The sequence below is a fragment of the Gymnoscopelus braueri genome (assembly GCF_963280865.1).
Source record: "Gymnoscopelus braueri genome assembly, chromosome: 19".
Taxonomy (NCBI): Eukaryota; Metazoa; Chordata; class Actinopteri; order Myctophiformes; family Myctophidae; genus Gymnoscopelus; species Gymnoscopelus braueri.
In genome coordinates, this window is record NC_137621.1 from 17,545,280 (window position 1) to 17,617,368 (window position 72,089).

Consider the following 72,089-nt stretch of genomic DNA (forward strand, 5'->3'; position numbering starts at 1 on the left):
CGAGGAGGCTGAAGTCTTGGGAACTACCATCACTTCCTTCCCTCCTTCATAGCAAGCCTAAAGTGTCAGGTTGAGGATATCAGTCATGTAGTGAATGATTACAGAAATGCTGGGGTCAGTGATGTAACAAAATGGAAATCTGATCATCTCCTATCCTTCCACAGGATAGCACAGCAGACGACATGGCATCCTTATCCTTTCTATTTCTTCAACTCACAAAAGGCCCACCGTGGAAATAAGTTCGAGCTTTTTTTGTGTTGTATCCTTTTGACAGATACGGTATGTACAAATACATTTTCATTTATATGCATTTTTGGCAATAAAAACATCCATCCATCAATCAATCAGATAGAGGACAATAATAGGACATACGTGGATGCTATTCAGATAAAAAATCCATTGAGCCAGAGTGGTTTCCCAAACCTTTTTAGCTTAAGACCCAAAAGAGAAATTAGACATTTGCCTGGGACCAAAACTAGTGAAAATAGTAGATCTACAAGCTCACAACGTGTCGCGAGCTTGTGGATCTGCTATTTTCGCTACTTCTTTAACGTTTTTTATTTATTTATGTAAATTATTCGATTTTTATTTAATTGTCCTGAAAAGTTGTGACTTTTATTGTTTAAAGTTGTTTATTGTATATTTTGGGGATATTTACTCACAACCCATAAAAATTGTGCTGGGACCCAAACAAGGGGTCATGACCCACTGTTTGGGAAACAGGTTTGCTCTGGAGCAACTTTAGGAGCCGGATCGTCTGCTGTGGCTCACGCTCTGTTTAAAAAGGGGCTGAGCCACCACCATGTTTACCTTGCAAGTGTAAATGCGATTGTCATACTGTGCAGTGTAGCGACAGCGCTGCTTGGCGTCGTGGCACATTCCTTCCCCTAAGTGGTTCATGCTGTTCTTGCAGCCAGAACTGGAAGACAATAGTATGTGTTAACTCAACTGAACCCCGCAGGGGATGACACGATAACGATGAAGAACTATGCTGAACGTCAAGAGTTTAGAAACATACTGACCCACAACTGAGACAGGTGCTTGAGCAGGTGAAATACTCATCAGGGAAGAAGCAACTGTGGGCTACAAGGTCGTCTGCGATCTCCCCGTTGAAGCGCTCACTAAGGGCCTGAAAAAATAGGAGGGAGAATAAAAAAGCTAAGATTTGTAGACGTACGAGTCACACTAATGTGCTTCGCTTCACATCACAATCAACCACAATAGAAAATGAATTAATCAAATAATAATAAATAAACCTTGAAACCCGTCACATACCACCTATACGTATACTGAAGCCCAGAAAGAATTTAAATGACACACAAAAATGAAATTCAGGTTCTTAACCACTAAAGCCCTATATACTTTGTTGTATGACAAGCAAGCTCACAACGCATCACAGCGTGATACGTTGTAAGATCTGCAATTTTCCACACAAAAAAACAACAACAACAGGGAGGGACACCAGGATTAATGGGGTTAAACCATCCAAGACAGCCACAGTGCTGGCTTTGCACAACATCTAGTCTCTTTGGAACAGGTTTATAGCCATATGGGTTTTTGAGCTCTATACATGCAGCCCTACCTGCAGGGCTTTGAATATGACAACAGGGGTTCGAGGGGAGCGGGTTGCGTTGTTGTCCAGAAGCTGCTCCAGGTTGTTCTGCAGGCCACGGAAGTCAGTGGGAGGGTTGAGGGTTTGTGTGCCACGGTACTGGACAGAGCTAAAGGCCTCTGGGAAACGGTCCAGCTTCTTAAAGCGTTCCACTAGTAGCCGGTCCACCGACTCAGATGGCTTCTCTGAAAGAGAGAGAAAGATGAACAGTTTGAATGGCAGCATAGAGAGAGAGTACATGTATAAAAAAGAAATATAGACATCAGGCTGCAACCTCCTTCATCATTTTATGCACATTATTACTGTAATGTGCCTTGTCTGTTGCTGTGAATCGTAACAGGTACTGTGATTTCAATCCTATTCCAAACCACATTTAGATTTTTTGTCTTTAAACTACAATCTGTAACTTTCACGTCCACCACCGAGCCAACCTACATGATTGCTTAGAGGAGAAATTAAAATTTGGCCTTCAGGCAGTACTACAAATGTCAAACAGTAGTGGTCCTACTCGACCACAGTAAGACCACAGTCTAAATTGCTCAATAGAAGAGCAGGGAGACAACCTACAACCACCACAGTTGTGTTTGTTATATTGTATTATACTCTACCACACAGATTAGTCCAAATCATATTTCATTCACACAAAAGAACGTTGTGGATTAAAGCTTTATTGTTAGCTATAAAGTAACCTCTGAATTTGCTATGTTTCCATATACAGTATATACAAAACCCATTATATGGAAATTGTCCATAGACTATCGTGTATATAAAAGACAAATGGTGCATTGCAGTTACAAGAAATTAATTAAGCTACATATCAACAGTGTGCTCTTCAACAGCCAGACAGTATTTTCCCTTCTAATTGTCAAAAACATTTACTTGTTTCACAACAAGTTGGACTGAGGAATTGGTGATAGCTGTGTGTGCTTGTGAATTATTGGCTTGTTATTGACTTGCGAAGTCTTTTTACTGAACCTGTAATCATTTGTTGGGTAACCCTCAATTGACCGCAAAAGGCATGGCCTTTTATCCTGACAGCTGCTGACATAGACGTAAATTCTTAGCGATACAGCTCCATGTGCAAATAGGGTTTGTAGCTTCAGAACAATCAGAGAAAGTTGGTATTGTTTCCTTCATCACACACCTACGTTTACAATTTTTACTTTACTGGAGTACTTCCAATTTTCAATAAATGTACTTCTACTACACTACATCTTATTTGATCTTTATCTTATCTTTAGTTACTTTGTAGATTTTAATTATTATTACAAAACCACTTCAGACCTATATATATATATATATATATATATATATATATATATATATATATATATATATATATATATATATATACACACACACATACTGTACATACACACACAGGCAATTTAGACTATTTCTACAATAGGGTATTGGTGGTAGTTTTAATTAAATACATAAATTGTGTTCCTTCTTCACACACCTGAACCAAGCAGCTTGGTGTGGACAGTCTCATGGAAGATGACCACTGCAGGTCCCAGGGTGGACAGGGGCACATCGAGACCACAGCGAGCCGTGGTGGCTTTCAGTTCCTTGGTGAAGTGTTTCAGGTAGGCGTCCGACGCGTCGCCGAGGAACTTGAAGAGGTCATCGTGGAGACGGTCGGTGTGGGTGCGGTAGATGATGAGATCGGAGATGGCGAGTACCTTGAGCAAGAGTCGCGTCCTCTGGCAATGTTTGGAGCTGTTCCCCAGCAGACCCTCTGTGTCGATGACCACCACTTTGTGGGTTGGGTCAAAGGCTGCCCACACACCAACTGTGCAGGACTCTTGTGTCGGGGATGTCTTGAACACCTCCCTGCCCATGAAGAACGTGTGGTTCAGGGTGTGGGACTTGCCCTCTCCTGTGTTGCCGAAGATGGACACGACCTTCAATAATCGGTCAGGTTCGCAATTCAGTTTCTTCATGAACGCCGCTTCATCCTTAATCTGTCAAAGAGTGAAAGTTTACAAGTTAAAAACTATAAGTGTTTATTTTATAATAAGATTATCAAACATTCCATTTCAAGAGAACATTTTTGTTGCCACCTGAGTCGTGACAACAAGTGACATTTTTGCTTGGCTCACCTGCATTTCCTCTTTCTCGTTGACCAGGAGAAAACTGGACACGTTCTCAAACAGTTTGTCCTCCTGAGCTTTGGTCTCATTGGCTGCTCGAGCAGAAGAGGGCCCGACCGGGTTCGCCTCGGCAGGTTTCGGCGGCAGAGGATAAGAGGTGAGCTGGTGTTTCTTTTGTTTACCTCCACTGTGGGTACGTTTCTGACAGTCTTGGCACATGTTCACCTTACAGTTGTGGCAGCGGACCACGGATCGATTCCGTTTGCCATTGTCCGCACCTCCATTGCCTCCTTTGCAGTTGTCACAGTAGGGGACATGGCCAGGCCCTACCTGAACCCTCTCGTGGTTCTTCAGACGCTCCTGGTTGTGGAGCTCGAACTCACAGCGAATGCACTGCAAGGTCTTGCACTCGTCGCATTCAAACGCAGCCTCCTCAGAGCCACCACACACATAGCTTTCTTGACATATTAGACTCGTATTGACTCCTTTTTCTGAAGACGAGCCATGTCCACTCATCGTTTCTTACAGGAGAAGTTTGAACACAGTGCAATGCCAAGTGGAATAGCTTTTTGACTACAACGTCAATAATGTCCAATAGCAATTGATTTAACACACTAACCAACCGCACGCAAATACTGTCAACTTCTGTGCTCTACAAAATAAATACTGTAATCAATAAGAAAACAGATTTGGCAAGAAATGACATAACCTTGGCATGGTTACAGCGCTCCCTTTGACCTATACAAAAGGTACAGCAATAAGTGATAACAATTGATACAGCTAATTACAAATTATTCCAGAAGCTAAAAACGTATATTTGCTGTACTATTATGCAAATAAATAAGTTGGCTAACCCAAAGCCAACCTAATCTTTCAGCAAAGGTAGATCATCACGTACTTTGTTTCGTCAAACAAAAAAAAACAAATACCATGAATGCCCTCTCAGCTGCCACAACAACGCTAGAAATGTCAAAGTGATCGTGTAAAAATGTCTTTAAAAAAAAACGATGCACAAATATGTGCAACCCAGTCAGTAACAACCCAGTCAGTAACAACCCAGTCAGTTACAACCCAGTCAGTTACAACCCAGTCAGTTACAACCCAGTCAGTAACAACCCAGTTAGTTACAACCCAGTCAGTTACAACCAAGTAACAACCCAGTCAGTAACAACCCAGTCAGTTACAACCAAGTAACAACCCAGTCAGTAACAACCCAGTCAGTAACAACCCAGTCAGTAACAACCCAGTCAGTAACAACCCAGTCAGTTACAACCAAGTAACAACCCAGTCAGTTACAACCCAGTGAGTTACACCACCATCAAAACAATGAACTCTCTCTCCCTGAAGATGAATGTGCAAAATGATCCGCTAAACAGCTACAGCTCGGCAATAACAAGCTTATTCTCCGTTAAATATCCAGCTTGATGGATCTTTTAGGCATCCGTGATAGCTACTCACATGAAGTGTCGATGGAACAAAAATCTAAATGTAAATGCATTAGCAGGCCGACAATTTAAGCACCAAAACAGTTACCCAGCTAACGAACATCAACAATAACAACAACAACAACAACAGCAACAAACGCTCGCGTATCCGCGGGTTCTTCTTCAATAGAAGGTGGTTAAACGAAGGTAAATGGCACAGATTGCGTTTGAGGAGTCTTTACAAAGTGTTATTATTGCATCAACGTCTGTCCGCGGCTAGCCGTGTCATTGTTTTGTTCAGTAGCTCCCTCCCTCTCTCTCTCTCTCTCTCTCTCTCTCTGGCTAAGCTACGTTATTTGTGTTGCCAGGTCAGATCAGCTGATCAGATTATTTTCAGTCACAGGGTCAGGGGAGGGCAGAAGGAAGTCGGGGGAGTCATGGGATTTGTAGTTCTTTAGCCTTAGGACTGTCTGCCACGGTGTTGTCATGATGGCTGACTGAGTTGATTGGGACTACTACTGTCACTCATATAGTAGCAGTGGTGGAAGAGCTCTCACATGTTTTAATAAAGTAAAAGTAGCAATACTGCGATGTAGAAATACAAGTAAAATTCAAAATTCAAAATGTACTTGAGTAAAAGTACAAAAGTATTGGTATCAAGATGTACTCAAAGTAGAAAGTACGCATTATGTGAGTTTTCAAATGTCTAAAATGAATAAAAATCTTTTGAAAACAGCAGATCTGTCTAAGTCTTAACCTACCCCCCCCCTACCCGCCCCCTCTTTCATTTTCTTCTTTTGTATATATATTTTTTCTCTCTTCATACCATTAACCTGAAAGCTGATTGTATGACATTCTGTATAGTAGTGTGTATATCTGTCTGTCTCTTATATGTCATCATGATTTGTGTGCATGGGGTTCTCATCTTAAACAAGCCAAGTGCTTAATGGGTCTTCCAGTTTAGTAGACCTTGTATTGTGAATTTGTACTTCCATGTAGGCCTGTGATACTGTGATTCTCATGTCTTACTAAATAAAAGTACATCAATCAATCAATCTACAAGCTCACAATGCATCGTGATGTGACGCATTGTGAGCTAGTAACTAGGAAAAAGTTTTCAAATAATTATAGTGGAGTAAAAGTACAATATTTGCCTTTGAGATGCAGTGAAGTAGAAGTAAAATGATTGAAAATTAGAAGTACTCCAGTAAAGTAACTTACTTGAGTAAATGTACTTAGTTACTTTACAACTGGCTCGCATTTACATTTATATACAGTACACCATCGGCATCCTGTTTGCTTTTCTTACACTTGACAAAACTCACAATCACAAACATAAAGGGACAAACGAAACATGAGATGACAGCAGTTAGTTGTTTACTTACACCAAATTACTCCAGACAAATTCCACCAGGCAAGTAGAGAATATTGGAACAACTCTAAGATCCCATATTATAAGAAATTAAGGCAACATTTCTCCCAAAGTGTTGTGCTTAATGGCAGCAAATACTGCACAAACACCTCTTTAATGCTGGGCAGTGATGGAAGAAGTACTCAAATCTTTTACTTAAGTAAAAGTATCAATACCCTATTGTCTGTTACAAGCACAAGTTAGGTATTACAAATTTACTTCAGTAAAAGTACAAAAGCATTGGCATGAAAATGTATTTAAGTTAATATACTCATCATGCAGAAGGTCCCATTTCACAAGTTTTCAAAAGTGTAAAATGTATAAAAATCCTTTGAAAATAGCAGATCTAAAAGCTTGCAAAACGACGCGTTGTGAGCTTGTAGATCGGCTATTTTCAAATTGCCAAAGCATAGGTCAAAAGTGTTTTTTGTAATAATAATCAAAATCTACAAAGTAACAAGCAACTAAAGTACTTAAGTACAGTAGGCTACCTGAGTAAATGTACTTAGTTACTTTCCAACACTGGTGCTGGGTCAGCTACTGTAAGTGCTGAACACTCCACATATAGTCATGAGCTCTCATCCTCTCTGCCAGGGATTCCCAAACTTCTCAGCTCAAAATCTAAAATATTTAGGTGTGTCCCATGGACTCAAATATAACGTACACAACTACAATATGAACTAACCACTCAATCCCTATATTTAATAGTGAAAATACAGATCTATACAAGCTCACAACGCGTCACGGTGCAACACATCTGTTTTATGGAAAAGCAGAAGACAAATGCAACAATTTGGTTTTGGAAAGATGAAGATCCACTGTTTCAGGTGATCCAGTGTTTGATTGGCATGCCACAGTCAATTTCTGACAACATATTTCGTGTGTGTGTGTGTGTGTGTGTGTGTGTGTGTGTGTGTGTGTGTGTGTGTGTGTGTGTGTGTGTGTGTGTGTGTGTGTGTGTGTGTGTGTGTGTGTGTGTGTGTGTGTGTGTGTGTGTGTGTGTGTGTATTCATAACACTCAACTAAACACTCTCGGACCTTGCCTTTAGTTTATCATCTCTAAATGGAGGAGGCCAGTATCAGTGGTGGAAAAAGTACTCAAATGTTTTACTTAAGTAAAAGTATCAATACTGCAATGTAGAAATACTCTGTTACAAGTAAAAGTCCGGAATTAAAACATTACTTGAGTAAAAGTACAAAAGTATTGGTATTAAAATGTACTTTAAGTACCAAAAGTAAAAGTACTAAATGTTTGAAAATAGCAGATCTACAAGCTCACAACGCGTCGCGATGCGACGCGTTGTGAGCTTGTACATCGGCTATTTTCAAATAGCCTAGGTATAAAATAGGGCTAAAGTGGTTAATGTATGTTTTATAATGTAATAATTTATATCTGCAAAGTAACTAGTAACTGAAGTTTTCAAAAAATTGTAGGTGAGTAAAAGTACTATATTTGCCTCTGAGATGTAGTGGAGTAGAAGTAAAAGTACTGAACATTGGAAATACTCCAATAAAATAAAAGTACCTCAAAATTGTACTTAAGTACAGTACTTGAGTAAATGTACTTAGTTACTTTACACCACTGGCCAGTATGATAGATGAGTTGGCACTTGGCAGGCACTAGTCTAGTCTGCTACTAAAACAACTAATTCAGGGTGGTGTCGCACCGAGTTTGGTCTGTAGGGGGAGGTGTTGCACCAAAATCGTGTCTGAAAATGCCTCTGTCAATTCCATTGACAAACGGTCCATTCAGACCTTCCTGTGGCTTCCTCTCCCACGTCAGTTACACCGTTGAGCGGCCATTGTTACTCTGTCAACAGCTGGACGGGTTTTCTGTGCTCAGATGTCAGCTGCAGGTGCAGCAGCAGCAGAAGCACCACTGTTGTCGCATGAGCCAAGTTCCATTTCAGGCTTTTTCAGGGTGACTAGGTTCATACATGTATAGAGTATAGAGCAGTGGTTCTCAAACTTTTACATTTCAAGGACCCCCCCCTTAACTCTGACAGTATCCGTCAGAGTTACAGACTTGTAGGGGTCCAAGTAGAACACCCTCAAGGAACCCTGAGAGTCCCTAGGGACCCCACTTTGAGAACCACTGCCAGAGGATGTATATGATATTACAGGTCGTCGGTGTCCAATTATAGGCCATGGAGGGCCAAGTGAATGCAATGTTTCCTTCGAACCAAACTCTACTGTTCATGAAATGATTTCACTAATAAGTTTCATGGCTAAAAAGTGAGCCAAAATCTGTAAAACCACCCAGTATAATGGTGTTGGGGTGTTGGGAGAAATGAAAACCTGCATACACTTTGTGAACGGTTGCTTTACAATATAATAATGAGCCAATTCAAATCATTGTTAAACTTTGATGGTATGAATAACAACTGAAGCACAAAGGTGATGTACTTTTCCACCTACTGTACAAGGCCGAGAAGATGTGATGGTGTTGTCAGACACTGGAAAAATGTTTTCAAAATATTTGTGGGGTGTGGGAGCTTGCAGCTTTAAACAAGGCGATATTCCTTATCTGTCTGAGCCTGCAGGAAATTCTGTGTGCATTGTGTAGTAAGGTCTCTGCTTCCTGTTGTTCCTCAATCTCTCATTCTCTTCTCTCATTCTCTCCCCCTTTCCCCCCCACCACCTGGAGTGTGAGTGATAGGGAGTTTATTCCCCATGGCAGGAAGACAACATCTGGTCTCCCTCCACATCAGCTCCCAATGCTACACTTCTGACAGCTGTGAGTCACAATGTTGTTCCTCAATCCAAGGTAAATGTCACACACAGGAAACAGCCTTTTAATATCTCTATTTCCAAAGTGCCTTTTGTGGAAGAGGCACTTCTAACAATACTGGCCAATTAGTAAGCTGCGGCCTTAAATTGCGACTAAAAATAGAAACTGAAGTGCATGCAATTACAGTAGCATGCATTGCATGCTTAAATTGCGACTAAAAATAGAAACTGAAGTGCATGCAATTACAGTAGCATGCTTAACCTTGTGCAGCAGAGGTCAGCAATGCACTGCTCTTTCAGTTGACAGTTCACACACAGTGGTTTAAATCAATGCAGTGCAGTGTCCAGCAAATAAATCTAGCTTGCATATCTGTCATTATAATAAACATGTTTTGCTGAGTGCGTTCCCACGCTCCCAGAAGAGGACAAGCATTAGTATTTCACTTGTTTGCATGACTAGACATGCAGAAACATATCCTGACACAGATTTGTAATCTGCTTAGTAAGGGACTCTCAATGTGTGCAGCTTAGCTTGCGGACACGTACGACATATACTAGTGCAGAAAAATACACTTAACCCTTGACCTTAGCCCTGGCTCTCTGACAGACCATAGAAGAAACGGTAGATACAGTGGATAGATGTACCGTGCTGATGTTTTGTAAAGACACCAATACAATACAGGAACAACTTCGATTGGATAGTACTTCGCCGGTCAATTCAATTCAATACAAATTGGGAAACATATGTTTACATTGCCAAAGCAAAATGTCAAATAAAACAAACAGAAACATTTTTTATGTTAAGCAAATAGCCCTTCTAGAATAAGGAAAAGTATGAACAGAGCAGTGTAACTTAAACGTTTCAGTCTCTCTGAACCAATTCTTCGTCTACTGAAGAGTAAAAAACAGAACATCGATTCCCCGTCTCATGCCAAATCTGACAACAATAGAGAAATCTGTCAGATTAGGTGTTAAAAGATTACTGACCCCCAAACAAACACCCCTATAAGCCAGAGATCCACATGGCATAGATAGGGTAGAAAACAAGTGGCTGACACAAGAGATAAAGTGATAAACCACCCATTTGCATAAGATTTCCTGCATAATGTGTCTGTAAGTGGAGATTCGACGCCACGCCTAGGCTTGAGTGGTGGGGATTAGGGCAGGATGGGTGCTTACATCACATCAGATCTAAGGGGACCCCCATATAATGGAACTCTAGTCTAGAGAGGATCCCCTCTCTCCCTTCCTATAGGGAATTATCGTCTTATTCTGAAGGTGTCGGTTGGGGGTCAAACTGGGAGCCAGCAATATGCTCTAGCTACATTTGAAATAACATCCCCATTCCTCTGTAAGAACCAAAAGAACAGCGGTCCTGAACTGTTCATCTGTGTATATATAACCCAAACATATCTGGTATTTATTGGGTTTTATGTTGGGCGGATTTAACCGCAGTCACACGGTCTATCCTCCACTATTGTAATGTAGAGAGACAGGATACAGCCCTTTCCCAGGTCATCTCTCTCTCTACCACCTTATGGTCTCTGGACCAAGTGATTCATGGGAATTCAGACCTCGGTGGACCGCCCCCCCCCCCCCCCCCATCCCCTGATGCTGACATTCCTGACAAGTTGCGTGCAACAAAAAAACGACATCCGTAATCACTTTTTTGTCGAGTACAATTCTTGCAAATGTTCTGAATCGATTTGGTGGTCAGTATTATGTCAATGCTTATGGTGGTGTTAGAGTATTCCTATGTTAAGTACGTGTCCCAGTTTCCAAGTGAAGCCCAAGTGTTGTTTTTTTGGTGGCCTTGTCTTCTCACGCAGTGTACACAAGTACATCCCCATCAATTCAGTTATCCCCGCTCCATTAAAGCCTGGCGGGGGTCCAGAAACAGTGGGACTAATCCCACTTTACCCTCCAGAGTGCATCATAGGGGGGGATCTGCATCCCCCCCCCCCCCCATCCCTTATGGGATGTATACTGCCGCTCCAAAACTGTCAAACAATTCTGCAGCAGAGCTGCCTGTTGAATAACCACGGGTGGTATACATACATTGATGAATGGATGTGTTGTACCACTTTAAGCCCTATTTTCAAAAATGTTTTGGGGGAAAAAGGTTAATTTCCCCCCCAAAATTGTGAGCTTTTAGATCTACTATTCGCGAATTAAATAATGTTTTGAAAAGAGTATAATGGGGGTAATAGTGGGTAACTTCTTTTTAAATGCACACCCCTTGAATACAACAGTGTGACTGTGCAGCTAATTGCCCTCTTCCATAGTTTATGTATAGGAAGCAGCCTATTGAATCGCTTGTTTACAGTAATACCGTATGCTTCCTGTTGAGGAATCAGTCAAGAACAGGTAATCAAGACATCTATTGTGAAGCACAAATGAGATCTCGATAATTACCCCAAACAACATAATCAGTATGTTTGGACTCTGGACTGCACCATGGTCAGCCCAACATCAGCGATTTGTGTGAGTTACTATGAAGATCGGCCCGGGGTGGAAGATTATAGGGCACCGGTTCTCAACGTGCGGTCCGTGGACCCTAGGGGGTCCTTGGGGGGGGGGGGGGTTCCCCAGCTAAAGGACTGATAGTTAGGACCCAAATGGACCCATAAGGGGCTGTAACTAAGAGACTGTACACATGGTTGGTGGTTTGTTTTAACCCCTTGTGCACTCTCTCAACTTTCCGTGTAGATAGGGGTCCCAATAAAGAAATCATATCAAATGTGGGCCTGTAGCCTAATGCATATCAAACTGGGGGTCCTTGAAATTAAAAAAAGTTGAGAATCAATGGTTTCTGGTACAAGTAGGTCAAGTATTATTTATGTCTGTGCAGTAGGTTGCCACCTTTACGCGCGCTTTGGTGTCACCCGTTTCCATTCATTTATGCAAGTCTGGGTTTATAGATGAAATCCCGCCGAACCTGTTCTCCAGTCTGTTTTTTATTGATGAAAAGTTGTGATTTGTTTAAACTTTTTAAAGTCTACATATAATTTTTTTTATGTAGGAAACGACAAAAAGGAGACCCATAACAACTGGTCCACGACCCAAGGATTGGTCCCGACCCACTGTTTGGGAATTGCAAGGTTCTCAGTTGGATAGGGCACTACCAACTGAGCATGTGAGTAGCACGGCTTGGGTTACTGTACTTGATACCCAGAAACATCCTGAACATACAGAAATAAAACATCCAGGCTAGAAGGCAACATCTCACCTGACACTATCAATGGGCCTTAAGTAATGATTAAAATAACTTCAGGATAAGATTATTCGATTTCGATGGGGAAGATGATGTTCGGTACAAATGCAAGGATTTTTCCATATGTCAGCATTTGTTTGGGAGTGAGGTTGTGTTACAAACAATGGAAATGTGTGAAAGAAAAAGTTTGACTTTCCCTGTGAAGTTTTCAAAGTCACGTCAATTCCAGCTCATACAATGACAAATCCACATGGGACAGCATTTTCTTCTACAACCATAATGCTTCAGCATGTGATTGTTAGATGAACTGATGCATTACAAGGAACTGATAACAATATCAACAGGGCTCTCACACTCTGGCCTTTGAAGCATCATCTTGTTTTCTCCTCATTTAGTAACAAATTTGGCTCTAGATCAATCCACACGGCAGCACATGGCCTTTCAAAACATGATTAGAATCAATATAAACAGGAAAAATCTGCAGCAATTGGCCGATTTCTCTCGTAATTACGATGATATTTTCCAAGCTCTCCATATGAACGGACTCCAAATAAACACAAAGCCTCATCCCCTGCCATAACACTTTGACTGATTGAAAATAATATTTTGTTTGCAGAGATTACTCACCATATAGAGCCAGACCGCTATTTCGGACATCGGTATCTACAATTATGCAGTCGATGTGTCCCAACTTTTAACCACTTTCAACTTGGCATCCCAATATTTGGCATTATAGGAGAAAAGTTGCATTAATATATTAAATGCATTAATGCATTTATGCATACAAATTAATTTTATAGCTACATGACACTGTGGAATACAACAATTATTTGTGTTAATTCATCGCGTATAAGTTAAATGTTCTGAAATAGAAATCGGTCGATTAGCATTCTCCAAAATCGGGATCTGCATCGGACCCAAAAATATGGCATCGTCGGGCTTTTATGTGTTTATAAACATCAGCTTGTTTCATGCAGTTGAAAAGCAGCTGGTGGATTCCGGGGTGACCCTGTAGAGTCGGCTCTTATCTGCATTTTATTGAATGAGTTTAGCTAAATCTTAACACATGCATCAAGATGTTCCAAAGGCAGGGAAAGGGCATGCGATTAGAGCAGTACATGCTTAATCTTATCACATGAACATCAAAAGGCAGTCTGCAGAGAACTGAAAGATCAGATTTCTAAGATTGAGTCATTTGAGATTTTGGCATCTCACAACTAATGACTGTTTGAACTGTAAAAGGCAAAGCTGCTCACTTTGGACGCCCTTATCACTAAGCACATGCTGATGATGCCCCATAAAAGGCTACTATTCAATTCAAAGGAGCGTTATTGGCATGAGAAAACAATATGTTTACATTGCCAAAGCAAGTGTCAAAATAATAAAAACAATTTAAGAAAACGGGGAAAGTATAATACAGTTGAAGGGGGACAATTAGCAGCATTTTTCTCAAACTATTTAAATAGTATACAAAAAAGCCTCAGATTTAAAATGTGTTTAGAGGTAGCAGCTCTGTTTGATGTGCTGTAGGTCTAGAGGTCTATTCGGTACAGATAGTGTTTATATGTGCAGTAGGTCTAGAGGTCTACTCGGTACAGATAGTGTTTATATGTGCAGTAGGTCTAGAGGTGTACTCGGTACAGATAGTGTTTATATGTGCAGTAGGTCTAGAGGTATACTCGGTACAGATAGTGTTTATATGTGCAGTAGGTCTAGAGGTATACTCGGTACAGATAGTGTTTATATGTGCAGTAGGTCTAGAGGTCTACTCGGTACAGATAGTGTTTATATGTGCAGTAGGTCTAGAGGTCTACTCGGTACAGATAGTGTTTATATGTGCAGTAGGTCTAGAGGTGTACTCGGTACAGATAGTGTTTATATGTGCAGTAGGTATAGAGGTCTACTCGGTACAGATAGTGTTTATATGTGCAGTAGGTCTAGAGGTCTACTCGGTACAGATAGTGTTTATATGTGCAGTAGGTCTAGAGGTCTACTCGGTACAGATAGTGTTTATATGTGCAGTAGGTATAGAGGTCTACTCGGTACAGATAGTGTTTATATGTGCAGTAGGTCTAGAGGTCTACTCGGTACAGATAGTGTTTATATGTGCAGTAGGTCTAGAGGTCTACTCGGTACAGATAGTTGCGAACGCGGAAGGAGGCGCGGAAGGAGGCGCCTCCGACCAAGTGGAGCTTACTATGTAACCGTGCTCGGGTTGTGTGTGTGTGTGTGTGTGTCTGTCCGTCAGTGTGCGTGCACTGCCTCAGCCCTGTGTGCAGCCAAGTAAATGTCCAATTTAGACGTACCATACATCAAATGAAAGGTCTTTGAAAACTGAACACACCTGTCAAGGTTGCGTTTAAGCCCGCCCCTTCCCCCGGAAGCCACGCCCCGGAGAAGGCTCCTAAAAACTCCCCATTGAAACCCCATGTTAAATGAAAAGTGCCCGAATCGCTCCGAAACTTTTTCTACCCCCCCTAAGTGGGGGTCTACGAACAAATACTTCGGATTTTGACTCCGCCCCCCGGAAGTGGGTGAAACAGGCACTTCAAATACTTTGTTGAATTGTTCAAAAACATTCAACGTTTTTTTTTGTGAATTTGTATTTCTCTAAGATGCTCCTTTTAACGCAGATTTTTTTTCTATTTTTTATATATTTTTTTATTGGTTACTTCTTTTTTCATTATTATATATTTTTTTTGGCGTTCGCTTCCCGCGTTCGCGCGTCTTACTTGTGTTTATATGTGCAGTAGGTCTAGAGGTCTACTCGGTACAGAAAGTGCAGGTTAGTCCTTAGGGTGGTTGTATTCCATTGGCTTACCTTCTTTTATCGCAACAGTTCACAAATCTTGCTTCTGTGTTCGCACATTGTTGTATTTCTCCCAGTAGGTATGGGAGTTTTTTGTCGTTGGTCATGTTTTCAAATTCACTTTGGGTGTAGTATGTAATCTGTGGGAAGTATGTGTCTCTGATGTCTTGGTATAGTGGGCAACACAATGTGAAACTGAAAGTTTGACGAGAAAAAAAACATGCCTATATCTACCTTCTCGCTTCACTGATATATTATATAGTTTTATTTGGTGAAGAGAGGATCTTGCAGCTCATATCGCAGGTATGAATGAAACAGAATACATTTCCTCTTCCTTGCTTTAAGAAGGGCTCTGTATATTGTCTACAGCGGGCGGCGGGGGGGGGGGGGGGGGGGTACACTGTGAAGCGGCATTGAGATCCAGTTGGTCTGTGGGAAACACAGCTCTCTTTCCTGTTCTTTGAGAGAAAAACGCTCTGCAGAAAAATGGCAGGAAACCTCCAGGGCCTTTTGATACTGGCTAAGTAAAGTGAGTCAGAGTATTGGAGTACATACTGTAAGTGTTTACAGTCCACATAATGTCAGGGCCATCTTTATCACCCTGGCAATCTCTTGCGAAAGTGTAACAAGCAGCTATTACAAGATAATTTATCACAATGTCAAAACAAGTCAAGCACACTTGCCTTTATTTATTGCATTTCACTTTTGCCATGTAAGAAAAGGCTGCTATAGAATATACACAATATACATACTGTAGAATAAACAGCATAATTCATACAGTCCTAATACACTTACAGTATGCATTACATCAGAGCACAGGGTCAGATGCACCGCAGCATCACTGGAGCAGTTTTGGGGTTCAGTGACTTTCTCAAGGGCACTTCAGCACAGCTGATAGACACCATAGATGTATTACCAGCCACTACACCCTCCAGTCACTGGCTTAACAGCTGGAATACACCCTCCTGTAAGTGCTGTCAGTGTCCAGCTACTGCCAAATGTATGTAAAATGCATGAACTAAATGACAACCAGAACAAAACAGATTTATCAAACAAAACCACTGAACATTACAGTTTAATCCTTTAAAGAAACATTTCAAACAAAATATTTCGACCAGTCTAACTCACCAATTCAGCAATTCGTTTTCAGTCACAGAATTAACACCAGCAATCAGCAAAAGGAGGTGAAAATTTACAATTGTGTCTCTGTACAGACCTGCAGCAGCTCCTGTGTGTGCTCCACACCATTCACCTCACTACTGCATGCTGACACTATACTGTTTTTACTGTGACTGACTGGTCAGTGATTACTGATTGCTGACTAGTTAGTGATTGCTGAGTGCTGTGACTAGTCAGACTGCTGATTGCTGTGACTGGAACCCCCACCCACAGGAATGCGCAGACAGCAGTGACAGCAATACATTTAACACAGCATTGACACAGAATAGACTATAATGCATTTCCAAGCAGTCCATCCAACAACCAAGCAGTCCATCCACGTTCCCACGGATACTGTCACTCCGTAGTTCTTTCGACGGTTTCTGAAAACAAAAATGAGATTGTTTGGCACAGCGCTGTTCTGTGCTTCTCGACAGCCCATTTATTTAGAGAAGGCTTATCGGGTCCACCCCTCCAAATTAGCTGCGTAAAGTCGCTTATACAGTAGCAACTAACTAGTGCCTACCTGTTTTCATGGCATCCTTGAGCGCAAGGCAGAGACACAAGAGCAATTGCGACCTGGGTTACACATGCTGTACCTGCCACTTCTACATCCTGTGCTTTTCCTGTGCTGTAGTGCAGTGGTTTATCAAACATTTTCATGTCAAGGACCCCCAAATGAATATGGATTTGGCCGTAGATCCCCATCTGAAAAGATTTTGTGCCAGGGACCCTATAGTCACTCGAGCCAGGCTGTTGTAGTTCCAGACTCTACGTATATAGCATTCTGAGATTGTGGAATAGTTGTCTGGCTATGTGAGACTACAGGGACCCCCATATAGGATTTGTGCTGTTAAAATGTTTCAAATAGCCGATGTGTTCTTTTTATTTATTTTTTTGTATTTATAGGGTTAAAGTGGTTAAACAGCTGGGGACCCCCTGGAACCCCCTCAAGGACCCCGGACCCAACTTAGAGAACCACTGCTGTAGCGTCTTCTTACTGTTATAATAGAGCTTGAACAGTCAGTGTATGCTGACACAACCAACAGGGGGAGCTGCAGTCCAGTCGCTCCACTCAGTAGTTTCTCTGCCCAGTATCACTTTTCCTTTCCTCTAAACCAGCCCTGGTGTGGTTTCTGAGGAGAAATGTTGTCCCATCCCTTTTTGTTCAGGCCTCTGTTGACAACAAACACTGTGCGACGCTGATGAAAGAGCGAGATAACGTCACTCACCGACTGCATGGGCCATATGGTCTGGAGTTCTGGACCGTTTAGTTGTGTTGCCATGCAGGCCCGGTGGGACTGGCTGCTATGCCAACACAGAGCATTGTGTTTACCAGTATACACACACACACACACACACACACACACACACACACACACACACACACACACACACACACACACACACACACTCTCTCTCTCTCTCTCTCTCTCTCTCTCTCTCTCTCTCTCTCTCTCTCTCTCTCTCTCTCTCTCTCTCTCACTCTCACTCTCACTCTCACTCTCACTCTCTCTCTCTCTTTCTCTCTGTATCTCCCTCTCTCTCCAGAGAGTTTGATTACTACACATTGATTTAATGCCCTCAGCATCCTCCTTACCCCGCTCCTCTCTCCAAAAGTGTGGCATTTAAGTTGACACTCACAGATGATTTCACTCAAAGTATTTCACCCCCCCCCCCCCCGGCCCGTACCCCCTCTGGCAGGCCTGGGAGGCCTGTGGTGGCCCGAGTGTAAATGAGATTAGAAATCAAATGAAATTAAGCGCATCCAAAGTGCCGTTCCTCAAGGGTTGGGCCGGGCTAATGAAGCAAGGATCCAGCTCCCTGGATTGGTCTCTAATTGCGTCAGGCCTGGTTCAGTCACCCCTCCTGGTCCAGACAGATTGGATTAAAACATCTTGTGGTTGTTGTGAGTCATGTTCTGTTTGGATGAGGGGAGCAAACAGCCACATCAACCACAGACATTGATGGATGGATTAAAGAATGCCATTTATCATTGCACAATGATGGATGAGTCTGTATATTGTTTGTCTCTGCTATGATGTTTCGACAAACAAGCACTTACATCAGACTATAATTAAGAGTTCTTCTACAGTGTTGCAAGACATGGCGTCACAACCCTGGTGACATATATTGCAAGAATCAAGCCAAGATTGAATAAATTAGCAAAGTAATTTAGCAAAGAATCAAGCTAAATTCAAAATTTTTGGTCTTTTTGCCCGTAAAAAAATGCATTTTGGTACTAAACAATCCACATGGCACGATCGTGTTTATTTTTAAGAATTTAGCTGATTGTCAGAGGGTTGAAAAATTCCCTGTGGGTTACTGCCAAAGCATTAGCTATTGTTTGTCTTCAATTAGTGCACAGTCCTCCCATTAGTTTGTGGTGGTCTTTATGACCACACAGCAGCTCTCCTGTCAAGCAGGAGGAACCCACAGGGAGGTCAGTTGATCCCTGGTGGATGGAGCTGACCTTGGGGCAAGGGCCAGTGTGAGGGGAGGCTTGGACTCTAAAGTGGTTGGACTCCATTAGTAGCCCAATCACTTTCTCCTTAACGCACTTCCAGGGCAACCTTCAGCCCTCCACTGACCATCCCAAAGTCAAGGGTCAGGGTTCAGGCTGAGTCCACATTAGCATGCAGGTGTGGAGGTCCGGGGAGGGAGGGATCAGTCAGCTATTCAGATCAGTGATTGGCTGAGCACGGGGTCCAGAGGACATGACCTCACTCCACTCCTCAGCATTGTGTATGTTCAATGTGCATTCTGTTCACCGGATAATGACTATGGTATTAATCCATCGATACCAAATGAGGAGAGCTCATAATTAGGTCTTTGGGAGGTTTGGTATTTTGCGTTTTGTTCACATGGTCCATAACATTTGCTACGGTTATATTCAGGCAATGATTTTTTCTTTTCCCTTTGCTGTAATGTCAAAAAGAGTCAGACTAGAGTTTAGTTTGTGGTTTTTGTTCATTCAAGATTCACAATGTAACTTTTTTTTTGTAAAGATATTTCTTTTGGCGTTTTCTGCCTTTTTTTTTTATTATTGATAGATTATTGATAGATACAGTAGACTGACAGGAAACGGGGAGAGAGAGATGGGGAGTGACACGCAGCAAAGGTCGTCGCGATCTGGATTCGAACCCACGACACACATTAGCAGCCTAGGTGGTCCAGACGGCTACGCCAGCCGTCCGGACCACGATGTAACTATTGTAGAAAGCTTAGCTTATGTCTGTGCTCTACCTTGATGACCCCAGGGCCCAATATCTATCCACTTCATGCCTCTCCAAGGAGCCCTAACAGAGCTTAGTGAGGGGCCATTATTGATTAGCCAGTCTTCATTATCAGCTCCTCTAAAGCCATCTAAGAGCTGCCAAATTGACAGCTTACTAAATTATCATACGCTCTCATAGTGTTCATCAGTTGTCATATCATATATTTAATTGTTTCACACATTATGTCAGTCTTCATAAACACTATAGAGATCTTCCCAACTGTACGTTTTCCGGTAAATCTATTTTTACGTTCAGGAGTGACAACAGCGGTGGTAGATCAGCAGATGTTCAGAGCAGCTGGAGAATCCTCTATGTGGCGTGAATTGGCTGAAATTGATTTTGGAGCATGTGAACAGTGTATAAAGGCTTCATTATGACAACTTAATGTTGCTACTGAGCGTACAATTTACAATTTAGGCATGTAGCAGATGTTCTTCAGAATAATTTACAAAGTACAATGTTTCCTTGCCTGATTGAGGGTATAAGGAAAGGGGTGTTGTTTGTTTCCTTTGTTAAAACGAGCTTTTTATCAAAAGGCATTTCCATAATTAGCATTTTTTTAATGTTATTGTTTTATTCTCTTAAACACACGAACCCTGGGATTCCTATTTTGGGCATGTCATAATAGAACATTAGGCAAGCGTTGCAACGTGTTGTGGGCTTATAGATTGCCTATGAGATTTGGTGTAGAGCTGGAAAAAAGAGGGGACCAACTATAGACCTATAGAAACCTATAGTAAAGGTGGTGTAAGTGATATATTTTGGTTAAAACAAAAAGTTTATTGTTAAAAATGTAAAGCTCTATAATATTCTGATAGTAATCACTGCTATAGAGTGTTTGTTCAGTAACAATGGTCTCTCTGTCTCTCCAGCGGCTTAGTAAAAAGGAAAATTGTCTGCTCATGTATTTGCTTAATCATTTTCACGTGTTTATCCTACATACTGTACGAGTTCTCACTCCTGATTGGATGAGATTGGTATCCCAATCTGAAAATGTATTTTCTGTTAACTAAAGAGCTGTAGAGATGAGATGACCCCTGTTATTGAACAAACACTCTATACAGTATATAAAAAACACTTTTAAGTGGTTTTTATTTCACATTGCACATTTGCACATAAACATTTCATCATGTTTTTATTCTGTTTTTGATTTGATGATTTCTTAGATTTTATGCAAAGCACTTTGTCATTTTGTTTTGATATGTGCTCCTATAATTAGGAGCAATTAACTACAGTATTATTATATTATTACAAGTGACTGGTAAGTGTCATGAACCTTGCTTTGTAAACCTCACCACTTTGTAAAGTGGTGAGGATTAGAATGGAATCAGAATGCAATGATAACAAGTACAAAGTAACTAGGTAACAAGTAGACTTCAAACCTGCTATCTATCTAAATAACATAGGACACTTAGCACTTAGCATAAGTAGACAACATACTGTACACAGCATCTATGTCTGAATAACATAACTATTAAAATGTCAGGAAATTATGCCATTCAAAATCTTGTCAATGTGTCAACTATGGGGCAAGAAGAACAAAAACTAATTATATTCTTGTGTACCTGTACACAAGCTGTAACAATAAAGAAAACCCGAACCTTAGTGTGTTGTGTTATACCACGTTATCAACATTGTTTAGTCTTAACCACATTAACCCTGATGTCCCTAGTTTGACTTTTGAGCAAGTCATTATAGGTGACAATTAGGCCTTCATTCATAGGCTACTCCATCGTTCGCCACGTGATGAAAATAGCTTATCCAGAAGCTCACATGCCGCATACAAAGACTTATATGTTAATACAGGTTAATACTGCATGTCAGCTTGGATTTTCTTGTTATTTTCTACAAACAGGTCATGGTTGCACGTTTTCTGAGAGCTGAGAGTTATAATAATGCGTTGAAAGTGTTTGCGCTTCAATGTACAATTGACATTTAGGCGGCTGCTGAAACCACGAGCTGTGCAACTGCAACCCATATCAACAGGCTCTAAAAGTCTAAATCATGTACTGACAGATGAATAAAGATTCAGGTCACGGTCACACCACACATGCTCATGTGGACTTGACTTTCTATCTATCCAATTCCAATACACATATACTCACATTCCTCAGTAATATGTAGTGTTTTCTTTCAGTGTTTTCATGACTCCAAAAACCTTTGACCTAGTTTTGGTCAGATTTTGGTTTTGTGCATACCTCCTCTAAAAAGTATGTGTGCTCCTGGGCTGAAAGTGCTTTCCAGACAGGCACGTGCACATGTTTCTGCAACGTGATCAAATCTCAGACATGGAACCTACCCCTGTGTGCCCCTCCACCTCCCAGCTGGTCTATAATGCCTCAGTCCACTTCTCATCTGAGTGCAGAAAGTCTTCGAAGAACAAAATGTACTGGGTATGAAAGCATGGGGTGTTATTTATATTTCTGTGACTGACTGGACTGCACTGTAATAAACAAGATATGCTACTTCCTCCACCAATAGACTTGTACAAACCTGGCCTCGTTATATAATGTTGAGAGTGACAACATGTTGTTTTCTTTCGGGTCAGGTGTCACACAATTGCCCTATTTGGGTTCAAAAAGGTGACTGTAGCTGAAAAGTGACACCTTTGCATGTCTGCCTGACAGTTAAAAGATAAAAGTCACAGAACATGTCCATGTACCATTTCTAGTGAACAAGTTATTCATCAGCAAAATCCGGACAGAAGTTTACACTGTCAGGTTACATTAATGCTTTGCTGTGTACTTCCAGCAATCTTGAGAAAAGGTCACTAAAGCCTGCAACACATTTAGGTTTTTACGACTGTCCACCCTGCTTGGCCATGTGATACTACTGTACTGTATGTGAGCATGAGGCAGAAATGTTTGTACACGGGTGGACACTCATCCAGATAACATACGGTACATTTAGGATCTGGCAACAGCCAAGGGAGATACTATATGGAAGTGTAGGCCAAAATACAAAAACTATCCCAAATAACCACATGAACCTTAGTGTCCATATTCGAGGGTGAACCTTCAGCAAAAATAGCCCATATACGCTATTGTGACTCGCTATTTTCGGCACAGAGATTTTGTGTAGAGGGAAAAAAGGAGGGGACCAAGTACAGACCTCTGAGGGACCCCGGTCAAGATAGTACTACAGTATATAGGGTTTGGGTTTTAAGTGTACCTTTAGAAAAGACTGAACACTACCATAAGATGTTTTTATTAAAACATATTTATTAAGAAAATAATGCATACAGGATATTTACAAATAAGTTCCCCACCATATCCTTTAACAAAATGTTTAAAATATTAAGTTGTAGAAAATAAAAGGAAACATCAGTATGTGCATTTAAAACAATGTCTTTTAGTCACTTTTTCCCGTTTTCACACAGCATGTATAGTGAGTGACTATTTTTGCGTATCTCTGCACTGTAAATCTCAAACATTTCACACTTTCTTACAGAAGAGTAAATATAGTGTACAGTACTAATGAGGAGAGATACAATTCGATGGTAGTGTGACTGTGCCTTAAAAGCCCCAAGCCTGAGGCACGCTGGTGGCTCACCTGGTAAGAGTGCATACCATATAAATAAGGTTCGAGGCCATTTGCTGCAGGCTATCTTCTGCCTTTCCCATCTGTCTATTGTTGTGGTCACTAAAAACAACACGGCTCTAATGTGGCTTCCATGTGGATTTTGGACTTCATGTGGACAGTCTATGACATAAGCACATATGACGTATCTACTGTATGACATAAGCACATAGGACGTATGCCATAAGACTCCATATTTGGGCAAGGTTTCGTCCTGATTCCACCACCACTGACTTCCATTAAATGAAAGTTAAATATTTAGAAAACAATAAAACTGTGTGGAGGTACTTCCTTGGCCTACTGCCAGCGTGCACAAGAAATTTGGCGCCGATCTGACTCACAGACAAACCCATTTCTAGACGGCTTGCCTCCTACAGAGCCACAGTTGTAAAAAGTCACAACCCAATGAAAACCTTCACATTCAGCGTAGGAGCGGGTCAGCCTGAGTTGGACAACGTGCTACAAATGCACGCTCTAAGCCAGGACACAGGATTGCATAACATAACGTACACAAGCGATGCCTTGTATGACCTTTCTGATAAGGAGTGCCTTCAAATCCCTGTCACAGATGCCGGTGGCAAGCATTATCAGTCCAGCTAAAAGTTTGCAGTGCTCACCGTGTGATCAGTTCAGGAATATTGATGCTGTGAAATATTGGATTTTGCATATTGCATACTGTGACATGGCAAAAGTGTTGTATTTTCCTGGTTGTAATCACTTAAGCCTTATTTTATACGTCCACAGTTTTTCAAAAATAGTGGAAAATAACCGCTCTACAAGTTCACAACATGTGAGCTTGTACAGTAAATCGGCTATTTTAGTTATTTTGAAAATATTTGGAAAAATGTGTAAGAAAATGTACATCATTCGTCAGGATTATCGTCACAAAACTGATACCGAGGTATATGGTAGGAAATACTGCGATATTGGATTTTGGCCATATCGCCCCCCCAGCCTAGTTCAGAACAAGTTGCAGGGCGGCCGCCTCTATGGAGAAGAGGTGGTCGTCCTCGACCTCGGGGCAGCAGAGCCTCATGAACTCGGCCAGGCGAAGGAGGTACTCGATGTTGTGTCCCGTGTTGCCCCTGCAGATGGCGATCTGGGCGGCGATCTCCGTGTCCGAGGCGGGGCCGAGGTAGATGGGGTTGTCCGAGGTCGCGATGTAGACGAGGGCCAGCAGCTTGCCCTGGCCCTTCTCCCTGGGGATGAACTCCACCTTCTCTGTGAGGTAGCCGCCCAGCACCACCTCTCTCACGTTCAGGTACCCCAGGCACTGGTCGATCTGCGAGCCGCTCACCTCGTAAGCCACGCCCCAGGTGCAGGCCTAAACGGCGGGGATAACAGAATAGCAAAGAGCACAACATGTAACTAAATTGTAATGATATATTAGACAATTGGACATTGAGTACAGAAACAACTTCAAAAAGGAAACTTAACCCGTTCAATCCGGGAACGCATCTGTGTCATTTTAGATGTCTTTAGCGATTTAAAAATAGTAGATATACAAGCTCATCGCTACGAGCTTGTAGATCTGCTATTTTTGAAAAGTCGTGAAAATGTGTGCAAATCATAGAATATATATTTTTTTAAAGTGAACATTTGTAACTCAAATCTTTGCTTCTGGGGGTCCCTGGGACAAAATATTTTACAAATGTTCGCTTTAAAAAATATATATATTCAAAGATTTGCACACATTTTCACGCTTTCTTTCAAAAATCGTGAATTTTTGAATAGTATTTTTGAATAGCCAGAAGAAATCTTAAAATGACACAGATGCGTCCCCGGTCTTAACGGGTTAAATATACGCACAGCGATTATGGGTGCTGGGCCAATAAGGCCAACATTGAGAAAAGTAGAGCCTGCACGTGACTCCAGCTACATGGTAAAGAACGCCTTTATTTGCAAATAAAGGGCAAAGTCAATATTGAACTGAAGAAGAGCCTAGAGGGTCGAAACGTTGTCAAGCTTTTACAAATAAAGTGGTTATTTTCCATGTACAGTAGCTGGAGCGCGGGCTCGACTTTTCTCAATACAGAAACAAATTAAACGATAATACCACTGAACAAAACTTTTGATGTGGTTTGTCCATCACCGGAGAAAGTTTTGCTTTAACCAATGAATGAATGTCATAACAAGGGAACATTCAGTAAAAATAGGTGAACATTCTGCCATTGTGACACGATTGTGAGCTTGTAGATCAGCTATTTTGGGTGAAGAGATTTGATGTAGAGGGGACCCATGGTGGACCCATGGCAATGAAGTATGGGGTTTAAGTGATTAATGAACATTCCATTCCCTTCTGTCCAGTAGACTTTCCGATATTAATAATACACTTTATTTATAGAGCACTTATGATCAAAACAAGGGATTTACTTTGGACATAAACTGGAAAGGATAGAAAGATGACTGTGGCCGTATCAACTACAAATGAACCCTAGTGTCCCTATATACTGGGGTAAACATTCAGCAAAAATAGCAGAGCTACAAGCTTGCTGCATTTGTGGCCAAGAGATTTGGTGTAGAGGGGGGGGGGGGGAAGGTCAGCAAAGATTATAGGGTTTAACCCATTAAGACCGGGAAAGCATCTCTGTCATTTTAGATTTCTTTGGCTATTCAAAAATAGCAGATATACAAGCTCATGCGCTATGAGCTTGTATATCTGCTATTTTAGAAAATAATCGTGAAAATGTGTGCAAATCTTTGAACATATATATTTTAAAGCGAACATTTGTAACTCAAAAACTCAAAGCGATTTTTCAAAAACAGCAGATCTACAAGCTCATAGCGCGGCACTCTGTGCTGCCGACACTACCATTGTATAGTATGTTGGATGTAAATCATTCCAGACTGCAATATGTCCCAGTGTAATGTAAACCATTATATCATAAGAACATGGACTGTATGTATAGAGTACATGGAATAAACAGCAACATATTATCATCAAAACAAGGACACACTTACGTCATGATCTTCAACTAGGGTGACAACTCTGGCGAGCTGTAGGGGAGAGAAGCATAAACATGACAGTGTCAGTCGAGTCCAACATTAGTCAGCACATTGCAGAAGTCTAGAAGCACTATTGGAAGGAGATGACAACCGTTTCCATGTATCACAGAGTTCTCTGTGAGGTCCATCTACTGTACATGATGGGACCAGACATGCAGCTTGCCATGAAATGACAGTTGAAATCATGTTGATTAATTAGCCTGACAGAAAATCTGACATAATTTTTTTTTAAATCTCATGATCCAAAATGGATATCAGATAGGTTGGGTAGACTATAGTAGTAAACAAAAAGTAATAAAAAACAGTTTGCTGCACTCCAGTTCATTTTGGCAACGTTCATAGTTACAAAGAAAATACACACAACTGAACTGATGTATCACCAATTAGCACAGGTTTAGCCAATAATAATCTCCCACAAAGCTTCCATCCTGTATGATGCTGACTTGACATCTATTAAAAGTGTTTCTAGTAGGCAGTAAGAGGCCTCCTAGACCAGTGGTTCTCAAAGTGGGGTCCAGGGGGACCATCTGGGTTCCTTGAAGGGGTTCCAAAGGGACCCTCCCACGTCTGCAACTCTTCAGAGTGTACAAATGGAACCATTTGTACACTCTCAGGGTCCTTGAAATTAAAATAAGTTTATATAAGAACCACTATCCTAGACCATGGGTTTTCAACTGGTGGTCCGTGGACCACTGGTGGTCCGTGAAGGTATTGCATGTGGTCCCTGACCATGCATTTAGTAATGTAGGAAAGTGAAGATTTGTATTATATTTTATTTTATCGACCACTAGTTGAGAAACAGTATGATGTATGATGACGCATCAATGTTGTCAGTTACTTGGAAGTCGGATGTCAAGAACTTCCACAGAAATGGGAGTTAGAATTTCAAGGGAAACCGTCCCTTGTCCCTTGGTCATCATTAGTAGGAAATGTGCCCATATCAATTGCATGTGCTTGCTCATACATATGTTGCAATGAATCAGTTAACATGAGTTTAATATGGAAGGTTAAGAGAACAGAATAGGGGCAACCATGGGAAAGGAATGGATCAGTGGTTCTCAATCTTTTCTGAGCTCTGGACCACTAGCATATCTCAGTTAAATAATGACTGTTAAGGGCTTGATTTAATTCACCTCGAATTAACAAATGAAATTAAGGCCTTAACAGTCATTATTTAATTTTCCCCCACACCACGCCCATATCCCCCCTCCCAAGCTGAGCTGCTGAGTCCCAACACAACAGTGGTCCCCAGGTTGATTCTCAGTCAGGTCAGGGTGGTGGTCCCTGGTTCATAATCAGTTGAAAACCCATGTCCTAGACTAGCTCCATAAAGAACCTCTCACTCCGCTATACAGCTCCGAGATGAGGTTCTATGTCGTTACCTTCCAGAATCGGGTGAACGTCCGCCAAGGCTCCGCTGTTTACCCTTTTGTATACATCATATCCCAAAACTAATGGTAGATTCCAAGCCGCACGGATGTTTAAAGTTTGGTTCGGCGCATACAATTTTAGGAACGGAGCGAAACTACACGTTTAAATCGCTTATTCAGTCAGCCTGTGACCATGTTTCCCATTGTAGCCAAACCGGGAGCAGTACTGGCAGCGGACGTAGGGGGGTTTTCCGGGTTGAATGGGAAACATGGCCACAGGCTGACTAAATAAGCGATTTAAACGGGTAGTTTCGCTCCGTTCCTAAAATTTTATGCGCCGAACCAAACTTTAAACATCCGTGCGGCTTGGAATCTACCATTAGTTTTGGGATACGACGTATACAAAAGGGTAAACAGCGGAGCCTTGGCGGACGTTCACCCGATTCTGGAAGGTAACGACATAGAACCTCATCTCGGAGCTGTATAGCGGAGTGAGAGGTTCTTTATGGAGCTAGTCCTAGACAACCATTCGTACACTACCTTTGCAAAACACTGCAGCCAATCTGTAACAATCAGAGAAGCTTGTAAATAACATTTTCCCACGAGAGTATAAATAACAGGATTCATTCAATACCCTTTCTTTGTCTCCTCGGTGGAAATCATCCCCGTGCCAAAAGCGTCGTTTATATCCTTTAATACAGCCGATGATGCTCCTTTTGAACTTGAAGTCTGGCTTCCAGACCAGGGAACCATATCCAAATATCCACAGGGTCCTCTCTAGCGTAATGTCCTCCAGTTTCATTGTTAAAGTCTTTAGTCTTTCGAGTTTATACCAAGAAGTGATCACTGTCCTTTCGATGTCACCAATGATGTTATTTCTATCGTTATATGCATTCCAATGACTTACCAGACCGGACTTAAATACACGTCTAATGACTCATGGCTCATAGCTCTTTGTAATGTATATAAATAGCTTTAAAAACGCCCTGATTCCGATACAAAATATTGATCAACAGGCCTATGCTAACTTCTACAGCTGGCTTTATCTGTACAGTTCACACACGTGTGTTTGTTGTTCACAATCAGCAGCACGCGTCAGGACAGGACGTTCCCGACCAATGATATCACAGAAAGGGCTGGCTAAGACGTTCCTATGAACCAATCAGGTTCAATCTGGGAGTAACTTTTCAGAGAAAACACCCGACCCCTCCAAGATGTGAGGACGTTGTCAGCCAATAGCTGACCTGTGGGATTGGTATAATAACAAGTTGGGTCAGATCAAATAACACAAAAACTCAAAAATCCACATTTTCATTGCTGTTGCTGTTGCTGCTGTTGCTTTCTTTCTTTCTTCTCTTTAATTGTCTTAAAACAATGTCAGGTCACAACAAAGTGAAAGTGCTTCCTAATGGGCCAGATACAGAAATAGCTAATCCATCGTTGTGTCATTACGTTTAAAGTCTGGCTGATGTGTTCAAGGTTCTTTAGCCTATTGTACATTTTGATATTTTCAAACATTAACTTTAGATCAGGTGTCTTCAACAGGAGGTCTGGGACCCCTAGGGGGTCCTCAGATCTGCCAAATATTTGTGTGGTAGGATGTTTTTCTTTTACATTAACCATTTGAACCCTAGCAACCCTATTCTGAGGGGAACATTAGCCGGAAATAGCAGATCTACAAGCGTTTCGGCAAAGAGGTTTGGTGTAGGGGGGAAAAGGATCAAATCAAGTACTAAGTATTGAAGGTTTAAGTGGTTAAATGTCTGAAATGAACAAAACACGATGATAGTCAATGAAGCCATCTATGAAATCTATGAAAAAGTTTAATCTGCAACACAATTGTAAACAACGTAGTGGGGGTCCCTGCTTCATCTCTCTCAGCTAAGGGGTCCTTGGCCTGAAAAACATTGAAGACCCCTGCTTTAGAATGTTCTCATCACAGTTCTTCAGTGTCAAAAACCAGGTACTGTACGTCCCCCCAATCGTTAGTTATTTCGTACAGTCAGCAGAGAACACAGCCTTCTATTTTTAGGCTTGCAGAGGCCGCCCCTATGGTATCCTAGCATGTCAAGCACAAGCAGTGAGTGGCTAATCAGATTACCTATAAATAGAGACAGTGTAGTTTAGCTGTAGGTTTTCAAAAGCTCATTAAGTGTCCACATTCTAATTGGGTGTGTCTGTAACACCTGATAAACTTGTGTTATGGTCTAGTGACTCTAGTCACCATGACTGCTTGATTTGTCTGTTTGAAAAACAAACAAACAAACAAGCAAACAAAAGCACAATTATAATAATGACATGGCCCTATCAGCATACCTACTGTTGAGTTGACTGTGCCCTCACTTACCCTATTGGGGTGAGCCTATCAGTGCGTAGATGTACCCTATATAAATGTTTGTGTGTATGCCCTTTTCCCTTGTATATGTCCTGATGAAGGTCTGAACAGGCCGAAACGTTGACGAACGCAATAAATACAAAGCGGAGCTTTTTGCAGCATTACCAGTGAGCAGACTCTATTCCTTTTTTATCCTATCAGCATACCTACCATAATTTAATTAACATTACAATATTCCCAATGATCAAGAAGTCAATTAAGTAAAGAATATTTATACACCTCATGTGTATGATCGACTTGACATCATTCACATTCTTTAAGGATATAGCCGTATATTCATTCAAATCAATTGGTGACTTTAGGTCTTTTATATTATGAGCTACTTTATTGAAGATAAGAAATTATCTCAAGTCCCTAACATGAGTCTTACTGCCCCCAAGTGTTTATTAAAGACATTGCTTTGCTATTTGTTGAAACACCCAACATACTTGACAGAAATGTAGCCTGGAAACCAGTGCAAAAATGAAAGAAATAGCCCTCTGCAGTCATATTAGTCTGGCCATGCCAGGCTAACAGAAATGCACTTTGTGTATATCTACAGTTCTTCTGGCTAGTTTGTTGAGCTCAGTCAAAATCATCAAACTGTCATCAAAGATTATAAGAAGTCTTTGAGACAAATGCAGGCTATAGGAAAACATGGTTGATATAGTGAACAAGAATAAGTCAACATGCACAATTAGTTTATGTCCACAAACAGGACGCGTTTCAACACAATACAAATGCATTGTGTTGAGAGAAGGTTCAAGGACAGAGTGTGTGTGTGTGTGTGTGTGTGTGGCTGGTGTGTGTGTGTGTGTGTGTGTGTGTGTGTGTGTGCGTGCGTGCGTGCGTGTGTGCGTGCGTGCGTGCGTACGTGGGTGCGTGCGTGTGAGAGAGAGAGAGAGAGAGAGAGAGAGAGAGAGAGAGAGAGAGAGAGAGAGAGAGAGATAGAGAGAGAGAGCACTTGTGTGTATGCACAGGGGTGTGTGTATGTGCAGTATGTGTGGCAGGGGTGGGTGGGGTGGTTGCATTAATTTGTATGAGAGAGGCTTTGGCAGTATCAGTGAAAAAAGGGAAGACATCTATTATATATCCAAGGCTATTTTAAGTAGCAACCTGATTTGCTATGGTATCTTCCTCTTGAGTCAGAGTATTTGTTGAGGTGGTCCTTTGTGCTGATAGTAACAGAGTAACTTTTCAGTGGAAGGACTCTCCTGGGACCTGTTTGCATGCTCTGGTAAATGAATGAACATAACAGTACAGTACATACGTACAGTATGTACATCATTCTCTCACGTGGCGTGGGGTTGTAGTCCAATGCATTTGTTTATTTTTGTCAATGGTTGAAAGTAACAAAGTACAAGTACTGTACTGAAGTACAATTTTGCCTGAGAGGCAAATAGTATACTTTTACTCCACTACAATTATTTGACAACTTTAGCTACTAGTTACTTTGTAGATTTTGATTATTATTACAAAACATACATTTACCACTTCAGCCCTACAGTATACATTTCGGCCATTTGAAAATAGCCGATCTAAAAGCTCACAATACGTCGCAATGCAACGTATTGTGAGCTTGTAGATCTTTTTCTCTATTTTCAAAAGATTTTATACATTTGAAAACTTGTGAAATGGGACATTCTGCATAATGAGTACTTTCTACTTTTGGTACCAATACTTTTGTACTGTTACTCAAGTAAAATTTCTAATTCCTGACTTTTACTTGTAACAGAGTATTTTTACATTGCAGTATTGATACTTTTACCGTACTAAAAAAGAACAGAAATATATCTGGAGACATGCTAAATCAATTTCAGTTTGCAATCTTGCCAAAGCAATACAGTTTAAGATTATACACTGAATGCATAATATCCCTCAATCACAGACATAATTTTTACCCAACGCTTTCACCCAAAAGACATAAGTTAGTGGTTGTGGTACTCCAGCTAACTCACTGTCTTTGGTCATGCTGCAAGCGGCAAAGATACTTGTCTAATGTGTCTGAAACATTTTGGAACTGGAAATGGACCCGGTGTAAATCATCCTGGCCCTCCCAAGCAGATAGCCCACTGTACATAACAACAAAAACAATAAGAGACTAAACTGCATTCTTACTTAATATGCTGCAAGGGAAAATGTGTTATTGCAGTGAATTAATGAAAGAGCACCAACTGTCAAAGGCTGGCAAAGATTACTGTTGGATTTAGTGTCACATCTGGGAACTCTATCTGAACTACACTATGTTGAGCCTGGTATCTCTGCTATCATGTTGCAGGGGATTTTCCTGATTGTCTTTATTGTACACCATCATCACCCATGAGGCTGGAGATGAAACTGAGCCCATGTCTTGTGTTCTTGTGTGTGTGTGTGTGTGTGTGTGTGTGTGTGTGTGTGTGTGTGTGTGTGTGTGTGTGTGTGTGTGTGTGTGTGTGTGTGTGTGTGTGTGTGTGTGTGTGTGTGTGTGTGTGTGTGTGTGTGTGCGCGTGTGTGCGTGCGTGCGTGCGTGTGTGTGTTTCATAATGTATGTAAAAGTAGTGTATCGTAAAAGTAAATCAAATCAATCTATAAATAACTAAATCGATAAATATAAGATGTAGGTTTGCAAGCAAATTGCTGGGTGGTTCATTTAAGATGATACAATGTGAACAATCATTTCTAATTGTATATTTTGTCATGCAGAGAGTATTATGAGATATTACACATAGTTGCTGTCGGGTAGAAACCTCATGTCCAAAACTCATGTCCAAATTCAACAATAGCAAAAATGTACCAATCTACAAGTGCGATGCAACACGTTTTGAGCTTGTAGATCAGCTATTTTTGCTAATTTTGTGTGACACTGTAGTATGATGAAGAATGGCCTTAATTTACAAAAAAAGAAGGGGAAAAATACATACTGTAAGTTAAAATATGGAGTTAAGAGGTTTCTGCCCGGCAGCAAGGATATGTATATTATTATTAGATATCATTATATTAGATAATAGCCTGGTATGAAAACTTGTCTGTAGCCTACAGTTGAAATCACAGATTGTTCGTCTGGTGCAGATTGCTATGTCTCAAAGACTTAAATTACCACTCGTCTCTCCAAACAATCTATGAGCAGTCTATTATCAGACAGGCGCAGTAAATAGTGTCTGATCCAACTCACATGCTCTATCCAGAGCAGTCCAGTTCTTATGATTCAGGGTTCCCCAGAGCAGGCTGAACCGTTGTAAACATGAATTCCGGCCTATGTCCATTAAGATTCTCAATGCTAACTGGCAGTGGCGTAAAGTAACTAATTACTAGGCTACTCAAGTATTGTATTTAAGTACAATTTTGGGGTATTTTTTTTACTTAAGTGGACTTTTCTATAAGCTACTTCTACTTCTACTCCACTACATCTCACAGGCAAATATTGTACTTTTTACTCCACTACAATTATTTGAAAACTTTAGTTACTAGTTGATTTGTAGATTTTGATTATCATTACAAAACATTCATTAACCGCTTCAGCCCTATTTAAACTTTGGCTATTTGAAAATGGCCGATCTACAAGCTCACAGCGTTGTGAGCTTGTAGATCTTCTATTTTATTTTTTTTTAATTTTATTTGTGAAAATGGGACATTCTGCATAATGAGTACTTTTACTTTTGGTACTGTAAGTACATTTTGATGCCAATACTTTTTCTTGTAACAGTATTTCTATATTGTGGTATTGATTCACGTGCCAATGAGGAGGGCATATAGCATCTCCATCCTACTCCACCCGTTCAACATTACCCACTGACACGTGCCGCCCCAGCCATAGGAGACGGAGTATGTGCATCGTATCGTTTCTTATAAAGAATATGATGTAATTGTTTAAAGTAGAATTTAGAGAGCAGTTTAGGGTAAAAAAAAGAAAACCACAAAGAATGATTTATATTCACATACAGGTCTTTTTTTAATATATATCTTTTTGTCTGAGCAATTCCCTTTTTTTCTTTTTTTACATTGCTGCCAATTACAGTACTGTCCACTGAATGATTGTGAGCACATTGATTTGACATCCCACTGACACATGCCTGTCATGGCCATAGATATGGATTCATTAGAACTGCTACAAGGCCATCATACTGAAGCCACTTCCACACCAGCCAGAATAAAACTACCAAGGATAAGATACTGACATCACAAACAACTGGAAGCGTAGTCTGCAGTTTCATTGGGCCCTGACATTAATCGTTGGAGGACCGTTTTGATTTCTTTCCGTTTTTTTAAACGGGAAAAAATAGGTGTTGAGTAAAAGGGTCATGCGATGATGGATGTATTATCCATGACCACTTAAGCACTATTTTAGCAAAACTAAGTACAGTATAAGTTCACAACACATCACAGTGTGATAAGTTGTGAACTTACACATCTGCAAATTTTGAAAATCTTTGAAGAAACGAAAAGAACATTTAGTAAACAGCAAGGTTTTGCAGTTCAAGGGCCCCCACGAGTCTGCAACACTTCCACTATTGTGACATCAATTGTGAATCCTCGTTATGTTTATTCTAGCACACCAGATGACACACTTCAAATAAAGATTCTAAATGATTTAAACATTTAGCTGAATTAGGATCTCTATTTGACCACTTACACTCAACAATTCAATAAGACCAACAAACAACAGTGTACCAGATATGTATTAATGTTTTTTTCTTCTTCTTAAAAAAAAAAAAGCAACACCAACGACATTTAAAAAATAAATTCAACTTTCTGGGGCATAAACTTAAACGCAGATGTACACTTCATACTTCTAATCGTAACATATAAATATACATTATATACAAAATAATCTTATAAAACATAGAAAAAAGAAAGATCAGTGCTTCATAATATTAAATAACTAATGAAATACTAATCTTACACAAACATTATTGGTTCACTACTTTCAATAGAAGGCGTCCTTGGTACGATAGTCACTTCATGTGTTCTTTGTCTTTAATTATGGGTGATCTTGCATAAGGTAACATGTTGCCTTATCTTGAGTTTCCCCAGTGTTGCACCATATTGCAATAAATTGATTTCTATTTCACGTCCACTTTGCTGTACTGTGCACAGGAATCAAGATGAGGCAGGGCATAATGTTGCTCTGAAACTCATACATAAGGCTTGGTGATCTGGGCTGCATACATTCTTTATCAAAAAGATTACATTTACAAAACTGACATGCCTCAAAAATTCTTCAAAAATGAACCGTTTTCAGTAGTTTAAATCACTTCTTTTTTTCTTTCTTTTTTTTTAGCACAATGCTCATTTTTGCTTGCATAGCGCATAGCCAAGTCACAGAAAATTGAAAAATGCTGGCTCCTTCCACAGGCTTGCTGGCAGTAATTTGATTGGTTGATTGCTGATTATCACAAGAAGGTGGAGTGGAGAGGAGTACATCCAGATAGTCTTCTTCTACTAATCAACATGCTGGCATAAATAATTAGGCCTGTTGCCCTCGAACGACCTTGGGTAGTCCAGAAAACGACCTGAATCTAAAAACATTAAAAAGTCGTGTCCAAAAGTCAGACTCACTCGCGTATTATTTCCCACAGTCTTTTCAGTCTTTACATTCTAAGAAGAATTGGTAGCTTGAGTTCTATTGCATTCCAAGAGCACACAGGCTCTATCCAGTTATCAAGTTTTCAAGAGCAGCAAGTTGCATTTAAATAAATCCCAGGCTTTCTACACTTGTAAACAGTCCAGAAGATATCCACTGTACAGAACGACTAATATCTTCCATGTATTATACCTGAAACACAAAGAGAAAAGAAAGAGAGAAAGCTGATTATTGATCTGAACCATCACCTCTCAAACAAAAAGGAGGGAAAAAACATTATGGTCCATTAGTGAATAAGTAATTGTAATGTAATGTAATAAAGATCATCCATTAAATGTTTTACCTCAGTTGCTATGATGCATTCATTTTTCTCTTCTGCTATAACAAACACAGACTGGTACATTGAGTCTCTTGAAGAACATATTGTTGATATTCTGCACTCCGGCCTTTCTCTGTGAAGAACAAATAGACGTTAGTAATACGCACAAAACCATTGCTGTTATCTGTTGTTGACCTAAACACTGTTCATATTGTGATCTTGGTAACCACTTAAACCCTCTGTATTATGTTGATTAGAGTCGCCTATGCTTTTTCCCCTCTATACCAAATCTATTCACCCAAAAAAAAGCGGATATACAAGGTCACAATGCAACGTGTTGGGACGCGTTGTGAGCTCGTAGATCTGCTATTTTCACCGGAGGTTCACCCCCAAAATAGGGTTGCTGGGGTTCATGTAGTTAAAATGTCACACAAGTCTCTAAAACTCTTCATAACAACCCTTTCACGTGTACTGCGCTCACCTGTACATTCTATTCAGTGGCATTTTGCCTTCTATTGTCTTTTCACAGTTTTCGTCTTTGTCCAAGAGGGACAGTTCATCCTTGTACCCATTGGAGGTTTTGTAGTCCAGGTGGCAATGGTTGACGTGTTTGTGGTTGGACTTTTCCCTGGGACAGTCCACTTCAAGATCTATCTTTTTATTAGTGTTCTTCAGTTCCAGCGTGGAGATGAGGTTCTCCTTCTGGAAGTCCGCCTTGGAGATGTTGTTCATGGTGTCCGTGGCCCGCTCCCTGCTCCTCTGCTTCCTGACGTGACGGAGGACCATGGCCAGCATGCAGAGCAGCACCAGAACCACCACCAGGCCGACACCCATGCTCACGGCCACCCAGCTAAGCCTCTCCCCCGGCACCCAGCTCTTGTTCGGGCTGGGGGTGACGTCCAGAGGCACGTCGTAGGACTGGCACTGGGCTCCGCTGTAGTGCGCCGGGCAGAGGCAGGTCGGCTGGCCTTTAGCTCCGATGACGCAGGTCCCCCCGTTCAGGCAAGGCTGGGCGGCACAGCGGTCTGTGGGCTTGTCACAGTTGCGGCCGGTGAACCCCGGCGGGCAGGTGCAGGTGTAGTCGTTGATGCGATCCAAGCAGGTGGCCCCGTTGGCACAGGGGTTCATGGCACACTCGTTGATGTTGATCTCACAGCGCAGCCCTCGGAAGCCCGAGCGACAGCTGCAGAATCTGAGGTTACTGAGCACCACGCAGTGTCCACCTGCACAATATACAAACCATTATTATAGCTCACCGTTGATATTATCACACATTGTGTGTTGTGCATATGTATGATACACAGAGAATAATAGATTTACCATTGGTGCATTGCAGCGAGGTGCATTTATCCACTTTCTTCTCACAGTTGAGCCCGGTGAAGCCCGGCATGCACTCGCACATGTAGCTACGCCCGTTGTCTCGCTCTCTGCATATGCCGTTGTGGAAGCAGGGTGTATCCGACGAGCAGGTCAGCATCCTGTCCTCGCAATGTCTCCCTTCGAACCCATTTGGGCATTCACACCTATAGCCGTCCTCTGAGTTCTGCAGGCAAAGAGATATTAAGACGATCAGCGGGCTCCTATGTAGGCAACGTTGCTGCTGTACTGTAGCATAGGTACGGTAGAGAGCTCCCCCTCTGTCAGAGTTGCAGTGGCGCGATTAATTCTCTATTCTCCTATTCACAGCGTGAATTCTATTTACAGTAAAGGGTCTGTGAACTGGGTCAGCCAGCGACTCGGCAATCGGTAGCATCCTCCTGGGCTCGCAGATAGACTGAGGCGAAAACAAAAACAGGAAGGCTTGTGTTGTGGGAAAGGAGAGAGAGAGACTTCCGGACTCACCAGGCACTGGCCTCCGTTACGACAGGGCTGGCTGTCACACTCCCTGACCTCCGAGTCGCAGTTGACCCCGGTGAAGCCCGGCAGGCAGGTGCACGTGTAGCTCCCCTGGCCCGTGTTCATGCATGTGGCCCCGTTGAAGCAGGGCCTGTGATGCGTGCAGTAATTCAAATCTGGACACAATTAATGGGGGCGGGATTAAGAATTAGGAATTAGGAACATAGTACATTGTGTACATTGTGGTTGTCATATTATATCGTCTCTGTCGGGTGGAAACCTCATTATGTCCAAAACTGTTATCTTTCAGGATTCAAATTCAAAAATAGCAAAAGTAGCAGATCTACAAGCTCAAAACACGGCGCGAAGAAAGCTTGTGTACTGTATCTGCTACTTTTGTTGCTTTTTTGTGACGCTGTAGTATAATCAAGTAGGACAATTTACGGAAAAACACAAAAAGTTTGTCTGCCCGACAACAGCGATATAACATATTTATCACCATACTGTAGTGATATACTGCACCATAATCATAATTCAGGTTTCATTGTTTCTAGCTCTTTTCATGCGTCAAAGAATCAAAGAGTTGCACTGTAATGTAGACTGACCTTGGTCACAGAACAGGCCTCCCCAGCCCTCGTTGCAGGTGCACTGCCACGGCTCCGCACAGGTGCCGTGTTTACAGGACGGGTGGCGTTTACACACGTCACAAAAGGGACCCTGCCAGCCCTCTCTGCATCTGTGTGTCACACACAAACAATGTTACCATCACTGTGTGTTCACATACACACAAACATTAGGCCTACCGCTGACCTTCTACCCACTGCAGCAAGAGCAAGACATACAGGTCAGACAGAGACAAGAGAGTGAGTGAGTGAGTGAGTGAGTGAGTGAGTGAGTGAGTGAGTGAGTGATTTATATGTATTAATAATAATAATAATAATAACAACAATAATAGTAATAATAATATCAACTTGCAAACTCACTTGCACTCTCCTGGTGATGTGCAATTTCCATTCCTTTCACTGCACCCCTCAAGGCAAATGGCTGCAAAACAGAAGGACAATTCAAAGATTTGTCAGTAAAGCTGCCTGCAAAGTCTCATATAAGCTGCCAATTTGTTATAATAAGCTCCTAATTTGGCATTTGTCACCTTTTGAACGCCCTGCCTCACAAAATAAAAAACCTGTTACCTGGCCCATTTCAATAGAAGCTCTAATTTGCTGCGCCTGTTTTGCCCTGTATGTGACATTGATTTTGCATGGTTACAAGGCCAGAGTTAAACGGCTGGTTAGTCTGCAGCAGATGCTTGCTCTCCAAAGCGGACAGCTGCCCCATTGTTCTGGGCGGGCAGTTCGGACCCTGTGTGCAGCTGCTGCCCTCCCACTGCAACAATAGAGCCCGCAATTTAGCGGCGCGTGGCGGACGATAATGCCGCGATTAACCCGACGCGTGCCGTGCTGCTCTCAGACCCGACGCCCCGGATTAGGTTGACCCGCATGCACGCGCCTTAGCGCACAGGCTCAATGCAGAGAGAGAGAGAGAGGGGGACAGTCGTCTCTAAAATGCATCAGATGTAATTCAAAGGGTGTTCAGGCTATATGTCCAAATTCAAGTGTGCTATTAATAGGCCCGCTTTATGCGTCATTTAAAATAATTATAGCCTATACACTAAATAGAAGATTACATAGGCCAGTGGTTCTAAAAGTGGGGTTCAGGGACACTCATGGTTCCTTGAGGGGGTTCCAAATTGACCCATACAGGTCTGTAACTCTGAGAGTGTACAAATGGAACCAAATGGACCCTAACAGGTCCATTTGGTTCCATTTGTACACTCTCTGAGTTATGGGGGTCCTTGAAATTAGAAAGTTTGAGAACCACTGACATAGGCTATACTGTAGCTGTGTAGCTTTGTGCATTTCAACAAAATAACCAAGACCATATTTCAGGGAGGGGAAAAAAAAAACTCAGTTCAACTTGTGACCTTTTTATCAGAAACAAAGAAAAAAAAAGCGACCATATGGCGTCTTTTTCCTCGGGTTGCTTACGTTCTTGGCAGTATTGTCCCTTCCATCCCGGAAGACAGGCTACCTGCCCGTCAGGCTGGCAGGTGTAGTGGCCAAAACGGTCGTCCCTTGGAGCGCATATTTTGGAACAAGTGTCCCCGTAGTAATGTTCACTGCAGATGAAGCGGTATGAGTACCTGAGCTCCGTCCAAGTGCCGCTCTGCTCATCCTGGGACCACGAGGGCCCGATGCCCAGCTTTCTCTGGATGGAGAAAGAACTGATCAACGAGTCAGGGTTGGAGGAGGAGGTATCTGCGAAAATGGAATATATAACACATCATTGAGTACAGTGGTGTAAAGTAACTAAGTACATTTACTCAAGCACTTATTTCCAATTTTCAATACTTTTACTTCTACTCCACTACATCTCAGAGGCAAATATTGTACTTTTATTTGAAAACTTTAGTTACTAGTTACTTTATAGATTTGACCATTTGAAAATAGCCGATCTACAAGCTCACAATGGGTTGCGATGCATTGTGAGCTTTTAGATCTGCTATTTTCAAAAGAGTGTTATACATTTGAAAACATGCGAAACGGGACATTCTGCATAATGAGTACTTTCTACTTTTGGTACTTACTTTAAGTACATTTTGATACCAGTACTTTTACTCAAGTTTAACTAGAGTATTTCTACATTGCAGTATTGATACTTTTACTTAAGTAGAAAATGAGTTCTTCCACAACTGCAATTAAGTACCAGGTGGATAAACCAAAGCTCCACAGGCCTAATTCTCATGTGTTTTGACAGTCCAACGAGCTATTCATTCAGAGAATCAATTAACAATAGCCATACAATATATTGAAATATCCTCTTCCTTTATGACAACAAAACGTCTGAACCATTATTTGCAGTGTAAATGGACGAACAAAGAGGTGTAAAATACAGGAAGAGGCCAGTCATATGCTTTTGGCAAGAGCCTCATATTCTCACTACTCTGTACACTTTCCCACACCGAAAATAAACCAAGGGAAGTGACATTGTGTTGGAGATGTGATTGAAAAGAAAAGCTTTACACGCAACGAATCCCAACCAACGCTATAACCTCAAATGCAAATGAAATGATAAGAAATACAAATAAAAATAAGTCTACTAAATACCAGACTATATTAATACATATATAAGGATTATTATATTGTATTATTAATAATAACTATGTCCCAAGCTAAAGTGCATGTCTCCCTCTAGCGGTAATAACATATATAGTCCTCACCTCCAGGTAGATCCAACGCAGAATTCCAGGCTTCAATAACTAATGAAAACGCGCCCTGTGGAGGAACATTTAATTCAAAAATTAATTAATCCAAGTCAACAAACATTTAGAATAAGCTAGTATAAAGTTAAGAAGCATTTTTGGACGCTTAATGAATTAGCCTGGCTGAATGTTGTATAGTTTGCTGACCTAACACCCTTTTTCATTGATCAAGTAGCGGTAGCCTAAGCTTAAGACAAAATAATAGGCTGAGGGTGTCGCTTGCCAAAAAAAGAACAGATCTACTACAGGCTAACTTAGCTTGTAGATCTGTTCTTTACAGCACTGTTTCCCAAACAGTGGCTCTGGCGCATTCTTTGGGTCGCGGACCAATTTTTATGGGTCACGAGTAAATGTCAAAACATAAAAATAAAAAAAACTAATTTCATGAATAAAACAATTAATCAAAAAAAGAAATTCCATAAAGAAATAGTGAAAATAGCCGATCTACAAGCTCACAACGCAGCACAAAGCGTCCTGTTGTGAGCTTAATTGTAGGTCTGCTATTTTCACTAGTTTGGGTACCGGGCAAACGCATCTAATTTCTATTTTTTGGGGAACCACTGCGTTAGGCAAGCAACAACACCTTAGGGACTAGGGAGGCGTTCAGGTGCTCCCTCTTACCGGCCAGGTGAAGTTGAGCGGTATACGCAGCCGGCCTCCTTCAGTGATGCTGAAGGAGTCTGTGGTACCCAGGACCGGTGTGATGGCCCTGCCGAAGATGCAGTGACCAGGAGACACCACCGTCTGGAAGTTCTTCAGGCACACCTGGAAGAAGGTCCTGCAGCCTGACGCAGAGCTGCTGCTGCATGCCAGTCCATTGGCCAGCAAACCTCTGCTATTGTGGAAATGATGAAGGTCTAATTCGAACACACCTGATCCCTGAACCTGCAAAGAACAACATTTTGTTCAATTTTATTTTATGTTATTATTTTATTAATATTATATATTTTTTTGGTATCCCATTAAGACACATTAAGCACTAGTTTTCACACTTTCAAGATTTTAAAGAAAAAAGAAAAATAGCAGATCTACAAGCTTGCAGCAGCACTGACGCACTGTGAGCTTGTAGATCTGCTATTTTTGCATAGCCAATGGGTTATTTATTTAGTATCCCTTATTGCAAAAAAGGTTTTAAATTAAAATCGTCATAGCTACCTGAGTAGATAATGTTATAATAATTGCGAGGATAAAGGTGAACCAAAAGGCCATTCTTTAGAGCTTGTGTGCGTATCCTTGGAAAAACAAGTTGTCCGTCCACCACAAACAAACGCTCCTATTCCACAGTGGTGATGATGGTGAAACGTTGAAAAAAAGCAAAAATAATAAAATATATTCCTTTTTCGAAACCCTGTGTGTATTAAAGGACAAGATCCAGCAGCTCCAAAAAAACAACAATCCAAAAAAAAACAGAAAGTTTAAGAAAACAAAAAAACAGCCTTGTTATCCAAATGATATGATGAGGTTTTACACAAATATAAGTCGTATATTTTTATTTAATAATATCCACAGATGACTCATTCGTCTGTCTTTTTTAAGTTGTCCATCCATCGTGCCGGTTGAGTGTTTTTGTTTGGTGTGGAGATGCAAGCCTTGAGCTTCTTCTTCAATCATGCAGAAGAAATTAAAAAAAAACACACACACCCAGGATCTTGTGCGGAGAGCGTTTTGCACGTGTGCGTGCGTGCGTATGTGTGTGTGTGTGTGTGTGCTTCAGTTAATGTGGAGCATCATCACCATCCTACTGATTCTCCTCAATGAAGGATGTTTGACGTCGCTCCCACTTTATATAGGCTACTTGAGTCTGGTGTCATTAGAGACACTGTCAATCATTAAACCCCGCCCACTCTGCAGCTCCGAGAGACGCAACTCTCTCTCCACCACCGACCTCCTCCTGGCGTGTCTTTTTTGCCTCGAGCCCTCGACTGATCTTAAATTAAAACACTCTCTCTCCTCAATTTGTCTGTTTATTTATTTGTATTCATTTATTTAAGAAATATTCGTATGTCCTCCAGGCTAGCTCTGTAGGCTTACTCTGCACTGTGCTTACTTAGCCTCTACTTCAATCTGCAGGTCTGTGTGTCTTTGGAGTGCTAGATGCGCAGCTTGTGTTTGGAGCGCGTCTGACCTAGCTCTGGTCCAGAGCGTAAAACGCTCGCCCCAAAACACAGTCACCCCGGGCCGGGCGAATCCGGCGACCTCCGGTCGCCACCTGGTATTCCTAAACGTAACCTCAGTATAGTAAACTATCCTTAAACAACCTAACCGTATTCCGTAACCCCAGTAAAACTATGCTGAACCCTAAACTTATTTCTAACCTCATCCTCAGTAAAAACAAATGCAACAAGAACCACTGGGGGGGTGAGTGGTCCGCGGAAATAAAATGGGGGCGAGCGTGTTTTGGGACGAGTCTTCCAGTTACCTTAGAGGGAACTCACAAACACCCTGGACCAGGGCTACGTCTGACCCAAGTCACCCAACCAACGAACATCCCTCTTTTTTTTGTGTAAGCTTTATTTATGCTCAATCGTACGACGGTGTCGCTTGTCAAACAGAACTGATCTACAAGCTATAGCAACGCGTCGCGATGCACGCGTTGTTAGCTTGTATATCAGTTCTGTTCTTTGACGCGCGACACCCGTCGTACGACGTAGCGTAATGTCTCGCCTGATCTCACGCTCTTCCCTCCTCCTCCTTGTCCCTTATATTTACTTTAGACATAACAACACAGCTGTATGATAATGCTCTCTCACTGCAAACACTGTTTTGGGGCCAGCCATAAATCTTTAGTTTAGGGGGAGACCCAGGGCTTTATAGAAAGCCTGACGACCTTCTCATCCACCTCCTCAACAATATGTGTCAGTCGTCATCCAATGCAAACGCCTGGCTAGGCTTTTATTTTGCTATAAGCATATGTTTTAGACCTCATAAAAGTCACAATCATTATTTAATTATTGTAGTATACTTTCTCAGATCTTCGCTTTTGAACAAGTCAGGTCAGACCTTGTCTTAACTAATTGCATTGCAAACATTGAAACATACAGTACAGTAAATACACTCCAACACACACACACACACACACACACACACACACACACACACACACACACACACACACACACACACACACACACACACACACTGAAACATGCAGTACAGTAAACACTCCAATACACACATGCACACAGCAGTGCACGGCCGCACGGCCGCACGCACACACACACACACACACACACACACACACACACACACACACACACACACACACACACACACACACACACACACACACACACACACAGAAACTCCGCATTTGAGCTAGTATTTATTATGTCCAGGAAAGGGCAGTAACATGGAAGCAGGGAACCCAGCTGTCCAGTCACTTTATACTACATTAGAGCTCATAATGTGTAAATTAACGTCTATATTGTATCCTGTATGTATGATGTGACCATGTTTGTTGAACTTGTGGCCACTAGAACCAGCTGAATGACTTTCTTCTCCTTTCAAGTTAAAGTTATTGTTGAAATAGGGAAACCAAAATGAACCCCAAACAGTGCATTTAGGTTGTTAAGCAAATAAATTGGAACGCTATATACCGTACTTTCCCCCCCTTCTTATCGCACATGAACTCACGCTGGGCTAAAGCATTGTTGCCTTTATCGTTTCTGCAGCAGGCCAACTTGTCGAGGAACGATTTACAGTGTTGAGAGTCAGGGAACAGGATTTAGAAAGCGTTCCCTGACCACATGAAGGTGTCTGGCCGAACAGCTCTCCTGCAGTGATGACTTCATCTCCAACCGCCCAGCCCATACCTACCCCCACCCTTGACATATTGGTTTGAGGTTCCACACTGTAGGGGCAAAGACAATGGACTATTGAGGCTATTCTTCTAGCCAAGGAACTTGTGTGACTAAGGAGGCCGGACAGAACACCTCAGTGCATTGAAGCCCTTGGTGTTCCCACAGTTCACCGTATCACACATGTATCGAAGCAGTCCTTTAAGCACTTGAACCCTAGCATCCCTATTCTGGGGGGGGGGGGGGGGGGCGAAGGTTCATCAGCGGAAATAGCAGATGTCCAGGCTCGCAACGCCTCGCATAGTGGCGCGTTGTGAGCTTGTAGATCAGCTATTTTCGGTGAGGAGATTTGATGTAGTAGGAAAAAGCAGTGGAGCCATTATAGAGCCCTGGGGGTCTCTGGTAAACAAAGTATATAGGGTTTATGTGGTTGTAATTGCATCGCGACTTAACCCTATATTTACGATCCGTCCCAGCGTACAGTATAGGAGCAAATCATACCATACCCCCTCAGGTACTGTACAGTAAGTGGTTGCAGTCACTTATCTAGGGGTGAGGTTCCCTCTGTGGTCAACATGGGTGTCATAGACTCTAGAAGGCCATCAATCTCCTTTTGTACAGAGAGTTGTATACAGTAGTAGGCTAATGGTGCTTTAGCCTATACCTAAGACCCCTCATACACGTCAAAACATCCATAGACATGAATAATTGATGGACTATGGTTAAGGTTTCCCTACTGTAGCTCCAGTTTCAACGCCTTGCAAAGCTTCTGACCGTGCTGTATAAAGAAACCAGCGATGCTTGGATCGGAACATCTAGCCCCGCGGGGCGTAAGAGGAAAAAATGCCTTGGATGAGATATGGAGAAGTGCTTTCTTGATCATGGATTCATCAAACTTTTTTCAATATTTACACCACAGTGGAGCTATTTTATCAATCTTTCATGCCCTTATTTACTCGGTATATTTTAAGAGGGAAAACCTGGCCTGAAATAATATGACGTTTTGGACCCGTAGGGTTATTTACTCTTGGCCAATGGAAACAATAATCCAACAGTCTCTTTTCTTCTGTTGCTCTCTAGGGTAAACACAGCCTTGGAAACCAGACATTAGTCCTCTATAATTCCATCTGTAGCCCCATATTGGACATCATTCTTCGTTGTGGCTGTGCTTGGTAAAGCTGACTTGTGATTGTTCTACGGCTTTTTAGCCTGCATCCAAAATCCCAAAAATAACATTTAGTTTGGGAAGTGAAGAGGCGTGAAAGTACGTATTTGGACTTAACTACGGCAGCTGCTATTTAATAAGACAAATTGTCTGATGTAATTGTTTTGTTGCTTGGCAGACCATTGTGGTATTCAGGGAACTGTCAAACCCTGTCAAAATGGTTTAATGGGTTACAGGTTTTAAAGTGATGTTTGAAATTTCATCACTCAAATCATTTATACTGTAATCCAATTAGGGATACATTATTTCAAGCTGCCTTTAATTGTGGAGTGCTTTTCTTGTAAATGAAAGAACTGAGTGACGCACAGCATACGCTGGTGGAAATGCAGAACGATATATAGAACTCGTGGCAGCAATAGACTTTTGTTGACACTGACGTATTTCCAAAACAGGGAGGATTAATATACCCCTCATCTGAAGTTTAGGGATCAAAGAGTGCAATTATGTAGCCGCCAGCATGTCTTTACTGTAAATGTCTATTTGGCAGAAAGTGTCAAAAACAGTGATCCAAGTGACTTGATTAAAATGTCAACCGTCACAGACACATTGCCAAAGGGTGACCATGTGAAACAACAACCTAGAGGACAGGTTTTCGCTCATTTGGAAAATTATGAACAAAATGTCATTTAACATTTTGAAAGATTTTGAAAGTTTGCCTAACATAGGGACGCCGGGATTAATGTGGTTAACCTGCTGTGTCAGAGGAGGCGTATTATTACAGTATATTGGTTTGTTCCTTAACATTATTCCTTTCTCTAATCTAATGTATCCATTGACCAGTTGCTTCTGGTTGTTCCAAAGAACAAGGCTGAATCACAGGCGTGATTATTTGCGCCTTTGCAGTTGTAGGCCCCAAACTCTGGAATGATTTGCGTCTTGCATGTTAGACTGTTTTTAAAAAAAAAGCTTTCCGCCTTTATTGATAGGACACAGTGGCGATAGTCAGGAAATAGGGAGAGAGTGACTGGGAATGACATACAGCCAAGATAGTTGGCGACACGCCATCAGAGATGTGACATGTGCCTGGACCGCTAGGCCAGTGGGCACCCCCACCTGTTTTTTTTAAAAATCCATCTTACTGTCTTATTGCTTTTATCATTTTCGTCTTTTAACCCCATGAATCCTACCATCCCTATACTGGGCATGTCATAAAAGGCAAACACTCAGCACAAATAGGCAAACATTCTGCAAAAATAGCATATGGGGCGGCCATAGCTGAGTGGTTAGTGAGCCCGCCTGGGGAGCCAGAGGCCCTGGTTGACCCATGTTCGATTCCAGGCCATGCCAGCATATGCGTCGATGAAATTAAATTTGTCCCTGAGCAAGACTCTTAACCCCTAATTGCTCACAGGTTCTCATTGGAAACAAGACCGCAAGGACTTAATTGAACGACCTGTTGAAAAAAGGAATTATCCACAAGCTCACAATGTGTGAACTTGTAGATCGGCTATTTTCACTATTTGACGTACATAATGAAGCGTATAGGATTTAAATGGTTAAACTGGCCTTTGTGTTTTGACTGTTTTTGACATTTTTGATTGTAGCTACAGCACATTGGTCAACTGTTGTTTTTGAATGTGCTTTCTAAATACATTTGGATTGGATTGGTATTCCAGTAGTATCAACATTCTGGGCAAGGGCAATAGGAAATTAGCTACAGTGCTAACAGATGGCTCCTTTTAGTCCAGAAATCTGTCCTGTTTAATGCACAGCAGTTTAACACTTCTTTACAGGGCATCTGATCCCTATGCCCCAATCTGTCCAACCAATCAATGGCTCTTTTGATGTCTTCCTGCCAATGGATGTGAGGCATCTAACCATATCACTCTAGAGGAGCCATCACCTGCTGCCATCATTAGAAACACTAGGGTTGTTTGTCTTCTTTCATAGCATTATAATATGCTCTCCCAGCCTGACCAAATATATCCATAGATTGGAAATACACACAGTTTATTAGGGGTGCTTGTTACATTAAAAAAATGTGATGTGTGTGTGTGTGTGTGTGTGTGTGTGTGTGTGTGTGTGTGTGTGTGTGTGTGTGTGTGTGTGTGTGTGTGTGTGTGTGTGTGTGTGTGTGTGTGTGTGTGTGTGTGTGTGTGTGTGTACCCTTTATACCATATATTTATATATATATATATTTAAAATGCGTTTCTATTGCCAAAACGGATTAACTCTAAAATCAGTCGATGTGTATAGACGTAAATCTCTTTTTGAGACAGTCAAAAAACTGAGCCCTTCAGCAGCTGGCATTAGGATGAATTCAGGTTGTCTTATCTGTTATTAAGAGAGCCCTGGGCTGTTGTGGAACTTTCCAACCACCCTGCTTCTGTTGTGTTTGCATAACACACTCGTGTCAGCACCCTCCTGCCCATACAAACCAACTAACAACACCCTCAAGTGACTGACACCACCTAAACGCTGCAAAGTATTTAGGCGACACCAGATTTGCGAAATTCGACATGGATCATGGTCCCATGAGCCATGACACAGAATATTACTGTAGGGTAACACAAGGTTCAATGACAAGCTGTTGACTTTTTCAAGGATTTCACTTAAGTTGGAGTGTGTAAATCAGGTTTTAGATGATCTGAAGTGTGTGTGTGTGTGTGTGTGTGTGTGTGTGTGTGTGTGTGTGTGTGTGTGTGTGTGTGTGTGTGTGTGTGTGTGTGTGTGTGTGTGTGTGTGTGTGTGTGTGTGTGTGTGTTTGTGTGTGAGACAGCTGCCTGTGTGCCAGAGTGCCAAGTGTTTCAAAGAGTGATCTATCCACAGGGACAACAGCGCACACGTCCCCTATATACCAGCCAGGGAGGGACCATTATTACCCCGGCCAGCAGGGACAACCGTCCCTTCAATACAACCTATTGATCCCCCTAACAGACACAAGCTCCACCTTCTGCACACAGAGGCAGCAGGGACCGGATGGTCAGCGCCACATCTGTCATTCTTGTTGAATGATGTCACATCCTACTTCGTATGAGGAGATGCATCTGAGTTTAATAGCATCTGTCTGTCGCCATCTTCCTGTTACAGGTGTCTTTTTGATGTGTGCTTATTTCTGACAGCGTTGTAATAGCAGATGAGCATTTGAAGGACATGTGTATGAGAGCCAAACTCGCTATTTTTGTAGATTTTTGAGCAATTGCAAGGACAAAGCTGATGGCACGTGCGGAAGTTTTGTAGGTAGCCAAGAGGAAATCCTTCCTCACAAGATTCAAGGTATATCATCACTGAACGAAAGATAAAAAACCCCACGACAGGAAAGGGAAAGAGAAATGATTTAGGTGAGGTGGAAGAGGAGGAGGAGGAGGAGGAGGAGGAGAGCGTTGGTGCGAGGAGGGCAGTTAAATTCACACTAAGTCATTATCTTGAGACAATGGCCCCTCAGGCTTGCCTATACTTCACACTGGGGGATTAAAGATGCGTCGAAGCATCGCGAATCGCGATGCATTGATCTTAATGTGGCGGTTCAACCGCATCGATGTGGAATGTTAGAATAGATTGCAATCAATAATCTTTCGGGCAAAATAAAAGTGAATAAAAATGTGGCACTTGATAACATCCTATAGCCTATCAAAATTGGCTTAAAGGAGCAGTTCACCCAAAAAATGACTTATTTTCTATCAATAATTTGATGACCGGCGGAGTCTCCGGAGTCTCCTACTGAGTCTCCTATTGACCGATGACCCGGTCATCAAATTGTTGGCTTAGGAATGAGGCAAAAACTAAATGGGGTGTGTAATTGAATGAAAATAATCGTATTAAATAATCAAGCATATCGGTCGGATCGGCGGTGCGATGTAGGTGTTCCTCTAGTTATTTATAAGGCACTTATCAAAACAAAGTGTTTTTGTCTATATTCCACTAATACTGAGTGAATCAATTCCTCCAATCACATTTGTGTATTCAGTGTAATTAAAAAAAATCTATTGAAATTATGTAATAGAGCCTTTCACAGCAGACCTTTTGATGGGTAAACACAGCTGAAGGCACAGCAATAACATTAATTGCGGGTGTGTTTGATTTGGTGTTTCTGATTGTGTGCCAGCATGGACAGCTCTCCTAACAGTCAACGTTCACGTTGGCACATGCAGAAACACACCCACAATTAACAAATTGCCAAAATGTCTGATGTGAAAAGGTTCAATCCATTGTAACAAAATAATAACAAATAATCAAATGGGATCGAATTGTTGTGAGGTAAGAGATTTACACCCCTGGTTCAAACATAAAACATCCTGTTTGTGTGAGAGGGTTTGAAGTGCATTGATCTCATGTGCAGCACAGTGGGGGGGGGGCCCTCTGTACATATACACTGTAGAATCTGAGTGTTCCTTTAACTCTGGGAGTCCTTTCGGGTCCATTTGTAGACTGACAGAGTTAAATGAACAGTCAGGATTTTAGTGGCTGGTCTTAAGTGGCTGGTTGTTTGACAACACAGACAAAGGCAGAGGCATGTATGTGCAGGTTCATGACATTCCCAAAACCAAACAGCAAAAACAAGGTTGTCATACAAGTGCTGTATTCATTTCTTAATTAAATGTGTCATGATTTACGATCAGAAATGTAGGCTATTTGCGTGTGTGGGGTTGTGTGTGTGTGTGTGTGTGTGTGTGTGTGTGTGTGTGTGTGTGTGTGTGTGTGTGTGTGTGTGTGTGTGTGTGTGTGTGTGTGTGTGTGTGTGTGTGTGTGTGTGTGTGTGTGTGTGTGTGCGCGTGTGCGTGTGTGTGTGGGGTAGTGGGGTGGGCGGGTTACTACAGTAATAAGCGCTGTGAGCTTTCAAAACTGGAAAGTGCTTTGACCTGATGTCACGGTATAGGGGAAGTCCTCCAATCACCAAACACCATCAGAGTGATTAGGATCTGGGTAATTTCACCTTGGCATGCCATGCTGTTGGATGGCGTGATGGGGCGTCGATAAGGGCCTGTGATTCTGGCTTAATTATTCAGACACTTAATGATCCCCTTATCAGCTATTCTTCCTCCACTTCCTGTGCGGGGGACACATGTGACCTCCAACGGTCCAACCAGCCATATTATTGTTTATTTGTAGGGAAGGACCAGGAGGTATTTTAGGAGGGCCCGTTGTTTTTTCCTATTTTGTCCTTTTCCTATTTGGTCCGTGCACGAGCGGCTTCCTACCTTCTCTTCCGATTCACATAGTGCGTTTCTTGGGAATCTGGTGCGCTTTGTATCCTTGTCTGTGGGAGTATGTGCGTGTGGGTAATGGATGGGGACGTTTTTGTTTGTGGGTAGAGGCTCGGGGAGTGCGTGCGTGGATTTCCGAGTGCATGAAAAAGAGAAACTAGTTCGTGTTTATCTCTGGCAAAGCTCTATGTGTGCGAGGCCTCTTTAGTATACTAACGACAGTCGTCAAACATCACTTACAGACACTCTCATCGTCCATCAGAGAGAAATATGACCTTTTGTTTAGATTCCATTTACTTAGCTGAACTGAGATTGACCTCATAACTGCTGGCTGTGTACACACATACATATCCAGCTCTACTTTCGCTGAGCAAACAACGCACGCAGCTCCCTTTGTGTGGAGCGCCGCAGTCCATATAGGAGCCATGGTGATAACGTGGCAATAGCAGTACTATACGGTACAGAAGGAAGACATCAAACAACTTGCCTTTATGGCCGATTTGCCGTCCCTGTGTGTTTGATGTCGTTCAGGCTTTGCGTCCATGCTTACCCAGCCGCACACTGAAACAACAGGGGTTTGTGTCTGAATGTCACCTGATAAATTTCTCTCTATGGGAGGCTGCTGGAGAGGAGACTGTTTGTGCAGTGATGCCTCATTGAGGTTCAATCCGCTCGGATGAGAGTTAAGTTGCAGGGGGGATCAAGGTTGGCGACTTGGCGGTGATAAATATTTTCTCACAGGACCTCGCTGCCTGACTGCAGGAGTGATGTTGCTGTATCTGGCTCACTTTCTAATCTGGGCCCTGGTAGCTGTAGAAGAGTCCCCTCGCTGTCACGGGGTGATGGCTGCAGTGTGTTATTCTAACGCGACCCCAACGACCCCCCCGCTCATCGCACCCAGACCATGCTCCTATAAGACTCAAGTCTCACAGGCAATTTTTCGTATCCTCGGGCCAACATCACAGAAGAACCCCGTATTCTCCAGCCAAGGCTGTGGAATTTTGTCACACTTCTGACACTAAATCGTTTGAGACGTAGAGTGATATTGAGATGTAGAGTGATATACAGAATTACGACTCAGTGTATTGCTCACATTACTCACTAGCTAATTTCTTCTGCGTGAGAAAACACGGATAAATCTGAACGTGTGGAAATTGTGACACACCATGGCTGTGTGTGAGGGTTTATTGACATTAGGATGCGTTTTCCCTTTTAACCCCACATATACCATGCAGAGTTGCAGACATATGGATTTTGGATGTTTTCTTTCAAACCATAAGCACTTCTAATGGGTCTAGATGAAATGTTAGGTAAACTGTACCACGCTAATTCATCTTCCTGTGTGGAGCTAGCGGTCTCATACACCCCGTGGTGATTTATTAGCCTGGGTGATGAATGGCACAGATAGCATATAAGTGCAGACCCAGCACTTTTAACCCCTATCCCCTCCGCCAGTAATTTGTTTATCTTGCTCCAGAGGGACAGTAATATGCAGCAAGGGTGGGGAAAATCATTACTATACAACACTATGATACATCCTTTTGGGATTATCATCTTGATGTGTTGATACGAGGAATCGATTTTCATTTGTGTTAAAGGGCTGTATTAAATATCTCATTATAATCTCCTCTGAAAATAATGCTGAAAATGGAGAAAAGGGCCTCTTGAAAGAGAATGCATTTGACTCATGGCCTTTTACTGCTTTGCTGTTTTGTTGATTCTAACATTTTATTTGCAACGAATGGCATTATTTAAACCCTATAATGCAGTCAAAAGACTGGAAAACAGATTGCATTATCTAATTGCGGTTCTCAAGGTATTGCAATCAGAAACTCGATGTTTTTTGCACAGGTCATACATCAGTATAGTTAGTAGCCTAAGGACACCTCCCCAACCACACACGCACGCATGCACGCACGCACGCACGCACGCACGCACGCACACGCACACACACACACACACACACACACACACACACACACACACACACACACACACACACACACACACAAGAATAGTCTTATGAGTGTTCTAAACTGAAGGGGACAGTGCAGTGGAGTCGAGTGGATAGTTAGAAAACAATGATTGCCTGTTAATTAATTAAATGAACTGTCATCTTTCAATATCAGACTGAGCAGTGATTTTCAAACACAGGCTACCCTGCTGATAATATCTCCTTGATTGTAAGTACTAATTAATTAATTAATCTCGTTGCGCGACAAGGTCACGCAATTTGTCTTTCAGTTGAACATCTGTTATTTTGGTTGAGCTACACGGCCGTATGATGAAGGAATATAAATTAGGTCAATAGAAGACACTTGCACATCCAAAGTGGCAGGTGCTGCGCATGGCAAAGTCCAAACATATAGACATGGATCTTCTTTTCAAGATGATCATCTATTAGGGTCAAGTGGCCTCATGCACACTGATCAATGGGAACGATGGACTGTACTTCATCAGGTTCACCGTTCATCAATAAATGAGTGATGAAGCGCTTTTGTGACACGGGTTGTTTGTCTTTTTTACCATGTACTGATTTGCAAGATTGTCTTGTCACTTTACGCTATGGATGATAATCCTGATTCCTGAGAAGGAGATCTATTTCTTAATATAAATTAGGCTTAATGGCTTTGCTGTGGTATTAGACGGCATTTGGTTTTAGTTACACTAGTGCGATGATGCCCATTTGGAGCATGGCAGGACAGGACATGCAGAACACATCCGCATTCTGAGACGGGACGCTTCTGGAGAACCTCTCCATCCGATTGACTTCACACTCAACACTATACTTCCTCAGCAGTACACCCAACAAGTGTGAAATCGATTAGATGAGAGGCTTGCGAGCTACAGTATCTGTGCCTGCTCAGAGCGAACTGGGCCGACTCAACCTCACACTCTACAAGCAATATACTTGTCAAGTGTGTCCTATGCGAAGGACAGACAGACAGACACAGAAATGCTGAAATTTGTGTAAAATTTGTTATACAATATATGATGATAGGGCTTCTATAATCATGACCTGTAGGCTTTGATGCAGCAGCACCACAGGCAGAGTCGCATGCTGCACACTTTACTTTGTATGATATGTTGTTACTGATAAGGCTCTGAGAGAGACTCTGTGTGCAACCTCTCACGGTAATTACAAACATGGTGCTAAGAGCAGCTTATGTAATCCCAGAGGAGCATTGAACTGACCAGTCACACAATGCTGCCCCCGCTGAGCCTTTCATCAGATAGTGTCAGATACATGGCTAGATCTTAGTGACCGTGGGCCTGGTCAACGGTGGCATGTGGTGTTCTCATTATGGCCCAGGACGAGGGGGGTTATATTAGGTAGCATTTGAATAGCGCCATGACTGCATGTAGGGTCAAATCTGACGACGAGTTTTTCAAACAGGCCCGCCGTCTGTTTAAAGGGATCGTATGAAACATGGGTTCTGTTTAATTGGGACTTCCACAACGACCTTGTTTTTGTTTCAGATTTAAGTGTTTTGGGGCGACGCGATCTGCACGACAGTCCTCGGTTAATACCTGGAACGCATCTGTGTCACTTTAGATGTCTTTGGCTATTCAAAAATAGCAGATATACAAGCTCATAGCGCGGCACCGAGTGCCGCGCTATGAACTTGTAGATCTGCTATTTTTGAAAAATCGTGAAAAAAAAAATGTTTAGATTTTTTTCCAAAAACTGTTAGGATTTAGATTTTTTTTAAAGAATCGCCTCAGGTCTTAAAGGGTTAACCCTGGGAGTGTACAAGTGAAACCAAAAGGACCCGTACAGGATTTTGCTGTGCACGCTTACGCTGAAAGTCTAACTCAGATGCTCGGCTCAATAGCTCCGTTTCACTGCAGTACAGTTACACACACAGAGCCCTCTTTGCTCTCTTTAGTCGAGCGGTCGTGGCGGTGACAAGCGTCCATTGGTCAACTCGTGTCACCCACTCCCCGAGCAGCCGCCGCCCCCCCCCCCCCCCCCCCCCCGCCCTCACCCCATCCTCAGTCTTACCCCGAGCCTGGGAGCGGAATTCTGGGAACATTTTTCCATGTGAAATGGCGAGGTCCAGTCGAGGGGTGTGACGCCACTGCATTGTTCCAGCGGCAAAAAAAAGGAACCGCTTGTGATGGGCCCAATTCCTGTTGGTCCCAAAAAAACAGGCACTTTCTCACACCGGCTTCCTTCCTCGTTGGACAACACAAAACAATCCCAGACTGGCCAGCAGTGAGAGAGAGGGAGAGGGGGAGAGAGAGAGAGAGAGAGAGAGAGAGAGAGAGAGAGAGAGAGAGAGAGAGAGAGAGAGAGAGAGAGAGAGAGAGAGAGAGAGAGGGAGAAAAGGGGAGAGGAGAGAAAGAAGAAGAGGGAAAGAAAGAGGGATAGAGGGGGAGAGTGAAAAAGAGAGAGGGTGAGAGAGAAACAGGAACAGAGGAGAGAGAGAGAGAAAGAGAGAAACATAAAATGAGAGAGAGAAAGGGAGAAAGAGAGGGAGGGAGAGGGTAGAGAGAGAGAGAGAGAATGAGAATAGGATGCATAATCAGAGAAAACGAAAGAGAGCGAGAGAGAAGGGAGGAAAGAGAGGTTGGGTTGGACTTGGGAGAGGAAGCCTATTCTATCAGTGTGTGCAGTTTGTTTATCTGTGGCTTGAAACACACACTGTGCCCTCTCCGCAATCTGCAGCATTCACCTGACAGCCTCCCTCCATCGCCACAGAGGTGAAAGTCTTTTATCTACAGACGCAGACCCCAACAAAGCGTGTTTGCCATTCAGCATCAAAAGCTCTCCTAGTGACAAGCAGCAAGCTGCTCTTATCACGTCAGAGGGAATATCAATGCAACCGGCTTTTCACTGTCTCCCGTTGTTTGCTATATTATTGGCAAGGCACACAATCAAATCGTCAATCTTAACCACATTAATCCTGGCACCGTGTCGTTCTATAGGTGAACATTCTCAATACTGGCCTAGGCCTGTATGTGCATCGTACGGAGATGTTGCACATTGAAAATAGCAGATCTACTAGGTCACAACGGGTCGCATCGTGACTCGTTGTGAGCTTGTAGATTGGCGCTTTCCGGCGTACAATGGTGTCAGGCTTAAGTGGTTAATTATTTAACTGTGCCGGCAGTGTGGGTCGACCTCGAACCCGGGGCTACACTGTCACCGAAGATACCTTTAGGAAAAACCTATGACAGATAGAGGGAAATACAGACAACCAAAGGAGGAAAAGTGCATGAGAGAGAGAATGAGAGAGAGAAAGACAGCGAACCAGAATGAGTCAGAGAGTGTGAGAGAGAGAGAGAGAGAGAAGAGAGAGAGAGAGAGAGAGAGAGAGAGAGAGAGAGAGAGAGAGAGAGAGAGAGAGAGAGAGAGAGTATGGAGAACTGAAGCTCATCTGATTGAGAGAGCCGGGACTCAGGAAGCACCTGCTCGTGTGGAGCTCTGCGCGTTTATCTGACCCTGCTCACACATCAGGTGGTTTCCTTGTTTACGTTATGTCCCCCAGCTCCCTGTGGCCGAGCCCTTATTGGCTGCCCCCGGACACTCCTTTTTCCACCACGTTCATTGATCTTGAGAGGGTTCGCCACCTCCCCTCCCCCCCCTCCCCCCTCCCCCTTTCCCACCAGTGCAGAAAAAGGAGGGACACAAGCAAAATCATATTCGGTCGTACGTGTGACAGCGTATCTCACCGAAAAGGACACATTTTCAAACGACAAAGTGTCATAAGACCAAGTATAAATAGGCTTCGTTGGCTCACAGTCCATTGTGTCCCACTGTATGATGTGTGTATGTACATGCACGTGTGTGTGTGTATTATTTCATATTATGCATGCATGTGTGTGAGGAGGAGCCTCATTTGAACCTGCTGCCCTCGCATCCTCAGTCTCCTTCTCTCTCTCTCTCTGTGTGTGACCTCTCACCTCTGTCCTCACAACGCAAACACAGAAGCCTTGAAGACTTGTTTTCCTTTTCCTCTGTTCACCTACCATACTGGTGCTCAGTGAAAACAAGCAAACTCGTCAATCAGACTGAACGATAGCGCCAATCCGGGTGTCCTCTATGTCAACTGTATTGCTCAACCTTAACCCAGCTGGCGAGATTTAAACCCAGATAAAAGCCCGAGGCCAGGATTGCAGTTTCATGCGCCGAACGAGGCTCTGGGGAATCCATTTGTAAAGCCTTTCACTGAAAACGCAGCATTTTAAGGAGGACAGTAATTTCATAGCCCTGTAGCTAAGCTAATTGTCTGTTTGGTTTTCCCTTGTTCATGCAATTATGGCTAAATTGCTGCTCACTGCTCTCAGTGGAGTAATTGCAGGTGGGCCGGGCGGGCACAGGTGTTGCTGGGTAATTCTAGTGCCCCGTGAGATTTAGAAAATGATTATCTGGGATAAATACATAGAATCAAACCCTGCACATGCATGCACAACAAAACTGCTGCAGCAGCAAACACGTACTGTAACAGAATAGATGGCAGAATAACATGAACAAACAATTCTGATATGCAGTGCGTGCATGTGTGTGTGGGTTATTATGTGTGCGTGTGTGTCTGTTTCCTTGCGTGGTTGCTCACAGGTCCTACCCTGCCCTGCATGTTGGTGGAGATCTATTTGTGCTGGCAAGGTTGAGGAGTCGATGACGTCACAGGCACTGTACTTCTCAGCCAAGTGGCTCACAGAGGCATGGCCGTGGTCAGCTGAGTTATGACTCCGCGTCGTATTATTGCACATTATTCTGGGGGGCAAACGTTCAGCGAAAACATCAGATCTACAAGCTCACAATGTGTCGCAATGCGATGCGTTTAGCTTGTAGATTCGGCTATTTTATAGATTACAGATCGGCTATTTTCCTGCGAAGATGATTTAGTGTGCTGTGGAGTGAAAACAGGAGTGGGCCTAGTATAGAGCTCTGGGGGAACCCGGTCAACCAAGTATAAACAGTAGTACAGTTTAAGTGGTTAATATGTCCTCCCACAGTGTTTACCAACTGTTCTTGAGTACTGTCCCGCCAAAGCATTTCAAGCTGACCTGAAGTACTCCCTATATCACGCGAGCAACTGTGGTTGACCCCCAGATTAGTTTAATTAATGAATCTACAATTTGTATAATGAGTAAAAAAAAAAAAAGATGTCTATATTATATCATAAATTCAATCACATCATTTATTCATATCAATGATATACAGTAATAGCCTATAAAGGCAAATTTACACAAAAGTAAAACTCAAACATGTGACACTTCTCTCTTTAAGTTGTCAGTCTAGAGATTGTGGCAACAGCTGTGTTTAGTGTTTAGTCTTCATGTTGACATAGCAGGGTGACATACCCTGCAATATTAAATATATATATATAAATCCCTACAATTTATTTCCAGGTCCCTAATAAAAGTTGTTATTCTTACTGACAATCATTTCAAAGTCTAGGGACATTGGCAAATGTTACTACCAATCATGTTTGCTTGGTCACGTCTTTAAAATATTTCCTATGGGAAACTTTCATAGAGAGACTATATCACCTATAATTTAATTTAATGTAATATTTTGTACAAATATTTTTCCAATAATTCTGCTGAAGAACATACCCGTAAAACAGTACAAGCCATCGGCCCAAACTAAGTCAGACTAAATTAACTGAATAACATGCATACTTGTTGAAATACATCAGTGTAATGATTAATAACCTTTTTGAATGGAGCTATAAGCGTGGAACCGTCATTGTTTCATATTATAAAATCCTTACCATACATTGAAGAGATAGGTACGGGGCAGTTACATTATATAAAATGCACATAGTGTACAGGACAGGTATATTGTATCACATACATACTGTACAGGAGAGGTATATGAATACACGGTACATGGAGGAGAGGTGGATGAATACAAAGTGCATAGAGGACAGGTAGATAAATACAAGGTGCATACAAGACAGCAGACAGGTAGATAAATGCCACATGCATAGAGAGGGACAGGTACATTATAAATACAGGGTGCACAGATGACCGGTGCATAAATACAAGGTGCATACAGGACAGGAACATATTGTCGGTGTCGGGCAGAAACCTCCTATCTCCATCTCTTATTTTTTCGTAAATCAACGCCCTACTTGATCAGATCAGATCTACAAGCTCAAATATACTATGCTATATAATCCTCTCTCATAAGCAGTTGTGGAAAAGTTGGATTAGAAATAAATGTCAATAAGAAAAAGAGGTTGCGCAACAATAATGGGTTTTCTCAGTGTAGTGCTAAGAGCTCTGATGAAGGCTCGTTTATGGGTGTGTGCCAATAAAATGTGAGTACTTTGTCCTCCATTGATTTAACATTTTGGATGTGCTACCTTTTTGGGATTTTTCCAATTCCTATTTTTGATAGATATACATCTCGTCTTAAGGGCAGGTATTTGCTGCTTGTACTGACCAGCACGGCTGTGGCACAGCTGTAGAGTTAAGATCTGACCTGACTTGGTCATGGTCTGTTTTCTCTGACCCGTTATTATCAGATGACATTTAGGTTAAAGGGATGGGCTCATTACTCTCACTATTAATTCTTGTCTGTTCCTGTTACTGGTGTGGTGTGTTCTGTTGCGTTGGATGTATAAACTATGAACGTATGTTGTTCTGGGAGTCAGACAGTGTCCCATTGTTTGGCTCCAGTATTTGAATACTTCAAGATCTGAGTTGTTGTCTCTGTCTCATTATTGTGTCCTTCTATTTTCTGAGTACCCCAATACAGATGGCCTTGACACCATAGCATATTAAAAGGACACCACAAATGGAGGTGCCCAACAAACAGTGTTTTTTAAAATAAAAATTAATAGCTACGCACGTACCAAAAGTGAAAACTTTAACTCAACATACATACAGGAGTGCCTTGTGCTTAGAGTGTCATACCAAAGACTATAAAAATGGGACCCAATACCTCCCTGCTTGGCACTCAGCATCAAGGGTTGGATTGGGGTTAAGTCCCTGCTACATACTATAACGTCATGTCCAGGGGGTGTACTTGTTCATCAAGCTGCCTCACGCTACAGAAACAGGAGATAGGCTCCTGCCCTATGAGCCTCAGGGCTCGGCAAGGCTTACTTACTCACAGGAGTGTGTGACAGGAGTGTGTTAGGGAATTAATTAGGGAAAAGAAAAGAAAGAATGAAAACAGGTGAGAAAATAAAACCCACAACACTGCTGCTGTGTATTACAGTTACATCATCTATCCCCTTGCAGTACTCCCCTGCTCTCCTTTTAACGTGGCTGTTATTAGGCTGCAGGTGTTCCACTCCTAGACCAGAGCGAGGGAGGGAGAGGAGAGAGAGCGAGGGATCGAGAGGAGACAAGCCACACCCACAAGAGGTGTGCGAGTGTGCACATTCAGCAGGCCTTCACCCAGCCACGTGTAACAGTACCTATACATACAGTAAATTCAGTATAGGACAAATCAAATGTATTATTTGTGAAGCACTTTATTAGAAAAAGTTGCAAATGAGAAAAACAGGGCAGAACGTTATACACATGAAAGACAAAACAGAAGGTTGCAGCAACAGTACACATCAAGAGGCCAGGGTCAACTGAGAGTGAAGGCCAGGGAGAAAAGGTGAGTCTTCTTGAGTGAAGATTTAAAAACGTCTATGGACTGGGCCGATCTAATGAGGAGGGGTAGGCTATTCCAGAGCCTGGGGCCAGCCACGGCAAAGGCTCAATCACCCCTGTTTGTTTTATGCTTAAGATTCCGGGACGACCAGTAGCAGCTGGTGTGGCCGACCTCAAAGATCTAACTGGAGTGTGGAGGTGCACGAGATCGGCAAGATAGGGAGGAGCCAGCCCATTGAGTGCTTTTAAAAACAAATAATAAAAGTTTTGAATCAATTCTGAAACAAACAGGGAGTCCAGGTACAGCTGGACAGGTACATACTGTATTGTAAGTATTAATGCAGCATCTTGATGGTCAGCTTATGGTCAGCTGTCACAAACACATCTTTTAACATGGGCATTTCTCTTCGAACCCCCCTCTCTCCCTTCCTCTATGCGGTCCGCTCCATGGCCTCTCAGCGGCCCCTGCCTTCCTTACTATCTTGTTATCTCAGCAAGTGTTTCCTTTGAGCACCTCGCTCCTCTCTGGGACATGCGGCGCAGCTCGCGCTGTGTTACGTCCGCGGGGTATTGTTCTCCCGCAGTTTGACCATCGTAAATTAGCTGGAAACGATTTGTCAGACATGAAGGGGGGGGAGGGGGGAGAGAGAGAGAGAGAGAGAGAGAGAGAGAGAGAGAGAGAGAGAGAGAGAGAGAGAGAGGGAGAGAGAGAGGGAAAAAACAACAAGAGCATGGGCCTGACGTAGCCCCGTCACTGAACCATACATCGGGCAGATATGTTAATGGCTCTCTCTAATTGCTGCAATTCAGGCCATTAAAACATTATCCAGAGCCCTCAAAAATACACTAACTGGGAGGAATTCTCTCATTTTATGCCTCCATGAGAATGTTTGACACCGATAGTACAGGGTGAATGCCATATGCTTGGCATTTCCATATTTGTGTTATCCCCCAGAGTGCTGTACTGCAAAAGCTTGTCATATTCAGACCAATGCTGCCCGCTCATCATTTCTGCTTAATGGTCTGGGTAAATGCAGATGAATGGGAAAAAGATTAGTTACATTTTACCTGACTGACTCAAATTGCTGTTTTCCTTTTTTGTTTATGTATCCCACTGGCCAAGTTGGACAAATGAAAAGTGTGTTTATTTGAATTTGCTGCAGGAACCACCCCTGTTTATTCCGCAGGCTGATTCCTATTGACCATCAACGTGACCTTCTTTAATGAGGGAATTCCTGAACATCAGAGGATGTCTAACGCACATCCTGGAACCTTAATCAGCTCTCGTGCTCTCACCTCGACTGCCGAAGGTCGCACCGAGGCGACCCTCGTCCACGGAGAACTTCTACTACTCCCTCGGTCACAGTAAAATCCTACTGATCCATTTTGGCTCCATTTGAGTTAAATGAACACTGAGGATTTTACTATGTAAACAGATGGCCTGTCCTTATCGGGAGCCAGAGGTTGGCCAAGTGTCCATGCTTTAAAACACGTCCCCTCTCTGACCCCCCTCCCTCCCCACATATGTCTGTGACACAGAACTCTCCAGAATTATGCCGTCTCCAGTCTAATCCGTTCTGTCAAGCACTTCCCTGTGCCATCCCCTCCGTGCGTCCCCAGTGTCAGGACCAATGTTCCCATGGATGGAGACGAGGCGGAGTGGTGACACTAGGCAGAACGGGACCAGAACGTATTAAAAGGTCGCTGAACAGTCAAGAGGCCTGTCAGAGGAGCGAATATAAAAATAATATACTATAAAACATGTCCACAACATCAGAATGCCACAAGCTGGGACATGGGAACGCCCCCCCCCCGCCCTCCTCCCCCAACTATCCTGACAGTCTTACCCCCTGGATGGGGCTGGTAGGTCACACATGGGGCCCTCTGAGCCTCAGCAGCTGGGTTCCTCCCTGCTACCTCATGCCAGGCTAAACTATGCTGGGAACCAACTTAAGTTACGCAGACGGACTTGAGATTAGCCCTCGATACACATAAACGTCCGTCAATGCCCAGTGTGGCTTTTGATATAAGGCCAAATAAGTAACGTTTTTTACAAAATTGCTTTGATAAGGAAATGTTTCAAGGCGAGGGAAAGAGACTCTGGCAATCGTCAGGAACATGAAAAATGGCCATGATTCAGTAAGAAAACAACTTCCCCCGCCATGAAATAACAGTAATCCTGCAACTGTGGGGGAAATCAGAAGGAAGTAGAAGTGAGTTCCTCTCTTATAAGAGACTGGATTGTTCTCGCACTCTTATTGTTTATGCAAAGCTAAGCATGTTTGCTTTAAATTATGTCACAATGTATCACAGGCGTGCCTCCGTTGTTGCACAGGAATAAATACTGTATGCCTCATTGGGAACGAGTGTGCATTTGTTTAACGCGACATTTCTTCATTTCCTGTGAGGCAAAGCCTAATGCCGAGGCTCATCACTTAAACAATTAATTACACAGCAGATGTTTCTGTCTTTGTTATGCAAGCATTCATTTGCAAACCACTGTGCAATTCTACTGAAGACGTAATAATAATCTAGAGAATGGAAGTTTGCCACATCTACAGACAGTATTTAGTAGTGTTTTAAACAGACACTTTAATGCTTTTGATGTGTAATTCAATGAATTGTTGTAAGAACAATATTTTATCCATATTAACAGAGACATTTCTTTCTGTTACAGACGTTCCCTTTGTTCCTACAATTCCCATGATGCATTTCGCAGGCAAGCGGTTCCAAGTACCTGAACCTGATTCATATTTTTCAGGATCGCCGTTTTGCCATAAACACAGCCACCACGGACAATGCCTCAACCATTGAGAGTAACTTTCACATTCACAGATTTGACCTCTGGTGACATCATTGGAACAAACTTTTCAATACAAATTTGGCCCCTGTTTCAGAGACACACGAAAAAGACTGTTGAGTTTTTATGGCTACAAATGGAACAAATATATATAGATGGTGTCTCTTTAAGTCTGCCAGACAGATAAACGTATCACTAAGGTAAAAACATTTAAGGAAGTAGGCAAGACAAACGATCCTATGTTGAACATGGAAAGTTTTCACTTGATGTATGCCTAAATAAGCTTGATATATGCAGTCATGCAGATGTGAACAGACTTTGTTCCTAATTTCTAATAAAAATATTAATGAAAAAATATATATATGTTCTTCTTCTACATTGCCTGAATGCACCAAGGGAGAGGGGAAGATGGCCGCTACTCCAGCCTCTTTCCTGCCTGCTTGAAGCATGGTTACCATGGCACCCATGGATGTTGGAAGAGGAGAGCGGCGACAGAAAAAAGAAAAAAAAAAGTGTGTGATGTTGAATGACACAAATGCTTGTTGGCTCCCCTTCCCCCCTTTGGAGTGCAGGTGTGTGTGGTGGTCAGTGGAGGAAAGTAACTAGGTATATCTACTCATGCACTGTACTTAAGTACAATTTTGAGGTACTTTTACTTTACTGGGGTATTTCCAATTTCAATACTTTTACTTTTACTCCACTACAATTAATTGAAAACTTACTAGTTACTTTGAAGATTTATATATTTTGGCTATTTGAAAATAGCCAATCTACAAGCTCACAACGCGTCACAAAAGATCTGCTTTTTTCAAAAGCTTGTCATACATTTAAAAAACTTGTGAAATGGCAAATTCTGCATAATGAGTACTTTTACTTTTGGTACTTTAAGTATATTTTGATGCCAATACTTTTGTACTTTTACTCAAGTAAAATTTTGAATACCGAACTTGTACTTGTAAGAGAGTGTTTCTACAATAGGGTATTGATACTTTAAAAAAATGTCAGTACTTCTTCCATCACTGTGTATGGTCTGGTGGAGAGACGAGCACGTCCAACTGGAACGGGACCGTGGGTTTGGCTCAGTGTGTCCCTGAGGTGGACTTCCTGCAAAAAGCTTTAGATCTGGCTGCAGATCAGAAGCACTGCAGATGCACATCTAGACCAGTGGTTCTCAACCTGTGGGTCGGGACCCTCAGGGGGGCACCCACATGATTTTCTTCTTTTTTTTGGGGGGGGGGGGATGACAGTAAGGGGGGGGGTCCCCAGATGTCAGTAAAGTGACAATTTAATGACTTTTAAGACCTTTTTAATGCCTAAGAAAAATTATGAAATGAAAAAAGACCATTACTGCATCAGCAAACTATAAACACTGGTCAAACATTGGCCAAATTGTCAAATTATATAAGAAAAAATGTGAAAATAGCTGATCTACACGTTGTGACCATGTAGATCGGCTATTTTCATTCATATTTATCGGCGGAAACGAGTCAAACTAAATGTAATGCTTCAACTCCTACAATTCCAAGTGCTTGTCAGGGTGGGGGTCCCCAGTTCAAATATGATTATTTTGGGGGGTCATGGCCTGAAAAGGTTGAGAACCACTGATCTAGATGGACAACAAAACATGAGGCAATGAAGTGTGGGAGAAGGATCAAAATAACAAAACCTTTTAATCACTTAAACTCTATATACTTCATTGACCGGAGTCCTACAAGGCTCTATACTAGGTACGCTACTACTCTTCACCACATTTCTTCACCGATAATAGCCGATCTACAAGCTCACACCCCGTCGCAACACAGCGCTTTGTGAACTTGTAGATCTGCTATTTTTGCTGAATGTTGGAGCAGATTAGCATGTGGTTAATTCTGTCAACTGATTAGGTCTTGGTTTGCAATTTTAACATTTGTGCTCAATTGCTTTAATTGATTATAAAGTGCATTTACCCCCACTTGCACCTACAGTATGCAAAACACAGGTCCAACGGTCCTTGATGTATATCTAAATACATCCTGAGACTACAGATAACTTGTTGCAATCTTGTCAAACCTGCGTATCCCTGTAAACCAGTGGTTCTCAAAGTGCGATTCGTGGACCCAAAGGGGTCCTTGGGGGGGGGGGGGGGGGGGTCCTCAGCTAAATGTGTTCATGCAGCATCACAATGATTTTAAACACTTAATCCATATAACGATGTCTATTCAAAAATAGCAGCTCTACAAGCTCACAGCTGCAAGCTTGTACAATGCACATCTATTCTGGGGGTCCCTGGCAAAAATATTTTCCGATAGGGGGTCCGTGACCAAATAAAATACATATCATCTTGACATGATCTTGACATGAAAAAGTTTTGAGAACCACTGCTGTAAACACAAGGGATTTGCTATGACACTGCATTATCTATATAGTATGACTGGATACCCAGTAGACAGTCTCTTTGTCCATAGACGGGCTCGTCGTGAGACAGAGAGATAAGCATCTGGACCATGTTCAGTCCGGTTCCTGTTTGTCCTGTGGGAGAGGGGGGGGGGGGGGGACGTCCTCGCTCCCCTCTTCTGCTGCTGCTAAACCTATCAGGGTACGGAGGAGAATGGAACCCTCTCCAGACACCATGGCTCCTCCTCAGACAATGAGCCTGCCCTCTGGACCAGTGGTTCCCAAACTTTTTAGCTCGAGACCCAAAAGAGACATTAGATGTCTGTCTCCCCGGGACCCAAACTAGTGAAAATAGCAGATCTACAACTTCTACAAGCTCACAGCACGTCGCATTGCGACGTTTTGTGAGCTTGTAGATCTACTATTTTCACTACTTCATAAAAATAAATTTAAAAAAAATATTTATGGAATTCCTTTGATTATTTAGTATTTAATAGTAATAATTACTTTGATTTTTTTTTTAATTTTCTTTTTAATCTTTTGAAATAATATAAAAAAGTGGAAATGAAGAAAGAAAAAGGGGTATTTACTCGCGACCCATAAAAATTTGTCCACGACCCAAACATGGGTCCCGACACACTGTTTGAGAACCACTGCTCTAGTCAGCAGACGGGCCTATAGGACCATGGATCCACCATAGAGTTTGTTGGATTGAAGCTACATGCTGTCTGTCCATAAAGCAGTGGTTCTCAAACGTCTTCATGTCAAGGACCCTCAAATTTATATGTATTTAGACTGCGGACCCCCCCATCTGAAAAGATTTTGTGCCAGGGATCCCCGATACAAGATTTGTGTTGTTAAAATGTTTCAAAAATACTCATTCATTGCTGCCTGAGGAAGAGTTATCATACATGCATACATAATGTGATGCGTTGTTGTGAGCATCTGCAATTTTCATCGGATGGTTAAAGTGAGTTTAAACAGATTTTGATGCTATATTAACTGATTTTGCTTGGGACCCCCTGGAATGACGAACAGTATAGCTTTGATTTGATCTATTTGCATTCCTTTTCAGCGTCATCATACCAAATTGGCCCATAAGGAGAAAACCAGGCTTGCATTTTACCACTTGTGGAGCAGCAGAGAAGGAACCAGAAAAGCACTGAATTAGATTGGAATTGTTTAATTCCGGGTGATGTCATGAAAGGCACACAAAGTCTATCTGGGCTCATGATGTCGTTTTGTTGCTGACACAATTAAGAGTCTGTTGGAAGCTGTGTCATTTCCCCTGCTAATCTACACCCATTTCCCTCCGCAGTGGGTGTCATCCCCCGGTGCGACCCACTCATAGAATTACAGGGGTTTGTCACTGTCACACAGCACAATGTGCATTGTTCCTCTGGGTGCAAGTTGGTTTGACAAGCGAAGAATAAAGAACCAATGTCCTGAACGAAAGAGAGAGCCATATCGACAGCGTTGATGATGGCTCGAAAAACTGTTTTACCGACATTACTGTGTGTGTGTGCCGTGCATGCATCTGTCTGTGTGTAAAACATACAGATAGTCTTGAAAATGTACCCAAATACGGATTATCTATGTAAGTTAATGTATCTGTGTGTGTGTGTGTGTGTGTGTGTGTGTGTGTGTGTGCGTATGTAGTACACGTATTGTACATGTATTTTACAAATGTGTGTCTGTGCAAGTGAGTGTGTGTGTACATGCATGTGTGTGTGTGTGTGTGTGTGTGTGTGTGTGTGTGTGTGTGTGTGTGTGTGTGTGTGTGTGTGTGTGTGTGTGTGTGTGTGTGTGTGTGTGTGTGTGTGTGCAGGAAGAGGCAGGAATGAATGTATTCCGTGTCATGTTATGTCAGAGTGGCCCACCCCTGCAGTGTCCTGGTTCTCTCTAGGTTCCCATAGCTCCATCATGTCACTCTCGCAGCGGGCCTGCAGACCTCCCCTGATTAAAGTACAGTAATACCTGGAAACCATTTGCCTTCACTCTTTCCTCTCGACCTCTCATAATAATAATGGGAAAGTGCTCTGGCCCCCATCACAGCCACTGGGGAGCCTGTGGGCACGGGCCTGTGATGGGAAACAGTGTGTCCACCGCAGAAAAAAATGTCTCCTTTTAGGGCACTGAGTGTGCCGGTCCGGTATACACCCACACTTTGCCAGTGCCACATAAATTGCAATGATGAAATCGCATGTGGGCTCTTATCTTTATTTATACAACATGGCGGATTTATTGCTTGCTTAGAGAAAATGACAAAAATGACCTCTAGGCTTTATATTCACACGGGCTTCATTTTGTGACAAGAGAGGTAATTTTCTTTTCCCTCTCCCCCTCCCAACTGTTTCACTTTATCTTTGGTTTTAAAACAAAACTGAAATGTTTTGGTAGTCTGATTGCAGGTGCATGGCACAGACTGCCAAGGCACCGTGTTTTCACACAGGGAGGAATGGAGCGTTAATGCTCGTGTTGTTGGCACATTTAGGCCCAATTCATGCTTCGTCGCTCGTTGCTGCAGCGAATGATGTGATGCAAATATCAAACGGCTGAAAGTCTATCATTGTGAAAAAGTATTTTGAATCTTTCCATTTCTAAAGCTAAACAGTCCCTATTAGCAACCAATGCCCTCTTGTGGTTGCTGTCAAAAAGAGAAATGTATGTAGATACATTTAAATTGTTTTCGATGTCTTCTATTATATCGCTAGAAGTTAAGTGAGGTTGGCATTAGGGCTCTCTGTTGGATATCTAAAAGACCATGTTGGATGTCATGGTAACCATGCTTTAAGCAGAAAAGACCCAACACAAATTACCATGATTGAGTTTGAGTCTGCGTGGGCATTGAGTGTCTGCTGATTACCAGAGGATTTAACCCACTCTATAATCAACAGACTATGACCATGTTGTGGAGGGGAACGCGCTGATAATCCAGCTTGTTATCAGAGCTATTACAGAACCATTAAAGCAGAACAAGATGCGATCCATCACAGAACAACAACCTGAGTAGCTCAGTGGTTCTCAAACTTTTTGGTTTTCGAGGACCCCCAGTTTTCTATGCATTATTAGGCCAAGAGGACCCCCGTAACTCTGACAGTGAATATAAATGGTTCCATTTATATACACTGTCAAGAGTTACATACCTGTGAGGGTCCATTTGTTCCCTAACTATTTGTTTATTGAGTGTGCCACCCGTTTACCCGTGTCCTTTTACGACACCTGATAAGAGAGGGATCCAGCTGTGGAAGAGTGAAGGACGCTGGGAATAATGGGAGAGGAACGAACACCCACACACACACACACACACACACACACACCGCTTCCTCCACAAATCACCCGGGACCCTTCGTTGACAAGACCACCAGACCAGACCACCGGACCAACATGTCAGCCCCAGAGAGACCCTCATCAGTGTAAAACAAAGCACCGCAGCCATCACCGACCTGTGATTTTACAGCTGCCGCGTCTGGGTCATTGTTTGAACCCCCCCCCCCCCCCCGCGTGTTCTCAGGGCCGCTGCTGGAACCAGACGTGAGTGGTGGGAAAAAGTACTCACATTCTTTACTTAGTATCAATACTGCAACGTAGAAATACTGCAATGTAGTTCTAAATTTACTTGAGTAAAAGTACAAAAGTATTGGTATCAAAATGTACTTAAAAGTACCAAAAGTAGAAAGTACTCATTATGCAGAAAGTCCCGTTTCACAAGTTTTCAAATGTATGAAATGTATAAAAATCTTTTGGAAATAGCAGATCTACAAGCTCACAATGCGTCGATAGCCGATCTACAATAGCTTGTTGATCAGCTATTTTCAAATGGCCGAAATGTATATAGGGCTGTGTGGTTAGTGTGTCTGTGTGTTTTGTAATAATAATCAAAATCTGCAAAGTAACTAGTAACTAAAGTTTTCAAATAATTGTAGTGGAGTAAAAAGTACAATATTTGCCTGTAAAAAGAAAAACTCAAAATTTTACCTAAGTACGAAACTTGAGTACCAACTCAGTGGCCTTGTGTTTAGAGTGTCCGCCCTGAGACTGGGAGGTCGGGGTTCGATCCCCGGCCGAGTCAAACCAAAGACTCTAAAAATGAGACCCAAAGGCACTCCGCATCAAGGTTTGAACGGGGTTAAGTGCCTGCGACATACTAGCGCCATGTCCAGGGGGTGTACTTGTACATCGAGCTGCCTCACACTAAGGAAACAGGAGATAGGCTCCTGCCCTATTAGCCTCGGGGCTCGACAAGGCTTACTTACTTCTTACTACAGTACTTGAGTATATGTACTTAGTTACTTTACGCCACTGGCTGGAACCAGACGCGAGATAAGGCCTGCGGTGAGGCCAGCTTGAGCACATCCACCAACCGGCCCCAATTAGCCCAGGTCTGGGTAAATTGTGATGGATTACCGCGGGTTCGCTCATTGGTGTGATACGATCCTCCTATCTGTCACAGTTTTGCCGAATGAGCACATCGGCCACCCCGACACACCCGTCTTCTAAAGTGAGTTCAGTCTGGTTCCAGAGAATAAGTCATTTGCCTCTATCTAAACGCCGCAAAAATCCAGAGGGTTCATTTGCCGTTTGACGGGTCCATTGTTTATATTCTCAGAGGTAAATTGCCGCTCAGGTTTTTTTTGCAGTGCACACACACTCTTGTAGTGCAAGTGAACAGCTTCTTTTCCCTGTTCACTTGTTCAGACAGATCACATATGTTTTCCAGTGGATAAAAATGTGGGAAAGGTGGTCAGTTATCAGCTTAAAATCTCACACGTCTGTTTGTTTTGGAAACGTGCATTAGATAGTGGACAATTGCTTCAGTGCAGTGAAAACGCACAGTAACCATTTGTAACAGAGCGTACGGGTCCATTTGGTGACATGTGTACACTCTCAGAGTTAAATGAACACATCTAGCATCTAACGTTTTTCTGTGTGTGTGTGTGTGTGTGTGTGTGTGTGTGTGTGTGTGTGTGTGTGTGTGTGTGTGTGTGTGTGTGTGTGCCTGTGTGCTAGCTCTGGTCCTGATGACTTCAGATGGCTGCAATAATTAGCCGCTGCCTCTTCACCCTCATTATACCAGCAGCACCAAAACACTTTGCTCTCATTAGAGCCAAGCCATTGTGTCCTCCAGCAGTTAGCAGCCATTTTGCCTTGCCCATTAGAACACAAAGAGAGGGGAGGTGAAACAGTTTACCCACAAATCTCCCTCTGTGTGCCCACTGGTTCACTCCACTTTATTCAGGAAGGGAAGTAAAGGCCATCTGCTCGTTGCATACAAGTCCAATCTCAAAACACGCTCCTTCCATCCACCCCTTTCACCAGTTCCATTACCGCTGGCCAGAAGATTACTTGACCAAACAACAATAACAACAACAAGCGTGCGTGCACACGCGCACGCACACACACGCATTGTATTACCATACTTGAAAGGACAACATAAGCTAAACCTAACCTCAAACCAAACCTGAATCTTTTCCTAATTGTAAATTAGCCATGAATCACTGTTAACCATGATAACAACATTTCTCTTGTGGGTTCCAGGAAAGTTGTCCATACAAGGTCCATTTCCCAAGTTCAACTACACCTGTGGGGACATCTGGCCCTCATGATTACAGTAATTCCTGGTACACTACACACACAAACATAAAACACACACACACACACACACACACACACACACACACACACACACACACACACACACACACACACACACACACACACACACACACACACACACACACACACACACACACACACACACATTGTATCTCAATGGAAGCCAAGGTTGGTCAAGCAACTGTTTTACGCACAGAGAGGCCATTTCTCTGACTGTGAATGTGAGAGCTCTACACCTCGCCTCCTACTGGCGTGGGATGAATAGCGTGATCATCCAAGAAGGACGAGTTGGACGGCATGGTGGGCAGAGGCATTATGAAACGGCCACAGCATGGCAAATAATGGACGGGCAGCTGCTCCTATCACCCTAAAGCCAATAGTATTCACACCGTCAATGAGGCAAACAGGCCCGCAACATGTATAATCTTTTTATTGAACATGTCTGAAGTTGTAAACTATTGGAATTACG

General features: G+C 42.4%; 3 protein-coding genes across 3 annotated transcripts in view; all 3 read right to left on the reverse strand.

Moving 5' to 3' along the window:
- LOC308073987 (zinc finger FYVE domain-containing protein 1-like) overlaps window positions 1–5,452 on the reverse strand; it is an 11,690-nt gene extending 6,238 nt beyond the window's left edge. The window contains exons 1-6 of the mRNA XM_080413293.1: window positions 3,718–5,452; window positions 3,075–3,579; window positions 1,583–1,797; window positions 1,023–1,129; window positions 811–919; window positions 1–57 (exon numbers count right to left, since the gene is read on the reverse strand). The exon at window positions 1–57 is cut by the window's left edge and continues 41 nt beyond it. Of these exons, the coding sequence (XP_080269419.1) occupies window positions 1–57; window positions 811–919; window positions 1,023–1,129; window positions 1,583–1,797; window positions 3,075–3,579; window positions 3,718–4,224 (1,500 nt within the window). The 5' untranslated portion in view covers window positions 4,225–5,452. The remainder of the gene's footprint in view (window positions 58–810; window positions 920–1,022; window positions 1,130–1,582; window positions 1,798–3,074; window positions 3,580–3,717) is intronic.
- Window positions 5,453–22,987: 17,535 nt separating this feature from the next.
- Window positions 22,988–28,629, reverse strand: LOC308074412 (glutathione-specific gamma-glutamylcyclotransferase 1-like). The gene is made up of 3 exons (XM_080413849.1): window positions 28,322–28,629; window positions 26,273–26,308; window positions 22,988–24,635 (listed from the first exon to the last, which is right to left on the reverse strand). Exons 1-3 carry the CDS (start codon window positions 28,487–28,489, stop codon window positions 24,267–24,269), a joined length of 573 nt encoding a protein of 190 aa, XP_080269975.1. The 5' UTR covers window positions 28,490–28,629; the 3' UTR covers window positions 22,988–24,266.
- Window positions 28,630–33,983: 5,354 nt separating this feature from the next.
- Window positions 33,984–42,835, reverse strand: LOC308075099 (delta-like protein 4). Its single transcript, XM_080414724.1, has 11 exons — window positions 42,251–42,835; window positions 41,717–41,980; window positions 41,054–41,108; window positions 39,822–40,091; window positions 38,760–38,820; window positions 38,382–38,512; window positions 37,783–37,952; window positions 37,261–37,483; window positions 36,422–37,163; window positions 35,965–36,073; window positions 33,984–35,813 (listed from the first exon to the last, which is right to left on the reverse strand). The coding sequence occupies exons 1-11, from the start codon at window positions 42,302–42,304 to the stop codon at window positions 35,808–35,810; spliced, it is 2,085 nt and encodes a 694-aa protein (XP_080270850.1). The 5' UTR covers window positions 42,305–42,835; the 3' UTR covers window positions 33,984–35,807.
- Between the last annotated feature and the right edge of the window lie 29,254 nt (window positions 42,836–72,089).

Excerpts from the sequence above, each read along its gene's own strand:
- LOC308074412 (XM_080413849.1), bottom strand. The coding sequence starts at position 28,489 with ATGAAACTGGAGGACATTACGCTAGAGAGGACCCTGTGGATATTTGGA. Across the intron at positions 26,309-28,321 it reads ACCGAGGAGACAAAGAAAGG|CTCGCCAGAGTTGTCACCCT; the intron begins GTATTGAATGAA and ends TCTCCCCTACAG. Across the intron at positions 24,636-26,272 it reads CCCTAGTTGAAGATCATGAC|GCCTGCACCTGGGGCGTGGC; the intron begins GTAAGTGTGTCC and ends CCCGCCGTTTAG.
- LOC308075099 (XM_080414724.1), bottom strand. The coding sequence starts at position 42,304 with ATGGCCTTTTGGTTCACCTTTATCCTCGCAATTATTATAACATTATCT. Across the intron at positions 41,981-42,250 it reads TTATAACATTATCTACTCAG|GTTCAGGGATCAGGTGTGTT; the intron begins GTAGCTATGACG and ends TGTTCTTTGCAG. Across the intron at positions 38,821-39,821 it reads GGGACAATACTGCCAAGAAC|CCATTTGCCTTGAGGGGTGC; the intron begins GTAAGCAACCCG and ends TCTGTTTTGCAG.